Source organism: Syngnathus acus, chromosome 10, assembly GCF_901709675.1.
Source record: "Syngnathus acus chromosome 10, fSynAcu1.2, whole genome shotgun sequence".
NCBI classification, from domain to species: domain Eukaryota; kingdom Metazoa; phylum Chordata; class Actinopteri; order Syngnathiformes; family Syngnathidae; genus Syngnathus; species Syngnathus acus.
Genome location: NC_051095.1, coordinates 24366165 through 24429455, shown reverse-complemented (window position 1 = coordinate 24429455; position 63291 = coordinate 24366165). Strand labels below are relative to the sequence as shown.

Below are 63291 nucleotides of genomic sequence, written 5' to 3'. Positions count from 1 at the left end.
AAAGACGAGGGTAGGGGGGGTTTTCAGCGGTGCACGGAGTGCGCAGGAGGCGGGTTTTTCGTCATTTCTGCCCGAACGGGGAACCATAGCGGCCGTTGCAATCGGCCATTGCGCGCAGCCGTTCCGATCGGCCATTGCGCACGACCGTTCTGATCGGCCATTGCGCACGGTAGTTGCGCGCGGCCATTCCGATCAGCCATTGCGCGCAGTCATTGCGCTCCCGTTGGAGCGCCGCTGTGGGAGTGTCGCCCTCCGGCCAAAGCCCAAAAGTAAGTGAATGGGCCTTCGCACTTTGGGCAATTTCAACCGAGAGGAAAAGAAGCGTGAAGTTGACGTGATGCAACAGCACAATAGTTAACGGCCGACCTAGGATGCGTCATCGTGCAACTTGTGAGCGGCCATTGCGCGCGGCCGTTTCGATCGGCCATTGCGCGCGGCCGTTCCGATCAGCCATGGCGCGCAGTCGTTACGCTCCTGTTGGAGCGTCGCTGTGGGAATGTCGCCCTCTGGCCAAACCCCAAAAGTAAATGAATGGGCCTTCGCACTTTGTGCAATTCCAACCAAGAGGAAGAGTGAAACTTCTGAGCGGCCGTTGCACGCAGCCGTTGCAATCGGCCATTGCGCGCGGTAATTCCGATCGGCCATTGCAGTTTCAACCGAGAGGAAGTGTGCGGCTGTGGAGTGGCCGTTGCGCTCGGCCGTTGCGAGCAAGCGTGCCAATCGCCCATTGCGCGTGGTTGTTGCGCGCGGCCGATCAGCCATTGCAGTTTCAACCGAGAGGAAGTTTTCGGCTTTGGAGCGGCCGTTGCACGCGGCCGTTGCGATCGGCCATTGCGCGCGGCCGTTCCATCGGCCATTGCTCGCGGTCATTCAAAGTCAAAGTCAAAGTCTGCTTTATTGTCAACCTCTTCATATGCCAAGACACACAAAGAAATCGAAATTACGTTTCCACTATCCCACGGTGACAAGACATAGTACACGACATACAAACAAGCAAACAACACAAAATAAAAACAAGAAGGCACAAACAATGAATAATAAGAGTGATGAATAAATAATAAATAAACAAACAACACAATAAACTAGAATGTGCAATTTCTGGAGAAATTGCGTGTGAAGGCGAAATGTATGAATAACTTCTTCGGGGAATGTAAGTGGGAAGTTGTGGAATAGGTAGGCAAAAGGTTGAAAGTTGGAATGGGTTGAATCGGTTGAAAAATGTAGAAATGAGAAGGGAAAAAGGAATTGGGTGTGAATTTCAAAATAAAAGATGTGAAGTTTTTGGGAAGTTGTGGAATAGGTAGAAAAATGATGAACAGTTGAAAGTTGGAATGGGTTGAATCGGTTGAAAAATGTAGAAATGAGAAGGGAAAAAGGAAATATTGGAGAATTGGGTGTGAATTTCAAAATAAAAGATGTGAAGTTTTTGGGAAGTGGGAAGTTGTGGAATAGGTAGGCAAAAGATGAACAGTTGAAAGTTGGAATGGGTTGAATCGGTTGAAAAATGTAGAAATGAGAAGGGAAAAAGGAATTGGGTGTGAATTTCAAAATAAAAGATGTGAAGTTTTTGGTAAGTGGGAAGTTGTGGAATAGGTAGAAAAATGATGAACAGTTGAAAGTTGGAATGGGTTGAATCGGTTGAAAAATGTAGAAATGAGAGGTGAAAAACGAAATTTTGTGAAATGTCGAATGTTACATTAAGAATGAATGGGGAAAAATTTGTCGGAATTCTGGGAATTTTGCGAAAACGGAAAATTTTCGGAACGAGAAAAATGGAAGCCACCCTTTCCTGAATATTTGGAATACGTGAAAAGTGGAATGGAGTGAATCGGATGAATTTTGTGGAAGAAGAAGCGGGACAAAAAAGTGAGGAGAATAAAATATAATAATAACTAGAATGTGCAATTTCTGGAGAAATTGCGTGTGAAGGCGAAATGTATGAATAACTTCTTCGGGGAATGCTGCCGAATGACGTTGAAACGTGTTGAATTACTTGAGAAATGTAGAATTTTTGGAGAATTTGTGTTGAATTTCAAAATAAAAGATGTGAAGTTTTTGGTAAGTGGGAAGTTGTGGAATAGGTAGAAAAATGATGAACAGTTGAAAGTTGGAATGGGTTGAATCGGTTGAAAAATGTAGAAATGAGAAGGGAAAAAGGAATTGGGTGTGAATTTCAAAATAAAAGATGTGAAGTTTTTGGTAAGTGGGAAGTTGTGGAATAGGTAGAAAAATGATGAACAGTTGAAAGTTGGAATGGGTTGAATCGGTTGAAAAATGTAGAAATGAGAAGGGAAAAAGGAATTGGTGTGAATTTCAAAATAAAAGATGTGAAGTTTTTGGGAAGTTGTGGAATAGGTAGAAAAATGATGAACAGTTGAAAGTTGGAATGGGTTGAATCGGTTGAAAAATGTAGAAATGAGAAGGGAAAAAGGAAATATTGGAGAATTGGGTGTGAATTTCAAAATAAAAGATGTGAAGTTTTTGGGAAGTGGGAAGTTGTGGAATAGGTAGGCAAAAGATGAACAGTTGAAAGTTGGAATGGGTTGAATCGGTTGAAAAATGTAGAAATGAGAAGGGAAAAAGGAATTGGGTGTGAATTTCAAAATAAAAGATGTGAAGTTTTTGGGAAGTTGTGGAATAGGTAGAAAAATGATGAACAGTTGAAAGTTGGAATGGGTTGAATCGGTTGAAAAATGTAGAAATGAGAAGGGAAAAGAAATATTGGAGAATTGGGTGTGAATTTCAAAATAAAAGATGTGAAGTTTTTGGGAAGTGGGAAGTTGTGGAATAGGTAGGCAAAAGATGAACAGTTGAAAGTTGGAATGGGTTGAATCGGTTGAAAAATGTAGAAATTAGAGTAGAAAAACGGAATTTTAGAGAATTTTGGTTGAATTTCAAAATAAAAGATGTGAAGTTTTTGGTAAGTGGGAAGTTGTGGAATAGGTAGGCAAAAAGATGAACAGTTGAAAGTTGGAATGGGTTGAATCGGTTGAAAAATGTAGAAATGAGAGGTGAAAAACGAAATATTGTGAAATGTCGAATGTGACATTAAGAATGAATGGGGAAAAATTTGTCGGAATTTTGGGAATTCTGCGAAAACGGAAAATTTTCGGAACGAGAAAAATGGAAGCGCTCATGCCGTGAATATTTGGAATACGTGAAAAGTGGAATGGAGTGAATCGGATGAATTATGTGGAAGAAGAAGCTGGACAAGGAATAAAATAGAATAATAATAATAATAATAAAGTGAATGGAGTAGAATAACATATGTGTGAAGGCCTTCGCCTTCACACAATAATAATAAAGTAAATGGTGTAGAATAACATATGTGTGAAGGCCATCGCCTTCACACAATAATAATAAAGTGAAAAAGTAGAATAACATATGTGTGAAGGCCATCGCCTTCACACAATAAAGTTAATGGTGTAGAATAACATATGTGTGAAGGCCATCGCCTTCACACAATAATAATAAAGTGAATGGAGTAGAATAACATATGTGTGAAGGCCATCGCCTTCACACAATAATAATAAAGTAAATGGAGTAGAATAACATATGTGTGAAGGCCATCGCCTTCACACAATAAAGTAGAATAACATATGTGTGAAGGCCATCGCCTTCACACAATAAATAAATAAGACGAGCAAAACGGAGCAAGTGTGCATACAGCAGACAGCAGAATATAGCGCAAAAGTACAGGACGCTACGCAGAAGGGGGGAGAGAGTTCAGGATCCTAACAGCCTGGATACGAAGCTGTTGGTGAGTCTGGTGGTGCGGGAGCGCAGGCTCCTGTACCTCTTCCCAGAGGGCAGAAGATCGAACAAAGAGTGAGCGGGGTGACTCACATCGCTCACAATCGTGGTCGCCTTGCGGGTGAGATGGGAGGTGTAAATGTCCTTCAAGGAGGGGAGTGAAGCACCAATAATCTTACCAGCCGTGTTCACTATGCGCTGGAGGGCCTTCATGTTGTAGTCTGTGCAGCTACCACCCCAAACAGCAATACAGCTGGAGAGGACGCTCTCAATGGTGCCACGATAAAATGTAGTCATGACGGCCGGAGGAGCACACGCTCGCCTGAGTTTCCGCAGGAAGTACAGGCGGCGCTGGGCCTTCTTCGCCAGTGATGCGGTGTTGGTGGACCAGGAGAGATCCTCACTGATGTGCACCCCCAGGAACCTGGTGCTGCTCACTCTCTCCACCACAGCACCGTCGATGGTCAGCGGCAGGTGTCGGGTGTGACCCTTCCGGAAGTCAACAACAATCTCCTTGGTCTTGTTGACGTTCAGCAGGAGGTTGTTGTCCTTGCACCACGTGGTCAAGGTTGGTCAACCTCCAACCTGTATTGAGTCTCGTCGCCCTTGGTGATGAGACCCACCAGAGTCGTGTCGTCAGCAAATTTCACCATGCGGTTGGCGCTGTAGGTTGCAGCGCAGTCATGCGTCAGCAGGGTGAAGAGCAGCGGACTGAGCACGCAGCCTTGGGGGGCCCCCGTGCTCAGCGTGATGCTGGCGGAGATCTTGTCGCCAACACGTACCACCTGAGGTCTCTGACTGAGGAAGTCTAGTAGCCAGTTGCAGAGGTAGGTACTGAGGCCCAGCTTGGCGAGTTTGCAGATGAGTCGTTGTGGCACAATGGTGTTGAAGGCAGAACTGAAGTCCACAAACAGCAATCTCACATACGAGTCCCTACTCTCCATGTGGGTGAGGGCCGAGTGGAGGGCCGAGCAGATGGCATCCTCAGAGGACCGTTTGGCTCGGTACGCAAACTGGAAGGGGTCTATGGTGGGGGGTAGAATGGATCTGATGTGCTCCATGACAAGCCGCTCAAAGCACTTCATGATGATGGGCGTCAGTGCCACGGGGCGGTAGTCATTGAAGCAGGACGGGGCAGGTTTCTTCAGCACAGGTACGATGGTGGCAGCCTCGAAACACGAAGGGACGACGGCTTGCTGCAGGGAAATGTTGAAGATGTCCGTGAAGACACCCGTCAGCTCCCCAGCGCAATCCTTCAGCGCTCGACCCGGGATGTTGTCAGGGCCCGCCGCCTTACTAGTGTTGATAGCGGCAAGCGCCCTCCTCACGCTATCAGCAGAGAGGCACAGGGGCTGCTCTTGTGGAGGAGGAGGGGCCTTCAGCGGGCAAGTGCTGTTCTGAGCGTCGAAGCGAGCAAAGAAGCGATTGAGATCGTTGAGCAGACGGATGTCGCCCTCACAGCTCTGCGGCGCGGGCTTGTAGTCCGTGATGGTCTGAATGCCCTGCCAAAGGCTCCGTGCGTCCTTGCTGTCCTTGAAGTGGGCGGTAATCCTGCAAGAGAACGCCCTTCTCGCCTCCTTGATGACCCGGGACAGGTCGGCCCTCGCTGTCCTCTAGCCAGCCTCATCCCCCGCTCTGAAGGCTTTGTCCCTGGCCCTCAGCAGCCTGAGGACAGGCCCAGTCAGCCACGGCTTCCAGTTAGCCCGAGTGACGATGTATTTCGAGTGGGTCACATCATCAATGCACTTCGCGACGTAAGAGGAAACAGAGTCAGTATACTCCTCTATATCCGTCCGATCGTTGCAAGTGGCCGCCTGCTTAAACATTTCCCAGTCAGTAGAGCCAAAGCAGTCTCGAAGCACATCAGAGGCACCCTCAGGCCACACTCTTACCCGCTTGCGAACCGGCCTGGATGCTTTCACCATTTGTCTGTATGCGGGCAAAAGCATAACAGTGATATGGTCAGAAAGTCCAAGATGGGGGAGGGGGGCGGCTTTGAAAGCTCCTTTATGTGAAGAGTAGACCAGGTCCAGGAAGCTGTCGCCACGTGTTGGAAAATTAACATGCTGGGGAAGCCTCGGAAAAACAGACTTCAGGTTAGCGTGATTAAAAGCCCCAGCGAAGATGGTGAAACAGTCAGGGTGCGCCGTCTGTTGTTCACTGACAGCCTGGTACAGTTCACTAAGAGCCGCGATCCTGTCGCCTTCGATGTTGGAAGGCGGGATGTATACCGCGACTAGCAGAATCGCAGTAAATTCCCTTGGCAGGTAAAAAGGACGGCACTTAACGATCACAAGCTCCGCCAGTGGCGAGCAGTGCTTGCATGACACTACAGAGTCCCGGCACCATTCGTCACGGATGTAGACGCATATTCCTCCTCCTCGCGATCTTCCCCCTTTTACAATGGCCCGGTCCGCCCGATAGCACGCTAGCCGCTCCAGATGTACAGCAGAGTCCGGAATGTTGACAGTCAACCAAGTCTCAGTGAACACGAGCACACAGCAGTTACGCACTGTCCGGTTCGTAGATCTCAGCAGGCGAATGTAATCCATTTTGTTGTCCAGCGATCGAACATTCGCCAGAAGAATGGAAGGCACGGCCGGGCGAGTTGGGTTGGCCGCCAGCCTGACCCGGACGCCTCTGCGCTTGCCCCTCTTCAGCCTCCTCGCACACCGCTTCCGACGCTCCCTGACCGGGGGAGGAATAGCAGGCGAGTCCGGCGACGTTTCAGGACGGAGCAGTCTGAGCTCCTTTAATGTCCCCGCTTCAAAGTCCAGAACGCCACAAAACTCGCTTTCGCCGATGTCGAGCAGAACCTTCCTGCTGTACTTGTAGCACGACTCAGTACGACGAGACGAACACATAAAACTGTCGGACAAACACTCATTAAACGAACAAAACACCGTTCGGGCGGGACAGAGAGAGGTCGCTGCGTGTGCACGCGCCGCCATCTTGTATGATTGTATTCAAAAAGCATGGACGTCCCTGGGTGGGCTCGAACCACCAACCTTTCGGTTAACAGCCGAACGCGCTAACCGATTGCGCCACAGAGACTTAGTACAGTAAGCTTAATTGAGTTTTTAAAGGATAGTGATCTGGCAAAATCCCAGGGCAAACATTACCACATGAGACTCAACTCTTAATTTTCTCCAATGCGCACATACTGTCAGGTAGTCAATGATCTATGCTCTCAGGTAGTGATGGGAAATGAAGTTTTATGAAACAGTTGTATTCTTTGGCTCCTCTAGATAGCAATGTTGGTTTAAAGCGAGGGGTTTTAAGAAATGGCAAGTCAGTGGAATTTCAGCTCTTTGGTGAACAGAGTGCCATGCAGAGGTCTAAGTAAACACAACAACGGGGTTATGAATCATCTTTAAGCTTCATTTGCCCGTCATTACCAATTGGTAAGAGAATTGCCTGCTCTTCAACAAACACACAGAGCTCCAATCCACAGGGAAATTTGAACCAAACCTGAAGTAATAAATTCAGAAAAGATGGACGTCCCTGGGTGGGTTTGAACCACCAACCTTTCAGTTAACAGCCGAACACGCTAACCGATTGCGCCGCAGAGACTTAGTACAGTAAACTTAATTTAGTTTTTAAAGGATAATGATCTGGCAAAATCCCAGGGCAAACATTACCACATGAGACTCAACTCTTAATTTTCTCCAATGCGCACATACTCTCAGGTAGTCAATGATTTTTGCTCTCAGGTAGTGATGGGAAATGAAGTTTCATGAACCAGTTGTTGTATTCTTTGGCTCCTCTAGATAGCAATGTTGGTTTAAAGTGAGGGGTTTTAAGAAATGGCAAGTCAGTGGGCTTTCAGCTCTTCGGTAAAAAGAATGCCATCTAGAGGTCTAAGTAAACACAGCAACGGGTTCATGAATCATCTTGAAGCTTCATTTGCCCATCATTAGCTTTCAGCTCTTTGGTGAACAGAGTGCTATTTAGAGGTCTAAGTAAACACAATAACGGGTTTATGAATAACCTTGAAGCTTCATTTGCCCATCATTACCAATTGGTAAGAGAATTACCTGCTCTTCAACAACAAATAGCTTCCATCTACAGGGTAATTTTAACCAAACATGAAGTAATAATTTCAGAAAGCATGGACGTCCCTGGGTGGGCTCGAACCACCAACCTTTCGGTTAACAGCCGAACGCGCTAACCGATTGCGCCACAGAGACTTAGTACAGTAAGCTTGATTTAGTTCTTAAAGGATAGTGATCTGGCAAAATCCCATGGAAAACATTACCACGTGAGACTCAACTCTTAATTTTCTCCAATGCGCACATACTGTCAGGTAGTCAATGATCTATGCTCTCAGGTCGTGATGGGAAATAAAGTTTTATGAACCAGTTGTTGTATTCTTTGGCTCTTCTAGATAGCAATGTTGGTTTAAAGCGAGGGGTTTTCAGAAATGGCAAGTCAGTGGTGGGAAATGAAGTTTTATGAACCAGTTGTTTTATTCTTTGGCTCCTATAGAGGCTTTGCAGCTGACGTCATCAAGCTACCCACATTAGCTTGGCGGCCATCTTGGCGGTCAACTTTTCAGTGCCGGTCAACGACTCACACACGCTTTCTTGTTATATCTGCTGCTATTTGAGCTTAAAAATGCCGGATACCTGCTGTGCTGTTGGATGTAGCAATAGACGAGGCGATAAACCAAATCTTAGCTCCTATAGATTTCCGGCGAACATGAAAAAACGTGATAAATGGATCGCGGATATTCGTCGTGAACGATGGAAACCTACGATTTACACAAGGATATGCAATGAGGACTTCATATCAGGTATGTAAACAAACTATTCACCCCTGATTTGTTTCACAAAATGTGAAATAATACAATATGGGATGATACAAATATGATTGTTGAAAATGCTGGGTGCATTTTTAGAAAGGCAGCAAGAGCAGCAAGGCAGGGAATGGGATGATTTCTTCAGTTCAGTTTTTATTTTGTGTTTATTTTTTCATGATGCTTCATCTGATTGGCTTGAAAACGTTATCAATGTAAATATTGAACTTCATATTGGAATTGAACAATTAATTCTCGAGTGAATGCATTAGGAAATTTCCCAAAAAAGTATTATGAACCTTGTGAAACAATTTTTTTTTAATGTAGCATTTTTTAACAAGAGGGTTTTTGTTACTTCATTTGGCACAAGGTAAAATCTACATTGGTAAAGTTTTCAAGCCATTGGCACAAGGTTAAAATTTCTATTGGTTAAGTTTTCAAGCCAATCAGATGTGGCATCATGCAAAAATAAACAAAAAATAAAAATGGTAGCAACTTGAACAGACAGGTACAGTATCTGAATGATTTCACTCTATTCAGTTTTTTAATATGTCAAGTTATGAAATGCCATTACAAAACAAATCGACGAGGTAATTATAAATATCTGGATATGAGAGTTCAGGCAGGTCGGCTGTTGCAAAATGCTCGGGCGATTTTAGCATGCTTCTCGGTAAAAGGTACGGATCCGTTGTGCCAACAAGGTTCAACTTCTCTCTGTAACGTTTCTTGGATTCTTCATTCAAATGCCCAACTTCGTTGGATAGCAAATCAGCCATAATTCGGATGAAATCGGTGAAAATGTAGCGCAGAAATCAAACAATCTATACAAACACGTAGGAACGAGCTGACGAGTTGACCGCCAAGATGGCGGCATAACACAAAATCACGTGATAAAACCACGTGACTGCAAAGCCTCTATAGATAGCAATGTTGGTTTAAAGCGAGGGGTTTTAAGAAATGGCAAGTCAGTGGAATTTCAGCTCTTCAGTGAAAAGAGTGCCATCCAGAGGTCTAAGTAAACACAACAACAGGTTCATGAATCATCTTGAAGCTTCATTTGCCCATCAGTAGCTTTCAGCTCTTTGGTGAACAGAGTGCCATCTAGAGGTCTAAGTAAACACAACAACGGGGTTATGAATCATTTTTAAGCTTCATTTGCCCGTCATTACCAATTGGTAAGAGAATTGCCTACTCTTCAACAACCACACATAGCTTCAATCCACAGGGAAATTTGAACCAAACATGAAGTAATAAATTCAGAAAGCATTGACGTCCCTGGGTGGGCTCGAACCACCAACCTTTCCGTTAACAGCCGAACGCGCTAACCGATTGCGCCACAGAGACTTAGTACAGTAAGCTTGATTTAGTTTTTAAAGGATAGTGATCTGGCAAAATCCCATGGAAAACATTACCACATGAGATTCAACTCTTAATTTTCTCCAATGCGCACATACTGTCAGGTAGTCAATGATCTATGCTCTCAGGTAGTGATGGGAAATAAAGTTTTATGAACCAGTTGTTGTATTCTTTGGCTCTTCTAGATAGCAATGTTGGTTTAAAGCGAGGGGTTTTAAGAAATGGCAAGTCAGTGGAATTTCAGCTATTCGGTGAAAAGAGTGCCATCTAGGGGTCTAAGTAAACACAACAACGGGTTCATGAATCATCTTGAAGCTTCATTTGCCCATCATTAGCTTTCAACTCTTTGGTGAACAGAGTGCCATCTAGAGGTCTAGATAAACACAACAACGGGGTTATGAATGATCTTTAAGCTTCATTTGCCCGTCATTACCAATTGGTAAGAGAATTGCCTGCTCTTCAAGAACCACACATAGCTTCAATCCACAGGGAAATTTGAACCAAGCCTGAAGTAACAAATTCAGAAAGCATGGACGTCACTAGGTGGGCTCGAACCACCAACCTTTCAGTTAACAGCCAAACGCGCTAACCGATTGCTCCACAGAGACTTAGTACAGTAAGCTTGATTCAGTTTTTAAAGGATAGTGATTTGGCAAAATCCCATGGAAAACATTACCACGAGATTCAACTCTTAATTTTCTCCAATGCGCACATACTGTCAGGTAGTCAATGATCTATGCTCTCAGGTAGTGATGGGAAATGAAGTTTTATGAACCAGTTGTATTCTTTGGCTCCTCTAGATAGCAATGTTGGTTTAAAGTGAGGGGTTTTAAGAAATGGCAAGTCAGTGGAATTTCAGCTCTTTGGTGAACAGAGTGCCATCTAGAGGTCTAAGTAAACACAACAACGGGGTTATGAATCATCTTTAAGCTTCATTTGCCCATCATTACCAATTGGTAAGAGAATTGCCTGCTCTTCAACAAACAGACATAGCTTCAATCCACAGGGAAATTTGAACCAAACATGAAGTAATAAATTCAGAAAGCATGGACGTCCCTGGGTGGGCTCGAACCACCAACCTTTCAGTTAACAGCCGAACGCGCCAACCGATTGCGCCACAGAGACTTAGTACTCTGAGTTTGATTCAGCTTTTAAATGATAGTGATCTGGCAAAATCCCATGAGTGCAAACATATAACCACATGAGATTCAACTCATAATTTTCTCCAATGCGCACATACTGTCAGGTAGTCAATGATCTATGCTCTCAGGTAGTGATGGGAAAATGAAGTTTTATGAACCAGTTGTTGAATTCTTTGGCTCCTCTAGATAGCATTGTTGGTTTAAAGTGAGGGGTTTTAAGAAATGGCAAGTCAGTGGGCTTTCAGCTCTTTGGTGAACAGAGTGCCATCTCGAGGTCTTAGTAAACACAAAGACGGGTTTATGAATCATCTTGAAGCTTCATTTGCCGATCATTACCAATTGATAAAGGAATTGCCTGCTCTTCAACAATCAAATATAGATTCCCTGTACAGTGAAATTTGAACAAAACATGAAGTAATAATTTTAGAAAGCATTGATGTCCCTGGTGGGGCACAAACCGTTAACCTTTCGGTTAACAGCCGAATGCGCTAACCTATTGCGCCACAGAGACTTAGTGCTCTGAATTTGATTTAGCTTTTAAATGATAGTGATCTGGTAATATCCAATGCACACGAGATTCAACTCATTCAATGTCTGACTCACAAAAGCTTGTAAAGAACAGTGCATGGTTACTTGGTCATTAGATCCAAAGCCAAAGTTCTGATGTCAAAACAGAGCAATGTTACAGGATGGGCTCCAACTAGCAACCTTTTGATTAAGAGCCAAACATGCTAACCAAGTGTGGGCCTCAAAGCCATGGATCTGAATTTTGGGTGTCACTGTAAATTTGGTTAAGAAGGTCAATTCACGCTCAATTTACGAAATTGAAATAAACCTATGACGTAAGGGTATAATTTGGAGAGTTAATCGCGTGCTCTTCACCAGCCACACCATTTGAAAAATTTCGATCGATAGGGATAGGGACTTTGTGACCCAGATCCAAAGATCAAGACTTCCTAATACAAAAGGGAAATTTCCCTGGGTGGGCTTAAACCACCATCTTTTCAGTAACAGCTGAATGCACTAACCAATTGCTCCACATACTTCCTGAAATGCTAGTCTGATTTTAACTCAACTTGGCAGTGATGGACTTGATTTGTGACACCCAACCATTAACAAAAGGGGGAGGGGCACTGTTGAGCCATCATCCCAGAAGCAAAAGTGATCCTGTTTATGTAATGTATGCCTATGTAAGCAGACTGACATTAAAAGCAATGTGTTCCACTGGAGTGTCAATCGTAAGAGTATCAGAGACGATGCAATATGAAGCCACAACAGGATCGCTGTGAGTTGTGAACTGAGAAGTCAGTGAGTGAAGAGACTGAGGAGAAGATGCTGAAGTTCAGTTTATGGAGTTGACTTCGAATGTTGGGCCTGTGTTGATATGCAGGGTCACTTCTTCTCCTATGGGAATGTGTTTTATCTTACACTACATTAGTGGGTAACTTATTTTTCCAGTTGTGTGACACTTAAAGTAAATGATACAAAAATGTGGGCGCTGCATCTGTACCTGGCTTTCAGTAAAACCTTTTCATTTTAGTAGTGTAAATAAGAATGTCTCAAGTGTCTTAATGGCTAAAAATATTTTTCACCCTTGAATGGTTCTTAAAATGTACTGAGCGATGCTTAGAGTTGACATATTATATAAAACTAAACATTTCTTGCCGAGCTCATATCCCAGTATATTTTACCTTTTCAGATTTTTTAATTGAATTTACACTAAATGATGCCGCCTCATCACTAGATTCCCCTATTGGAAATTAAGTGAAGATCCCCTCCAGTCATGCAAAGGTACGCCTAACTGCCAATAGACTGGCAAGCCAGATCCAGTGCTGTACCAGCGATTGAGTCTGGTGAGGTGGGCCATTCACTGCGGCTCGGCCCGGCTCAAAATGAACCAACAAATCAAATTTGTTTACTTGTCTTGACAAATCCTTTGTGAGCAATGTTTCAGCAAAATGGCATAGTTTGTTTAGTTCAGCATTAAACTCAGTTTTGAATAACTAGAAACACATAAGTGTCCTCAAAACTCAAGCAGCTGTCGGCACTGGAAGCAACTATTTCAAAAAAAGATGTGGATTTCTTTCCTCAACGTAGGGTCACCAGACGTCCCCTTTTTCCCGGACATGTCCTACCTTTGAGCCCTAAAAAAATGTCTGGGGGGAATTTCAAAATCGTCCGGGATTTTGTTGGACTGCCTCAAACATAATACATACATGTACAGTACATTGTCAATAGATTTGCCACTCCGTTCCATTTCACTCAATTCCAGGTTTTTCTGTATCGTTTGAAAATAAGTCACGCCCTTCTCCTCAAATCTTGTCACTTTGCTACGAAGTAGGGTAGGTTGGCCAGTCTACACAGTGTTTACAAGCAATGCCGAAACGAAAATGCACGTTCACGGAGGGGTTGAATAAAAAACTCCCCGTGCTTTCGCCAAAACGAAAATGCACGTTCACGGAGGAGTTGAATAAAAAAATTCCTTATGAAGCCGAGTGCTTGACATGCAAGGCAGGCACTTATTGTACATACAGTTGTATGCAAAAGTTTGGGCACCCCTAATCATTTTCAAGATTTTCTTCATAAATCATTGGTTGTTAGAATCAGCAATTTCAGTTAATTACTGTATTTTTCGGACTATAAGTCGCGGTTTTTTTTCATAGTTTGGGTGGGGGGCGACTTATACTGAGGAGCGACTTATATGTGAATTTTTTACTTACTAGTATATTTGACCACTTCACATGTTATTTTTAGTATAGTTGATCACTTTACATGTTATTTTATCTTTATCTTGAACATATTCAAAACATGAAAAATCGATAAAAAAAATCAAATAAAGCAATTAACACTTTAAAGCGCCATATACAAGTCCATGAAACAAACAAATAAACAAAACAAAAAACTACAACTGAAAAAAGAAATACATAGTTGATTTCAGACTAAACTGGATGAGGGCGCTCTAAATTTCACCATTGGCCGTGACTCAAAAACTGGGAAGGGTTAACAAAAATGGCACCAAAAAGAAACTCATATTCTGCAGGTTACAAACTGCAAGTTGTAAAATATGCAGCCGAAAACAGTAATCGAGCAGCAGAAAGAAAGTTTGGAGTTAGCGAGAAACTTGTAAGGGATTGGCGAAAAGCGGAGGTTACCCTTAGTGAAATCAAGAAAACAAAAAAGGCTAATCGCGGGCTAAAAGCTAAGTGGCCACGTAATATTCTCTTAGAATATGTTCGGAATGCCAGTCCAGTAACGTTAGCCTGTCGTATTTGGTATGTACCAAATGTCTTGCCTGATTGGTCCGTAGCATTAAGATGACGCAGCACGTAGTGACGTGGCCAGAGGTTGGAAGGAATGCAGCATGTTTTCCTGCTCCCGCAATCTTCATTAAAAGATTAGTTTTGCATGTCGTCGTCCTTATACATATTGTACCTAGAGTGAGTACAGAATATTACATGGTGTCAGAAGTGGATACGAAGATAATAGAAGAGAAGAAAGGACAAGATGGACATCGCTGGAGTCCCTGCACCAGTCATGTTTTCTGGTCTGTTCAAGGCGAAAGAAGAGGAAGAGTGGTGCAGCTACCTACTTCTCTGGGTCGGTGACAAAGGTAGAGATATCTACTACACTTGGACATTCACAGAACGTGAACGGAAGGTACTGAAAACATGCTATGATGGCTTTGAAGCATATGTTATGCCGAAAAAGAATGAGATTTTTGCACGTTACACATTTTCCGAGAGGAAACAGGCAGCAAATGAGCCACTAGAACAGTTTTTGACAGAGTTGAGACTGCTTGTGCAAGATTGCAATTATGCAAATAGAGAGGAGATGCTAAGAGACCGGTTCGTTTTTGGAATTTACTCACCCAAAATCAGAGAGAAGCTTCTGAATGTAGGCTCCACCCTAACGCTGGAGAGAGCAATAGACATTGCCAGGTCGCATGATATGGCACAGGCACAGCTGAAAACCATGGCTAGCGGCAACACATTCCCACAAACTGTTCATGCAATCAGTCGGAAGACTTCAAAGAGTTCTCCATGGAAAAAGCGGCAGGACAGCACAAAGGGACACGTAGAGCGCAGTTACAACCCTAGACCAGCGGACGTGAGTACAGAATATTACAGCCACAGGCCGAAGAACGAGTTTGTACATGGGTGCTTGAACAACGTGCTGCTGGGAGAGGTTTATCAACAGTGCAGTTGCGTCTCCACGCCCAGGTATTTGCCAAAATCATGAATATAAATGACTTTGTAATGAGAGGATCTTCTTGTTATTGCTTCATGCAACGCAATCACGTCTCAATCCATGCCCAGGTGCTTGCCAAGGAGATGAATTAAAAAGATTTTCAAGGAGGACATTCTTGGTGTTATTGCTTCATGCAACGCATTCACCTCTCTATCAGAGCAAGAACATCCCAGAATGTCCCAAACACTCACAGCAGACTTCCAAGTAAAGATCGACTGTTTTCGTGAGTTCATTAAGAAGCATGTAAGTGAGCACGACGTGACACCGGATCATATTATTGACATGGACGAGATCCCCCTCATGTTTGACATTCCCATGGGTCAAAGTGTTGCAGAAAAAGGGCAGAGGAGTGTTAATATACAAACAACTGGTCATGAAAAATCACACTTGATAGTGGTGCTGGCATGTTGCGGAGATGGATCAAAATTGCCACCAATGGTCATTTTTAAACGAAAAACTATGCCAAAAATCCAATCCCCCTCAGTTACTGTCGCCGTAAATGAGAAAGCGTGGATGGATCAAGAAAAGATGAACTTGTGGCTTACAAAGTGCTACACTAGGCGTCCGGATGGCTTCTTCAGAGCGAACAAAGCTCTGCTTGTGATGGACAGCATGCGAGCGCACATCACGCCACAGATAAAAGAGAAATTAAAAAACCTCAACTCTATACCTGCCATCATCCCTGGAGGCTGCACTAAAATACTCCAGCCACTTGACGTCTCCGTGAATAGAAGCTTTAAAGCAGTTCTGCGTAACCTGTGGGAGCAGTGGATGATAGACGGAGAGCACAGCTTCACGGCAACCGGGAGAATGCGACGTGCAACATTCCTGGGCGTCATTGGATGATCGACAGAGCATGGCCTTTGGTTACACCCAAAATCATTCTTTCAGGATTCAGAAAATTCCAATTCCAATTGAAACTGACGAGGAGTCTGACGTCAGCGACGGAGATGACGAAGGGCCCCACGTACTACCGGCATCAGTAGCGGCTTTGTTTGTAAGTGACACGGAGGATGAAGAGTTTGAAGGATTTAATGATTTGGAGTGACGCAGAAGGTTTGAAAAACTTGTTATTTATGTTATAGTTATTTGATATATATTTTATTTCTTGTAGCAACTTGATTATTTTATCGTTACAGTTCAGTAGTTGTTGGCTCGTTGAACTCTTGTTTTGTTAAATAAAGAGCCGTTTACCAAATCCACGTCTTTCCTGGTACTTTGTTAATGCTACAATATATTTATATACTATCATCATCATCATCATCGTTTTAAAGTCCGCTTTCCAGGCGCCGCTGGGTTGGACTGGGTTCTCGATATGGCCTTCTTCCACCGGGAACGGTCCATGGCCATCTCGTGGTTGATGCCGAGTGCCTTCATGTCGGCTGCCACGGTCATCTGCCAGGTCTTTTTAGGTCGGCCACTGGGTCTTGTTCCCTCTACGTTATACGACATAACTTTCTTCACCCAGTCGTTCTCGTCCTTCCTCACTACATGTCCGTACCATCGCAGTCTGCCTCTCCTCACCACATCCACTATGGCCTCCACTCCCATCTTCTGTCTCAGCTCTGCACTGGTCTTTTCCTCCCTCATTGACACACCACACATCCATCTGATCATCCTCATTTCTGCTCTGTTTAGTTTGTCTTCATGTTCTGTTTTCAGGGCCCATGCCTCACTTCCGTACGTCATACTACTTCTGACACAGGCTGAGTACACTTGGCCTCTCATCTTCAGGGATGGGGCCTTAGATGTTAAGAAGGGCATGAGTACCCTGAATTTCTTCCACCCGCTTCTCACCCTTGTGGTCACTGCTAGGTCCACCCCCCCATCAGCGTTAAGCATGTCTCCAAGGTAGCAGAAGCTGTCCACCACCTCGTACATCACACCCGACTTCCTTAGGGCCCACCTCACCACCTCCCTTGGCACCCTGTCGAACGCTTTTTCCAGGTCGACAAAAGCGAAGTACAACCTCTTCCTCTTCTCCTGGTGCTTCTCTTGCATCTGTCGGATGACAAAAATTGCGTCTGTTGTACCTTTACCAGGCATGAAGCCATACTGCATCTCGTCCACCTTTACCCGTGTCCTCACCCTCTTTTCCAACACCCTCTCTAATAACTTCATTCCATGCTCCAGCAGCTTTATGGCCCTGTATGACCCGCATGCGAGTGGGTCCCCCTTCCCTTTGAATAGAGGCACCAGGACGCTTCTTGTCCAGTCCTCCGGAATGTGCCCCTCAGCGATGACACTGTTACACAGGTCGGTCATCCACTGCACACCGACGTCTCCCGCTGCCTTTAGCATCTCTGCCACCACTCCAGATGGTCCAGCTGCCTTTCCATCCTTCATGGCCTTCATGGCTTTTCCCACTTCTGTCCGTGTGATCGGGCCACATTCACCCTCCACTTCGTCGCATCCCGCCTCACCATCCCAGTCATTCTCCACATTCAGCAGCTTCTCCATGTACCTTCGCCATACTTCCTTCACTCTTCTGTTGTCTGTCACGATGTTGCCATCCTCATCCTTCACACAGTTTGCACCGGTCACATCACGCCTCTCCTTAACCATTTGCTTCGCTATCTTGAAGAAGCTCTTTTGTCCTCTTTCACTCTCCAATTCACTTGCAAATTCTTTCCTCTTGGTCTCTTGGGCCTCCCACACTGCTGTCCGTGACGCCCTCCTTGCCTCTACATACCGCACTCGGTCTGCCTCCCTTTTAGATTTCTTCCATACTTTATGGCTCCTCCTCTTCTCATTCACCGCTCTTTCGACGCTGTCATTCCACCACCATGTCTCTCTTTGTCTTGCTTTACCCTTTGACCATCCGCACACCTCCTCTGTGGCTTTAAGCAGAGCCTTCTTCATTGCCTGCCACTTGCCATCCACACCACCCGACTCCATCATCTCCTCCACTTCTTCTGCTATATGCTCAATCTTCTCCCTAAACTCGTTTTTATTCCCTCCGCTATGTAGCTTCCACACCTTCAACTTGGGAGGATGCTTCTTAGCCCCCACCTTCTTGATCCGCAGAGTTAGGTCTCCGATGACCAGGCGATGCTGAGACACACACTCTTCTCCGGGGATTGCCTTGGCATCCCTGACCAGGACGCGGTCCTCCTTTCTGACCATGATGTAATCTATTGTGCTCTTGCAGCCACCCGAACTGTATGTTACTAATTTGGCTTCGTCCTTCTTGAAAAGCGTGTTGCACAGCACCAGCTCCAGTGCGTCGCCGAACTCCAGGATCCTCTCTCCCTCTGCGTTCCGCATGCCGTACCCCTGTCCCCCATGTACCCCCTCAAAGCCATCTGACTCCCTCCCCACGTGTCCATTCAGATCACCTCCCAGAATTATAACCTCAATCTGGGGGATCCCTGACAGCACCATGATGGCCTTGTCCCAGAACGCATCCTTCTCGTCCTGACTTCTGCCAACTTGAGGGGCATAGATTGAAATTACGTTTGTCAGACGCTTCCCAACGATCAACTTCACAACGATGATCCGCTCATTTACCCTGCTAATGCTTAGCACTTGATCTATCCACTTTTCAGCAATAAGTACTCCAACACCACCAGTCCCTTCGTTGCAGCCTTGCCAGAAGAACTTGTACCTTCTGCCGATTGCACCCAGCATCCTTGCACTTCCACCCTTCCATCTCGACTCCTGGACACAGCAGACATCCACCCTTCTCCTGTGTAGAGCCTCAACCACCTCCCCCGATCGGTGTGACATGCTGCCGATGTTCCATGTAGCCACCCTAACACGTACCTCCTGCCCCTCTCTGTTCCGGTTCAGGCCTCCCCGCAGTCCATCGGGCTGAGGGCCGTCATATAATCTACCTGCGGTTTGGCCTCCTTTTCCATCATTCTTTTTGTCGTAGGCTGATGAAAATGCCCACGGAGTACTTAAGGCTGTACCCCGCCTCTCCTGTCTTTGTCTAGCCATACTGAGAATTTTTGGAGCAAAACTTTTTACAGCCGGATGCCCTTCCTGACACCAACCCAAGGGGAAATTGATTTTCTGTCGGGGTTGACTCCCTTAGCCCATTCCTCTCCCGAGGAGCCCACTGGGCAGTGGTACTATTTAACCCATAGTTGGGGGCTGGTTCGTGGGCACCAGGGCGTGTCCACACACCGGTGGGCCTGCGTGCCGCACGTCTAGGGGCCAAACCTCCTCCGAGTCCCTTGTAGTTTAGCCTGGGTCCGTGTTGTACCCAGTTACCATGTGTCGCCGCGTGGAGGCACTACATAGGGCTTGCTGTTAGAGAGGCTATGTACTGGCAGGGAGAGACTTACGCACTCGGCTCTCCCGTTCGCATACTGCTAGCCAGCGGTGAGGGTTGACAGTGAGAAGTGACATGCACTGGGCACTCCACCGACACACTAGACGCATCACAACAACCCGACTTGGTGTTATGAAGTCAGACACACCTAGATCTGTGGAATAAAAGGAGTCGCAACTGACTCACGAGGCTGACGTCAGCGGCGCATGCGCGGCGTTGTTGACATAAAGGACGAGGAATTTGATCGATAGATTTAAAGATTTGGAGTGACACAGATGGTTTGATAGTATTGTTGTTTATGTGATAGTTATTTAATATATACTTTATATATCGTTATATGGGCCTGTGGAATAATTTGAACTGCAACCGCCGTCAGCGGCGCGGCGCACGGCATTGTTGACAAAGAACGATCGATGGATTTAATGATTTGGAGTGACACAGATGGTTTGATAAACGTGTTATTTATGTAATAGTTATTTGAATAACTCTGAATGTTACGTCAGGCCCGTTCTCAGCTCCTCGTTTGTGTTTGTGACATTAGCATACCGTATCGTTTAGCCTGTTGTTGCTTGTTCATGTCTGTTCTTGGTGTTGGATTTTGTCGAATAAATTAGCCCCCAAAATGCGACTTATACTCCAGAGCGACTTATATATGTTTTTTTTCACTTTATTGTGCATTTTATGGCTGATGCGACGTATATTCCGGAGCGACTTTTCGTCCAAAAATTACGGTATATCATATAGCAGACGAAAACAGTGATATTTGAGAACTAAAATGAAGTTTATATGATTTACAGAAAGTGTGCAATCTGTCTGTTTGTCTGCTATGTGATATATTTAACTGAAATTGCTGATCCGAACAACCAATGCTTTATAAAGGAAAATCATGAAAATGATCAGGGTGCCCAAACATTTGCATACGACTGTGTCTGTGGCGAATAAAGGTGCCGTTGCACCCATCAAGAGGAGGACTGAAGAGAAGCCCTTTTTATTTCTTCAAATGCTGTACCGATGGCCGTATTTCTTGTCTTTTTTTACTTAGTGTACCACTATAAAACTAAAAAATGTCAGTGTACACATGTTTTTGTTAGTGTAAATATGTTATTGTTATTGTATATATGTTGTTTTGTTATTCTGGCCAATAAATGCAATTGTTATACAGACACCATGTCATTTGTGTCATAACATGACACAAAAGACCCCCCCCCCCCCAAAAAAAAAAGGTGTCCTCTTTTTCAGAAACCCAAATCTGGTCACCCTACCTCAATGTCATATTTGCTCTTTGCTGATTGGTTCATTCAAACTGTTTGTCTGCTCAGGTTTGCCACGCCTTAGGGATGACCATCAGTGCCAGGCTAACATGCCAAAGCCAAAAGCTAAGCTTCTGGGTTGTTGGATGCACAGAATACCAAACAGCAAACCATGTTATCATCATGAGATCATCATGAAAACTTGTGTACTCTTTGAAGTGTAACTCAATGAATGAATGAATGAAGTGCATCCCAACAAGTTAAAATATAATGGATGCTTTTATTGTTTTTATGAATGTCAATGTTAATTTTTATCAGTAATATGAATAGAGGCTCAAAAAATCTCCTACCCCAGGTCGTTTGGTTGCTCAATGTCACACACAGCTTCACACACATCTTCAGAGGAGGGTGAGTTGTGGTTTGCATTTGCATGAAAGGGCTCCCACATAAAAAGGAAAACAAAAATAAACCAAAAAAAAAAAAGAACAGTTAAAAAAGATTGTTAAAGTGTTATATAAGTCTTTATTCTTGAGGTATTTTGAAGCAGAATTTTTTTGGGGAAAAAAATCAACTTACTGTGAAGATTTTGTCAAGAAAATACAGAAAGAAAACAAGGGCACTTGTACTTTCTTCTGGTGATTTCTTCAGAAGCTGCCTTGCATTGTGTCTGTGCACTTGAAGCATTTGGCGCAATTTTGCTGCTCATACTGTTGTTGGCAGTTTGAATGCATGTGACGGATTCTCCAAGGACGGCGTTGCATACACAATCACGTCGAAGGAGGAAGCCAGCGGGCCAACAACGTATAACAGGGAGCTAGTGCTTATGCACTACAGCCCTTGTTTTATTTTGCACCATTTTCTTTGCTACTTACGCGATGTTTAAAAGCAGATAAGCCTGGCGGCCGCTCCAACCTTCATTGGCAAGCAACTCCTCACGCATGCGCACTCTGCATTCACTCTACGGCAGTCACACGCAAGCTGTCAGAATAATCGTTACAAAGTCAAACCTCGGTTTTCGACCACAATCCGTTCATGAAGGCGGTTCGAGAAGTGAATCGTTCGAATTCCAAATCTTTCTTTCCCATTACAAATAAAGAAAAAAAAAATCCGTTCCAAGACTAAAAAAAAAAAAAAAACGCCTTTTTTAAGTATTTTTCATTTGCGAATTTTTGTCTGTATTGACATTTGAAATGTCAACTGCAGCGCACCGCCGAACGCGCAACCGTAGCGCGCCGCCAACTGCGCAACTGCAATGCGTTGGTCGCATTACGGTGACGGAGCCATCGCTGAAATTTAGAAAATATTTTTAAAGTCCTGATGTTCCAAAATTTAAGTGGACCTCAGTGCGCAGGGGGAGCTTAATTTGGTCCGATTGCGCAACCGCAGCGCGCCGGGTGCTCACTGTCGCATTGCTTTAAGAGCGTCTTTGTGTTTTACGATGGCTTTACTGCTCCGACTTGCTTTCTTTGGAGGCATGATTAGGGGTTAATACAATCCTCAAAGTAACGAAAATACAATAACAACGGAGTCAGTCGGCATCCGGGCCGCGCGGTCAGGTTTTCTCAGGTCCTCTCGGCTCATCTCACGAGGTTCGACCTCCGAAATCTTTCGACAACCGAAGCAAAAAAATCTTGAAATTTTTGTTCAAATTCCGATTTGCTCGAGAACCGGGACGTTTGAAAACCGAGGTTTGACTGTATTTCTTTTTGAAAAGAAAAGAAGAAAATCCTTCTTCCAAACAAAATGTGATGCGAATGTTCATTGCGAATGATCATAACACCACTACGCCGTTACCTTTTATCTCTGTAGCCATCTAAAAATGAAAGCCGTTTGCCCCAGCCAAGTGGGGGGCGGGGCCTCCAGCCAAGCTCTTTGCTGGAGGCCCCGCCGTATATTATGAACACAATAACAAACTTGGATTTGATTCTACCCTGGACTACAATGCAGAGTCGGGTCCTGGTAAGTAAACTTTAAACTTTTAGGTGTTGTTGTGGATAACTCTGATAGTTTGTGACTGAGCGTGAAGAGCCGTGCTGGAGGAGGAATGCGCGAGTGAGTGTGACAGTGACAGTATGATATTCCCCACTTTATTTTGCCATGAAATGGTTGAAAAACAGTGACAGTACGAAACAGGACAGTGACCAGTAACTCCCCAACGTGAATTGCTTGCGAGACACAAGTACAAATTCTGCACAATTGGGTGTGCTGCTGCCTCATAGACAGAGACGTGCGGTCAGGGGAGGCTATGCCTCCCCTGCCATCATGAAAAGCGGAAAACCAAATTCAATTGGTTTTATTACAAAGTCATTTTCCTTTTAATTTCAATAATTTTGTATCATTTTGAACCAAAATTGCTGAATTTTTGTAGTTATTTTAAAACCGAAGATGATTCGCTCGGAGGAGCCAACGTCCTGTCTAGCCTCCTCTGAGGATTGCGTAATCACACGGCTGCCGATGTTGACAGGCTATGCAGTTAAACTGAACTGCTCTCTGTCTTTATGTCGCTGTTTAAGTGTTCAAACACTGTGGCTATATTAATTAATTTCCGTAGTTAAGCTGGTGTATATAATATCTTGTGTTCTTTGTCATCTGTCTGTAACGTTGTGTTTCTTTAGATGAACAAAACGGCTTTGAAAAGAGATCTTATGGGGGCTACGAAAAAAGGTTCTCCAGCTTTATGGCAGGGGGTGCTAGTGATCCCGGGATGCTTCATGCGCCTACTTGTAGAATAAGAGATCTCCAGTTCAAATTTACAGTGAACAACTGAGGAGCAGTCGTCCATTTGTTTCGATTTACATTTGCTTTTTTTGTTTTTGTTTTTTTCCGTTTTTACATTTCGTTTTACAATGGAGGATTACATATCCAAACGATTTTCAACTATGGATTTTCGGTCGAAGCAGGAGGGCATCAGTAAAGGAAGACCAACTACGGAGTTAAAAGGTTTGATTCGGACAACAGGACTTTGGAACACAGTGGTGCGCACGATCGAAAACAAGTTTTTGATTTCATGTGCTTTATTGAGTGTTTTTATGTGTGAAGACTGCTGATATGAGATTTTAATTAAAATAGTTCAAATTAAATAATGAATACGCCACACTAGAGCAGCGTTCCCCAACTTTTTTTGTGACACGGTTAGGTGCCGGACAAATTTTACCGGGGGGGGTGACGTCAGTGCCTCCCCAGTCATGAACCTCACCGCACCTCACTGCGCTCATTTACTTTTGGGCTTTGGCCGGAGGGCGACATTCCCACAGAGGCGCTCCAATAGGAGCGCAATGACCGCGCGCAATGGCCAATCGAACGGCCGCGCGCAATGGCCAATCGCAACGGCCACGCGCAACGGCCGCTCAAAAGCCGCACACTTCCTCTCGGTTGAAACTGCAATGGCCGATCGGAATGGCCGATCGGAATGGCCGATTGGAACGGCCGCGCGCAATGGTCGATCCCAACGGCTTCACACTCAGCTGCGAACTGCTCGAGTGAGACCTGGAGATCACAGCTTGAAGAAGCCAACACCACCACGTCGTTTGCAAAAAGCAAAGACCTTATGGTGAGGTCCCCAAACCGGACGCCCTCAACACCTCGGCTGCGCCTAGAAATTCTGTCCATAAAAATTATGAGCAGAATCGGTGACAAAGGGCAGCTTTGGCAGAGTCCAACCCTCACTGGAACAAATCCGACTTAGTGCCGAAAATGCGGACCAAACTCCGCATCGATGATAGAGCGCACCGCACCGAGAGGGAGCCACGCAGCTCCCTTTTGGCGCCGCGTGGTGCCCTGTCGGCGCAGTGCCATGTGGCGCGCTCTCGGCACAGCGGCCACTCGGCGCAGCGCCTTCTCGGCACAGCGCGCGCGTGCGCCCTCTCGGCGCAGTACGCGCCCTCTCGGCGGACGACACTACTCTCATCGCACTGATCCGGGACGGTGACGAAACTGTGTACAGACAGTAGGTGGAGCGGCTGGTCCACTGGTGCAGCCAAAACCACCTAGAGCTGAACCCGCTCAAGACCGTGGAGATGACAGTGGATTTCAGGCAAGACCCTTCACCACTTTCACCCCTCACTATCCACAGTAATACTATTCTCTCCACAGACACCTTTAAGTTCCTGGGATCCACAATCTCTCGGGACCTGAAATTGACCAGCCACATAGACTCTGTCCGGAAGAAGGCCCAGGAGAGGCTGTACTTTCTAAGACAGCTCAGGAAGTTCAACCTGCCACAGGAGCTTCTGAAGACCTTCTATACTGCCATCACCCAGTCCATCCTCTGCACCTCCATCACTGTCTGGTTTGGATCAGCCACCAAACACGACAAGCACAGACTGCAATGGACAGTCAGGACTGCAGAAAATATAATCGGGACCAACCTCCCATCTATCCGAGACTTGTACCTGTCCAGGACCAGTTGCAGTCTGTTTGAACTACTCCCCTCCGGACGGCGGTAAAGAGCGCTGTACGCCCAAACCAGCAGACATAGAGACAGCTTCTTCCCCCAGGCTGTCACTCTGATGAACTCACACCACTCTTGGAGTCTCAGAGACATTGTTGTGCAATAATATGCTGCTCTCAACGCCTCATCTTTAAATTGTCTATGTTATTTGTACTATGTGTCCTCTCTGCATCCATTGCAGCCAAGTCATCCTGGAAGAGAGATCCTCCCATCTGTGGTCTCTTCCCAAGGTTTCTCATTTCCCCTAGTAGGAGTTTTGAGTTTTTCCTTGGGAGTTTAAGATCAGGGGATGTTTGAGAATAATTGTCAATTTTTGCACATGCTGTCCCGAATGTTGTTAGCTACCTAAATATTGAGATGAGTGAGATGTACCGGAGTCAAATTCCTTGTTTGGCATGCTCAAACTTCATCCATCCATCCATCTTCTTCCGCTTAGCCGGGGTCGGGTCGCGGGGGCAGCAGCTTTAGGAGGGACTCCCAGACTTCCCTCTCCCCAGCCACTTCATCCAGCTCATCCCGGGGGATCCCAAGATGTTCCCAGGCCAGCTGAGAGACATAGTCTCTCCAGCGCATCCTGGGTCGTCAACGGGGTCTCCTACCCGTGGGACATGCCCGGAACACCTCCCCAGGGAGGCGTCCAGGAGGCATCCTGATGAGATGCCTGAGCCACCTCACCTGGCTCCTCTCAACGTGGAGGAGCAGCGGCTCTACTCCGAGTCTCTCCCGGATGACCGAGCTTCTCACCTTATCTCTAAGGGAGAGCCCGGACACCCTGCGGAGGAAACTCATTTCGGCTGCTTGTAACCTGGATCTCGTTCTTTCGGTCAGGACCCATAGCTCGTGACCATAAGTGAGGGTAGGAGCGTAGATCGACGGGTAAATTGAGAGCTTTGCCTTTTGGCTCAGCTCTCTGTTCACCACGACAGACCAGTACAGAGTCCGCATTACTGCCGACGCTGCACCGATCCGCTTGTCGATCTCGCGCTCCATCTTGCCCTCACTCGTGAACAATACCCCAAGATACTTGAACTCCTCCACTTGGGGCAGGATCTCATCCCCGATCCGGAGAGGGCATTCCACCCTTTTCCGGCCGAGGACCATGGACTTGGATGTGCTGACCCTCATCCGGATCGCTTCACACTCGGCTGCGAACCGCTCTAGTGAGAGCTGCAGATCACGGCTTGAAGAAGCCAACAGCACCACGTGATCTGCAAAAAGCAGACGCAATGCTGAGGTCCCCAAACCGGACACCCTCAACGCCTCGGCTGCGCCTATAAATTCTGTCCATAAAAGTTATGAACAGAATCGGTGACAAAGGGCAGCCTTGGCGGAGTCCAACCCTCACTGGGAACAAATATGACTTACTGCCAAATGCGGACCAAACTCGGTGATACAGGGACCGAACCGCCCTTATCAGTTGGCTCGGCACCCCGTACTCCCGAAGCACCCTCCACAGAACTTCCCGAGAGACACGGTCGAACGCCTTCTCCAAGTCCACAAAACACATGTGGACTGGTTGAGCGAACTCCCATGCCCCCTCGAGGATCCTGCCGAGGGTGTAGAGCTGGTCCACTGTTCCACGGCCAGGACGAAAGCCACACTGCTCCTCCTGAATCCGAGGTTTGACCTCCCGACAGACCCTACTCTCCAGCACCCCTGAATAGACCTTACCAGGGAGTCTGAAGAGTGTGATTCCTCTGTAGTTGGAACACACCCTCCGGTCCCCCTTCTTAAAGAGGGGAACCACCACCACAGTCTGCCAATCCAGAGATACCGTCCCCGATGTCCACGCGATGTTGCAGAGGCGTGTCAGCCAGGAGAGCCCCACAACATCCAGAGCCTTTAAAAACTCCGGGCGGATCTCATCCACCCCGGGGCCTTGCCCCCGAGGAGTTTTTTAACTACCTCAGTGACTTCAACCCCAGAGATTGGAGAGTCCACCTCAGAGTCTCCAGGCCCTGCTTGCACAATGGAAGGCATGTCGGAGGAGGTCTTCGAAGTATTCTCCCCACCGACTCACGACGTCCCAAGTTGAGGTCAGCAGCATGCCATCTCCTGTAAACAGTGTTGACGGTGCACTGCTTCCCCCTCCTGAGACACCGGATGGTGGACCAGAATCTCCTCAAAGCCGCCCGGAAGTCATTCTCCATGGCCTCGCCAAACTCCTCCCACGCCCGTGTTTTGCATCAGCGAATGCCGAAGCCGCGTTCCGCTTGGACATCCGGTACCTGTCAGCTGCCTCCTGAGTCCCACAGGCCAAAACGGCCCGATAGGACTTGACGGCATCCCTTACTGCCGGTGTCCACCAGCAGGTTCGGAGATTGCCGCCACAACAGGCACCAACCACCTTACAGCCACAGCTCCGGTCGGCTGCCTCAACAATGGAGGCACGGAACATGGTCCACTCGGATTCAATGTCCCCCACCTCCCCCGGGACGTGGGAAAAGCTCTGCCGGAGGTGAGAGTTGAAGCTCTTCCTGACAGGGGATTCTGCTAGACGTTCCCAGCAGACCCTCACAGAGCGTTTGGGTCTGCCAGGTCGGACCGGCATCTTCCCCCACCATCGGAGCCAACCCACCACCAGGTGGTGATCAATTGACAGCTCTGCCTCTCTCTTCACCCGAGTGTCCAAAACATGCGGCCGCAAATCCGATGACACGACTACAAAGTCGATCACTGAACTGCGGCCTAGGGTGTCCTGGTGCCAAGTGCACACACGGACATCCTTATGTTTGAACATGGTGTTCATTATTGACAATCCGTGTTGAGCACAGAAGTCCAATAATAGAACACCGCTCGGGTTCAGATTGGAGGGGCCATTCCTCCCAATCACGCCCTTCCAGGTCTCACTGTCATTGCCCACGTGAGCATTGAAGTCACCCAGTAGAACGATAGAGTCCCCAGAAGGAGCACTCTCCAGCACTTCTTCTAAGGACGCCAAAAAGGGTGGGTACTCTCAGTTGCTGTTCGGTGCATAGGCACTCACAACAGTCAGGACCTGTCCCCCCACCCGAAGGCGGAGGGAGGCTACCCTCTTGTTCACCGGGACGAACCCCAATGTGCAGGCGCCCAGCCGGGGGGCAATAAGTATGCCCACACCTGCTCGACGCCTCTCACCTTGTGCAACTCCAGAGTGGAAGAGAGTCCAGCCCCTCTCGAGAGGGCTTGTACCAGAGCCCAAACTATGTGAGGAGGCAAGTTCGTCTATGTCTAGTCGGAACCTTTCTCCCTCGCACACCAGTTCGGGCTCCTTTCCAGCCAGAGAGTTGACATTCCATGTCCCAAGAGCCAGCTTCTGCAGCCGGGGATCGGACCGCCAAGGTCCCTGCCTTTGGTCGCCGCCCAGCTCGCTTTGCACCCGACCCCTTTGGCCCCTCCTACAGGTGGTGAGCCCATCGGAAGGGGGACCCACGTTTTCTTTTCGGGCTGTGCCCGGCCGGGCCCCATGGGCGAAGGCCCGGCCACCAGGCGCTCGCCTTCGAGCCCCACGTCCAGGCCTGGCTCCAGAGGGGGGCCCCGGTGACCTGCGTCCGGGCGAGGGAAAACTAGGTCCATATATTTTATTCATCATAAGGGGTCTTCTGAGCCGTGATTTGTCTGGCCCCTCACCTACTTGGCTCAAACTTGGCAAATAAAATTTGATTTGATTTGATTTGATTTGAAAGAGAGGCAGTGTCAGATTTTGGCGATGCCGCGGAGGTGGAAGTAGGAGGTCTTGACAACTTAGCTAACATGAGCGTGGAAGGACAGTGTAGGGTCGAAGATAACGCTGAGGTTGCATGCCAGAGGGGAGGGAGTGATGGTTGAGGAGTCAATGGTGAGTGAGATGGGTCCAGTTTTATTGTGGGAGGACTTAGTGCCTATGAGGAGGAGCTCTGTTTTGTGTCTGTTGAGTTTGAGGAAGTTGTGGTCAGCCATGTTTTTATCGTAGAGATGCAAGTTTCAAGGTGGGTGAGGGGAGGATTTCAGGTGGGTGCAGTGCGTAAGTAGATCTGGGTGTCATCAGCGTAACAGTGGAAGTCTAGATTGAGTTTGCGGATGACATAACCAAGGGTGAAGAGGTAGCAGATGAATAGGAGGGGGCCAAGAACTGAGCCTTGGGGGACCCCCTGTGCGACTGGGGAGAGGATGGATGTGTGGCCGGAGAGAGAGACAAACTGGTTTCTGTTGGTGAGATAAGAGGTGAGCCAGTCGAGTGTAGTGCCCTCAACACCTAGTTGACGTAGCCTTTGAAGAAGGATTGAGTGGTTCACGGTGTCAAAGGCTGCGCTAAAGTCGATTAGTAACAGGATGTTGAGGGCACCGGAATAAGTGCGGATTTGACAGTACATGCTGCTGTGCAGTCATAATGTTCAATTTTTTTTTTCTTTTCTTCACCAACATTCCAACACATTCAGTCTGGCTTTACGCTTACGCTGTGAAATGGGAACATTAGGGTCTTCTTGTGGAGCTGAAGTGCTGGGTTGTGGTGCTCTCGTACATATCATTGAAGATTTATTCTTTAACAATATCATGACAATAGCCTAACATTAGCTTACATGTAACATCATGTTACTTTCTAAACCCACATGCTTCTAAAAGTAAAAACGTACCTTCTGTTTCAGTGCATCTCAGAGTTTCATGGCCGAAAGTATGTTATACATCAGTGATCCCCAACCTTTTTTGCGCCACGGACCGGTTACGTGTCAGAAATATTTTCGCGGACCGGCCTTTATATAAATAAATAATAGATTTATATAACTAAATAATACATTTATATAAATAAATAATACATTTATAATAAATATATGAATACGATGAAATAAAATTATACGACTGGCATAAAAACAAGTATAAACGACATTAAAATAAAACTCACCATTACATTGAATTAGTGGGAGCACTGAGCTTGTTTCTCAGAAACGAGCCGGTCCCATCTAGGCGTAATCGGAGACAATGACACCCGAAGTGGTTAAGGTTTGTCTTTTAATGCAGGATGCTTGGTCTCCATGTGCCGAAGCAGTTTTGAGGGCTTCATTGCCTCGTTAGCTAGCCTGTCGCCACATATTATGCAGAGTGGGCTTGGCGCGTCATAGTCTTTTAAATGCAGCTTTCCTTTTCTGAGAAGTCGTAGCCTCTTCTTCTTCCGTCTCCTCATTGGGCTTTTTTCCCTTTCCGAAGAAGCTTTCCAAACATCTCTGTTTCTTGCTCATTTTTGCTTGCTTCGCGGGCTCAACTGAGGTGACATGTCACGTGACCGAGACGAGCGTCTTGACCTGAACCGACGGATGTAATTGGGAGAGAATCGCCAATTTTTTTATATTTTTCAAAATAAATACTTACTCATTTTTGCTAGCTTTGCGGGCTCGACTGGGGAAACATGTCACGTGGCCGGGACGAGCGTCTTGACCTGAATTAATTGATCGTCGATTAAAACAATTATTATTTTTTTTTCTGTGTGGCTTGGCGGCCCGGTACAAAGTGACCCACGGACCGGTACCGGTCCGCGGCCCGGTGGTTGGGGACCACTGTTATACATGATGGAAGAACTAAATAAGATGGAAGAACTAAAAAAAAAATACCTCGAAAGATGATGTGGAATCACCGGGCCCTTACAGGCAGTTACTCATTTCATCAATGGAAGACTTCAGTGACGTGCAGTGAGGTTCATGACTGGAGAGGCACTGACATCACCCCGCCTCCCCGGTTGAATTTGTCCGTGTCACCTAACCGTGTCACAAAAAAGGTTGAGGAACGCTGCTTGAGAGCAGTGGTCCCCAACCTTTTTTGCGCCACGGACCGGTAAATATTTTCACGGACCGCCCTTAATATAAATAAATAAACAATACATTCATATAAATAAATAATACATTTATTATAAATATATAAATACGATGAAATAAAATGATACGACTGGCATAAAAACAAGTATAAACGACATAAAAATAAAACTCACCATTACGTTGAATTAGTGGGAGCACTGAGCTTGTTTCTCAGAAACGAACCGGTCCCATCTCGGCGTAATCGGAGACAATGACACCCGAAGTGGTTATGGTTTGTCTTTTAATACAGGATGCTTGGTCTCCATATGCCGAAGCAGTTTTGAAGGCTTCATTGCCTTGTTAGCTAGCCTGTCGCTTGGCGCGTCAGAGCCAACTGTGGCGATAAATCCATATTTTAAGTAGGACTCCAGAAATTTTTCTTTTAAATGCAGCTTTCCTTTTCTTAGAAGTCGAGCCTCTTCTTCCGTCTCCTCAATGAGCTTTTTTCTCTTTCCGAAGAAGCTTTCCAAACATCTCTGTTTCTTGCTCATATTTGCTTGCTTCGCGGGTTTGACTGAGGTGACATGTCACGTGACCGATACAAGCGTCTTGACCTGAAAAGACGGATGTAATTGGGAGAGAATCGCCAATTTTTTTATATTTTTAAAAATAAATTCTTACTCATTTTTGCTAGCTTTGCGGACTCGACTGGGGAAACATGACACGTGACCGGTACGAGCGTCTTGAACTGAATTAACTGATGATCGATACATATTTTTTTTTTTTTTCTGTGCGGCTTGGCGGCCCGGTATCAAGTGACCCATGGACCGGTACCGGTCCGCGGACCGGGGGTTGGGGACCACTGCTCTAGAGTACCTTATTCATTATTTAATTTGAACTATTTTAATTAACCCTTGTGTGATGTTCGGGTCCGTGGGAGTTTTCACTTTTTGTTAAAAGAAAAATGATACAATTAATTAATTTTTCAACTGAGACTCACTGGCTTTGGTTCATTTTCTGTGAAGAACATATATCAGAATACATGTTTAATAAACACACCATACACATTTCTATTACATATAAGATGTCCGGGTCCACTGGACCCTGGGCTAATAGAAGTGTAGAAATTGATGTTCTGTGTACCACACACACACACGGACCCGCACACGCACAGCTAAACGGTAAACGATGCGGTATGCTAACATGACATAAACACAAATGAAGAGCTGAGAACGGGCCTGACGTAACATTAACAGTTATCCAAATAACTATACCATAAATAACACCTTTATCAAAACATCTGTGTCACTAAAAATCATTAAATCCATCAATCGTCCTTTATATAAACAATGCAGCGTGTGCGCCGCGCCGCTGACGTCTGACTCGTCGTCAGTTGCAGTTCAAATTATTCCACAGGCCCATATAACGATACAGAAATTAAATATCAAATAACTATTATATAAACAACAATATTATCAAATCATCTGTGTCACTCCAAATCATTAAATCCATCGATCATCCTTTATGTAATCAACGCCGCGTGTGCGCCGCGCCGCTGACGTCGGACTCGTCGTCAGTTGCAGTTCAAATTATTCCACAGGCCCATATAACGATATATATCAAATTCCTATTATATAAACAACAATATTATCAAACAATCTGTGTCACTCCAAAGCATTAAATCCATCGATTAAAATCGTCGTCCTTTATGTAAACAACGCCGCGTGTGTGCTTTGCCGATGACGTCGGACTCGTCGTCAGTTGCAGTTCAAATTATTCCACAGTCCCATATAATCATAAACAACAATTTTATCAAACAATCTCTGTCACTCCAAGTCATTAAATCCCGTGATCGAATCCTTTGTCCTTTATGTAAAACACGCCGCGTGTGCGCCACGCCACTGAAGTCAATTGCTGTTCAAATTACAGTAATCCCTTGCTACATTGCGGTTCGTGTATCGCGGTTTCACTACATTGCGGATTTTTTAATTTTGAAGTCGCCCCCTACACCCAAACTATGAAACAACCCGCAAATTATAGTCCGAAAAATACGGTTATAACCCTTTCAATCAGTGTTTGTGAACACTTTTGGATGTTATGGTCTCTTTTACTCGTGAAATGTTACAAAAAACTGTAGGGGGGATATTTGTTTTCAACTGGGATGTAATCCACTCTTAATCCATAGACAGTCAAACCTCGGTTTTCTACCACAATCCGTTCCAGAAGGCGGTTCGAGAAGTGAATCGGTCAAATTCCGAATCTATTTTTCCCATTACAAATTATGGAAAAAAAATTAATCCGTTCCAAGACAAAAAAAAAAAACGCCTTTTTGAAGCATTTTTTCATTTGCGCATTTTTGTCTAATCGTGCAACTGCAGCGCACCGCCGAATGCGCAACCGAAGCGCTCCGCCGACCGCACAACTACACCGCGCTGGTCGCATTATTGTGACAGAGCCGTCGCTAAAATTTAGAAAATATTTTTAAAGTCCTGATGTACTTTCCAAAATTTAAGTGGACCTCAGTGCGCAGGGAGCTTAATTTGGTCCGATTGCGCAACCGCAGTGGCCGGGCACTCACTGTCACATTGCTTTAAGAGCGTCTTTGTGTTTTAGGATGACTTTACTGCTCCCACTTGCGTTCTTTGTAGGCATGATTAGGGGTTAATACAATCCTCAAAGTAACGAAAATACGATAACGAACGGAGTCAGTCGGCATCCGGGCCGCGCGGTCGGGTTTTCTCCTGTCCTCTCGGCTCATCTCGCGAGGTTCGACCTCCGAATTTTGTTCGACAACCGAAGCAAAAATCTCGAATTTTTCGTTAGAATTCTGATTTGTTCGAAAACCGGGCCGTTCGAAAACCGAGGTTTGACTGTAATAATTTTTATTCATAATTTGTAATACACTGATTAGAAAGCTGTGTCGGATTGGTGGCAAGGACTTGAGGACTTGCACAAACAAGATCATGGACAGGTTTGAATACACATTCAAGCTTAAGACATACTATACCATATATTGGAACAGACAACAGTGGACGGTAAAAACGTGGCAGTTTTCTTTCTCCTGTTGCATACTCTTCACTAATGACGTAATGTCGCATTTCAATATGCATGGTGGTGGCCATCATGGCAAGATGGCCTTTAAAAAGACTGCCTTCTATGACATCGTCAAAGGTCATTTAAAAAAAAATAAACAGTTCAATTGTTATTTGAGGATTATGCTATGTTAGTGTGACTGATGTTGCATGTTTTTTGAGATGTCCATTGTTGAGCAAGGAAAACAAAGATGTGGAGTAACATTTGACTCTTTATTGGCAAGATCTTGGGTTGTTTAATGGCGGCCAGTACATGAGGCACGGCAGCAGATAAAACAACAATCCCCATTCTCCAACTCAGAAGGTTTTATACTGTACAGAAAAGGCGGAAAACGTCACCTGACCATTTGGTACCTATGTGTATTGGGAGGTTACGTATGTGTGCGTGTGTGCGTGTGTGTGTCTGTGTGTGTGCGTGTGTCTGTGTGTGTGTGTGTCTGTGTGAGTTTGTTTGTGTGCACGTGTGCTAGTTTGTGCGTGCATGTGCATTTGTGAGAGAGAGCGAGAGAGAGAGAGAGAGAGAGAGAGAGAGAAAGAGAGAGAGAGAGAGAGACAAAGAGCAGTCCAAAAGATTACATTTAGAAATTGCGGTAAGGTGAACATTATATCTATCAATTCATTTATTTTTGTTATTTATTGATTGATTAAATTATTTTTTGCAGCATCATGATTTAGTTAATTCAAAATGTATGGAAACATTTTTTACTGCTATTGCAAATTACATTTCTGAATTGATCAACTGTATCCGTGATTTTTTGTTGCACCATTTCTAAAACTTATCTATTGCGAAACCACTCACAAAGTTTGCAAAATTATTCGTACAAAAACTGCTTAGTACTGAATTTTAAATCTTATAGTACACACATCGAGTGCTATGCACTCTTTTTGCAGAACGGTAACCACAAGTCACTGCTTATATTCAACTTCCAAACGGTCAATGCACTCCATGCAAAATTATCCACATGTATGGATGGCTATTAATTATGCTATCATGTGACTGTCTAGCCACACTTTTGCAGGTGAAAACTATGTTTATTAGTTCACTTTGTACGAAACTTGCAATTAACCTGAGCACTAGAAATGAACCAGAAGTAGAGAACAGTGGAGGGAGCAGGCAGAGTGAAGAAGATACCAAGGTGAGGAAGCAAGAGGGAAAGGAAGATGAGGACCAAACCGGCAATCTCACCTGAACAAAGATTTGAAGAGTTAAGCAATTTTTTTTTTCTATTTTTGTGATGGGTTTTGCAAAATCTGGCCAATAGTTACTGTACCAAGAAATCGGCTTAAGCCATTCGAAAAAATTGTCGGCATAGACCAGGGGTGGGCAAACTTTTTGACTCGCGGGCCGAACTGGGTTCTAAATTTCGACCGGAGGGCCGAACCAGGAGCAGATGGACGTAGTGTTTGTGTGAAGTAATATAAGCGACCTGTAAAGGTCATTGCATAAAAGATTTTGGCCTTTAGTAGGTAGTAAAGCATGGATATTCCAAACAAGTTTTTTGAAAACAAATGCATTTATTAACAGCATTAAAAAAAAAAAAATCACTAAAAAACTGCTATCAGTGATTCTCATAAAATACGACACTATTATTATGAATAACAGTCTCCATCACTTCAGTGCCTGCAGGTCAGATTAATGAAATTTTTTTATCTTATGAGATCACATCAAACGGCAAACATTCTGACCAAATATATCATCTTGAAGAATCGGTGAAAGCATACATCCAAATAAAGTAATCAAAACGGCAACACGGTGAGGGGTATCTGAACATCAGAGCAGAGTTTTAACTCACAAACACCTGGTAACAGAGGTGAGGAAACGGGAAACACTTCCTTAAAGTAAGCCTTAAGAACTTTACAGGTTAAGATTAGTCGCAAACAGGTGGTGCATCAATGTCCTTGAGCATCCTGCATTGTTTGAAAATGAGAATGGTCGCTAGTTTCAATCCCTGCTATGTGTACAAATCATATTCAAAATGCATTTTTTTACAACAAACTTGAGAGCCTCCCCTTCATTTTCAGTGGGAACAGTGTTGTTGGTCTCCCTTTTTTGCTAGTGCATCATAGTCTGGAGTAAAATTTGTTGTGGCAATTCTTAGGAGAGATCCGTTTACCTCGATCTGTGACGGGTTGATGTGGCTGAACGTCACGTCACGTACGTCGAGCCAAATTGGCCACTCTTTTAACATTCGGCACTCACTTCTTTTCTTCGGGCCACTCATTTTAATGGAAGGATTCCAGGGGAAGGTTTGTGGGTGGCTTTAGCGTAAAACTGTATCTGAAAGCTCAGCGAGCGAATTACAAGAATGCTGTCGTCACAGCCCACGCTCTAAATTCGGGACTGATACAAATAGAGCGCGAGTGCGCCATGTCCGTACTACTGAGTACGTACGTACACGCACTTGTGAGTGTGCACCGAGCTTTCTGACACGGCTTCCGGTAGTAAATGCGCAGGCGAGCGGTTCCCCATCTACTGAGGAAACGCAGTCATTGCAGGCAAAATGACCAAAAAAAAAGTTTAATAATACAATTAATTCAGGGTTGGCGGGCCGGATTAAACGGTCCTGTGGGCCGGATGTGGCCCGCGGGCCGTAGTTTGCCCACCCCTGGCATAGACAGTCACCACAAGTATCGTTCAAAAGATTCATTCACCGTTTGTATGTTTTCCCGGGGCCTGCGTGGGTTTTCTCCAGGTATGCAGGTTTCCTCCCAAATTCAAAAAACATGCACAGTAGGTTAATTGGGCAGTCAAAATTGTCCAAAGGTGTGATTATGAATGTGAAAGTTTGTATGTCTGTGTGCTTTGTGATTTGCTCGCGAGCAGTCCAGGGTGTACCCCACCTACAGTCAGTCCAAAAGACTGCTGGGAAAGGCTCCGGCATCCTGTGACCCTCGTGAGAAAGATTTTTTTTTCTTTAATTAAATTCAGTTAAATTATTATTAAATTGAAATACATTTGATTTTATTAGACTTACAGTAAGATAATTGTAGTCGTCACCTGGTACAGCATCTGTGTGACGAGCTATTTAAAACAGAGCATAATGCTGCTATATTATAATCAGGAAATCTGTGTTTTAGGTTTAAAGGTGTGAAGCTGCAGGGTTGAGTGGAGCCGTGGAGGTATGTGGATAAGGTTATTTGCTCTTGAACATAACCGCTGCGATACAATCATTAAATAATGTGTTACTGATCTGATTCACTGCTCCCTCTTTTCATTCACTCTCTATCTCGCTGCACCAGGTCACACAGTGTGCTGTGTAGTGTATGAATGAGTCACTTAGTTTGCAACCTTTACAGAAACATTTATAATCCGCAAGGCCTTTCAGGTGAAGTGAATCAATTTGCATTTTTGGAAGGTGGGTAGAGGTAGTCTGAGTCTTACTTTGATTCAAGCAAAACCCATGTGTTCCAAGTGCAAGTGACAGCATGGTGAAACCCACTGAAGGTATGTGTTACTACTGCATTACTCATTTTAGCATTCTAGTCTAGTATTCAAAGATGAATGCGTTTTTTTGGTAACAAAACTAAGTAGGCAAAATGTTCAACTGTAGAATGTTCATCTTCAGGAAGGATAATCAGGAAATAAACAATTACCAATAGGCTTCAGCAGTAAGCAATATGAAGCACAAGTAATTGATTACCACACCAAATACACTAACAATATTTCTGCCTTGATACTATACCTGCATGAAATACCGCGATTCCATGACTGAAACGTGTCCACTGTCATTAACAGGACAGGACGACCAAATGGGACGCAAACAATTTTATTGAGGTCGGTCAAAACTCCTCAGAGAAGTTGGCATCCATAGCGTCGTCATTGGACGGCTTTATAGACATCACTTTGTCCTCTGAACCAGTGTCGGACAGCAGTACTGGGTCGGGTTCCAGGCCGGGGTCGGGAGTAGACACAGGTGCTGAGGAAAATATGGAGACAGGCACAGGAACAGGAGGGAGCATTGGGTCGCTCGACGAGCAGTGCGGCCGCACCAGAGCGTAATGGGGACCTCTTGGACGTCCCCTACGAACGGTGGTCTGGTCGGGATGGAGGCGATTGAAGTTGGAGATCAGGGAGCGGTCCATGATCCTACTTCTGTTGTGGGCACGTACCTACCTGATCTGGCATCTGTGACAGATTAGCAGGTGTTGGCTAGGCTGCTGTCCATCAAAGACAACCCCGAACACCCACTGTGTGTCACATCACCGTCACTGGGCGGATGAGCAGATCCAGTGACAGGCTGCTGACACTGTCTTGCTTCACGGAGAGGCTGAGGGGTTCATTCCTTCCCTATGCTGTGAGACTTTTTAACTCATTGCGGGGGTTGGGGGCGCGCTCACGGTCGTGACACTGTTTGGTGTTTATTTATTTGATCCATTAATTATTTATTTATTTATTTGACCTATTTAATTATTTAGTCATACAAAGCCATCTTCTGTAATCGATGTTAATATTGTCTATCTTTATCTATCTGTGTGTTTCTGTATCTAACTGCTGGCTCCTGAATTTCCCCCCGGGGGTCAATACAGCATCCATCCATCCCTGCATGGCCGTTGTCAAGTCAAAGTCAAAGTCTGCTTTATTGTCAATTTCTTCACATGCCAAGACACACAAAGAAATCGAAATTACGTTCCCACTATCCCACGGTGACATGACATAGTACACAATATACATACAAGTAAACAACACAAAAAGAAAAAAAAGAAGGCACAAACAATGAATAAATAAGAGTGATGAATAAATAATAAATAAACAAATAACATAATAAATAAAAGGAGCAAAAATGGAGCAAGTGTGCATACAGCAGACAGTCAGAAAATAGCGCAAAAGTACAGGACGCTACGCAGAAGGGGGGAGAGAGTTCAGGATCCTAACAGCCTGGAGTACGAAGCTGTTGGTGAGTCTGGTGGTGCGGGAGCGCAGGCTCCTGTACCTCTTCCCAGAGGGCAGAAGATCGAACAAAGAGTGAGCGGGGTGACTCACATCACTCACAATCGTGGTCGCCTTGCGGGTGAGATGGGAGGTGTAAATGTCCTTCAGGGAGGGGAGTGAAGCACCAATAATCTTACCAGCCGTGTTCACTATGCGCTGCAGGGCCTTCATGTTGTATTCAGTGCAGCTACCACCCCAAACAGCGATACAACCGGAGAGGACGCTCTCAATGGTGCCACGGTAGAATGTAGTCATGACGGCCGGAGGAGCACTTGCTCGCCTGAGTTTCCGCAGGAAGTACAGGCGGCGCTGAGCTTTCTTCGCCAGTGATGCGGTGTTGGTGGACCAGGAGAGATCCTCACTGATGTGCACCCCCAGGAATCTGATGCTGCTCACTCTCTCCACCACAGCACCGTCGATGGTCAGCGGCAGGTGTTGGGTGTGACCCTTCCGGAAGTCAACAACAATCTCCTTGGTCTTGTTGACGTTCAGCAGGAGGTTGTTGTCCCTGCACCACGTGGTCAGAAGGTCAACCTCCAACCTGTATTGCGTCTCGTTGCCCTTGGTGATGAGACCCACCAGAGTCGTGTTGTCAGCAAATTTCACTACACGGTTGTTGCTGTAGGTTGCAGTGCCGTCATGCGTCAGCAGGGTGAAGAGCAGCGGACTGAGCACGCAGCCTTGGGGGGCCCCCGTGCTCAGCGTGATGCTGGCGGAGATTTTGTCGCCAACACGTACCACCTGAGGCCTCTGACAGAGGAAGTCCAGTAGCCAGTTGCAGAGGTAGGTACTGAGGCCCAGCTTGTCGAGTTTGCAGATGAGACGTTGTGGCACAATGGTGTTGAAGGCAGAACTGAAGTCCACAAACAGCAATCTCACATACGAGTCCCTTCTCTCCAGGTGGGTGAGGGCCGAGTGGAGGGCAGAACAGATGGCATCCTCAGAGGACCGTTTGGCTCGGTACGCAAACTGGAAGGGGTCTATGGTGGGGGGGAGAATGGATCTGATGTGCTCCATGACAAGCCGCTCAAAGCACTTCATGATGATGGGCGTCAGTGCCACGGGGCGGTAGTCATTGAAGCAGGACTGAGCAGGTTTCTTCGGCACAGGTACGATGGTGGCAGCCTTGAAACACGAAGGGACGACGGCCTGCTGCAGGGAAATGTTAAAGATGTCCGTGAAGACACCCGTCAGCTCCCCAACGCAGTCCTTCAGCGCTCGACGTGGGATGTTGTCAGGGCCCGCCGCCTTACGGGTGTTGATAGCGGCAAGCGCCTTCCTCACGCTATCGGCAGAGAGGCACAGGGGCTGCTCGTGTGGAGGGGGAGGGGTCTTCAGCGGGCAAGTGCTGTTCTGAGCGTCGAAGCGAGCAAAGAAGCGGTTAAGATCGTTGAGCAGACGGATGTTGCCCTCACAGCTCTGCGGCGCGGGCTTGTAGTCCGTGATGGTCTGAATGCCCTGCCAAAGGCTCCGTGCGTCCCTGCTGTCCTTGAAGTGGGCGGTAATCTTGCAAGAGAACGCCCTTTTCGCTTGTGACCAGTCAGGCTGTGGAACGTGTAGACAGGACCCCTGTTGACGAACCAGGGAGGAGGCAGAGCAAAGGCTGGAACCAGAGTGTTCTCGTGGACAGGCTTGATCTGCAAGACGTGGAACGTGGGATGTACCTCCTGGCTGTCAAAGATGTAGCCAAACACCCAGTGGAACGGGGACAGAGCTACAGAGCTCGGGAGTGAGTACTCAACCCAGGGAAGCTGTTGAACCCACAGTCGAGGAGTGCCAGACACCATACAACGAAGAGCCTTGCCCAGCTACTGGTTGAGCCATTTGGCCTGTCAGTTGGACTGGGGATGAAATCCCGAAGGGAGACTGGCTGAGTCTCATGACGAGTCCAGCCATGCCCATGTGCTCTTCAGTGAACAAAAGCACAAGGCCCGAGTCCCCACCCCATTGGGGAGGTCGTAAAACGGGCCTGCGGGAGTGCAGAAGAGAACATCAGGAAGCAAGAGAAGAAATGACTACATGACGTCCTGGCCTTTTGGGCCACAATGCCTGCCTTGCACTACTCCACTTGTACTACTCCTCCTGTACTTTTGTGGTATTATACTGACTGTCTGCTGTATGCACAATTGCACCATTTCCACCAAGTTGCTCTTCTTATTGATTCATTGCTCTTATTTATTCATTGTATGTGCCTTCTCATTTTTACTTTTTGTATTCTTTACTTGAATGTGTAATATGTCTTGTCACCGTGGGATAGTAGGAAACGTAATTTCGATCTCTTTGTATGTCTTAACGTGAAGAAATTGACAATAAAGCAGACTTTGACTTTGACTTTAAAAGCCAGAAGAGCGCACTCAGAGAGAAAGAGAGAGAGGAGAGGAAGTGATTTGCCTTTTCTACTTCAACAGATTGTCGACCAAACCAACCTTTACCCCCAACAGTACCTCAGTGCACACCCGGATAGTCTGCCACACAGCAGAGGTTCCTCTTGGAAGCCCGTGTCAGTCCCAAACTGAAAAGTTTCTTCTGCCTCACTTTTATCACTGGGTTTATCAAAAACCCACGTCTTGAAATGTGCTGGTGTGTTGACAAGGTGCATCCTACACCTCATTTCAATCACACCATGACAAGAAACAGGTTCCAGCTCATATGGCGTTTCCTTCATTTCAATGACAATGCTTCACAGGATGCAGCTTATCATTAATTTTTTAAAATATATATTTTTTAAATATTTGATTTGATTTCAATATTTCATTTTTGAATATTTGAACAATCTGTTTTGAAAACTAGTTATTCATCAGTTTGTTGTGTAGCCAATATATACAATATGAGACGTTCATACATTTATTTGGGTTGACAATTTTAATGGCCCTTTGAAGTAAACTAAAACTGTGATGCGGCCCGTGACAAAGATAGTTTTGACACTCCTGCTCTAGAGGGTGTAACAATAGGATTGTTTATTTGTGAGCATTGTGTTCCATGGGGACCACTTTAAGTGGGACACGGTCCGTTACAAAAGTGTGACCGGACTGTAACCTGTAGCATGTTGACCGAGCAATAAAGAAAGACGTTTAAGTAAGTAAGAACAACTGCTTTAAACTTCCATTATATACAGTCGGGAACAGAACATAATGTAACAGAGGGAGGCCATGGCACTTAATGTAACTGCCTTAAAAGCTGGTGAGTCAATGTGAAAGACCTATACGAAGGTTGTTAGAGAAAGAAGTGAGAACGTGTCAAAAATTAAGAGTTCATTACGATAGCGACGGACAAGGTGATGGCAAGGCCTGAAGGGTAGGAGAGAGATTTGGAATGAAGCCAGCGTAATGAAGTGAGGATGGTGATGATGTAAGCAGTATGCTCTGTGACAGTTCCTGAATGAATGTATGCATTTGTAATGACCAAGGTGACCATTAAGCACAAGTGACAGTACTCTGTGTGGAACACACTGTAATTAAGAAGTAGTGCAGTGCTCATCCTTAGTCTATGTTTGTAGTATGTAGATGACAGGGCATACATGAGCAATATTCCAGAAGTAATAAAAGGAGCTCAGCTTTATGTTACGCGGTTTCACACTTGGTCAGTTTTAGCTGTCAACAAAGTGTTTTGAAGGCATTTTTAGTGAGTATATAAACATTCTTAACAAACTCAGACCCACACCTCGGATGTAAGTGTAAGTGAAGATGAAGCACCCTAGTTTGACTTTGTAGTGTGTACTGTTGAATTTGCGACAAGCACTAGTAGATCTTAAAAAAAGAGATACATTTTTGGGATTCATAAATATACATTACTTTAAAGTTGACTATTTTTACTAACAAATAAAATTCTGAAAATCTGTTGTTAAAAACACTGCCCTTCTACCTGAAGAGGATTGTTTGGTTCATTTAAAAGGGATTCTGTGTGAAAACACCTGTTTTCAAAAAAAAAAAAAAAGGAAGTTCATTTCTGACAAAATAATAATAATAATAATTGTCACGTCTCGTCCCCGGTTGTTTTATTATGTGCATATTGTCTTGGTTTCTGTCCGTGTGCCTGTGTGCTCGCCCCTCCCCTCCTGTGTGCCCATGATTAGTGTGATCATTCTCACCTGCCTCTTGTTACCTGTCGTGTATTTAAGTCCTGTCTGCCCCTCACTTCCAGTTGGATCATTGTTGTCGTCATGTCTTGATGTCTGTAGTCTTCTTGTCTCATGGCCTGGTCAGTCAGTCCAGTTATTGTTTTGTTAAGTTGTGTCAGTTTGCCATTTGAGTTTGCTCAATAAACCCTGGTCCAAGCTGCACTTGGTCGCCCCTGCTCCATCCGCTCCGTGACAAATAATAATACATTTAATTTAGAAGTGCCTTTCAGGTCACTCAAGGTCACTTTACAAGAGTTAAAAAGTTAAAAACAAGTTAAAAACAAAATGTTAACATTAACATCAGTATGACATAAGCGAAAAGTAAAACTCTTCCTGTATTCATCATTGGAGTTTATTTTAAGACAAATGGAGATGGTTTGCATTCACACATGAGAAATTGTTGTATTGCAGAGTTATCGAGATGTTGCAGGCCAGCATTACATAAATGAGCATTAGTAAAATGCTGTCTGGATTTTTTAGTTTTACATCCAAGAGCTACAGGAAAATAAGACATCATGGGAAGTAATTAACAAGTGAAGAAAGACCTTGTGCTACCTTGTATTTTGCCCCCTAGGTTTCTCCAAATTGAAAGCAAGACTTTTAAAACCTTGTTACTTCAAATAACACAAAGTTTCACAGTTTCATTAGCAAAATAATGAAGGAATATGGAAAATCAGAAAATTTGTCACGCCTGTGCCACAGGACACTGAGCCGGAAAACTTTCCTCAGCCACACCCCTCATGACCAGAATGACTATCACCTTCTCCCTCGTTACCTCACATATTTAAACCTTCCCCGTGTGTTTCTCCCTGCCGGTGTCTATTGTTGCTTCCCGTCTGTGTCTGCGCCTGTTGTTCCTGCCCTGTTCCCCCATTCCCCCCCTGTCTTGTGTGGAGGCTCACTGTCAGAACCTGTTCCGTATCTGTTCCTGGTCCAAGTGGACTTCTGTTTCCTGCCCGCTGTGCGTGAGCCTCTGTTCCGCCTGTGTCCATGTTCGCCTACCCCCTTCCCTTCAATAAACCCTGGTCCAAACTAGGGATGCACCGAAATAAAAATTCTTGGCCGAAACCGAAAACCAAAAATGAGGAAACCAAGGCCGAAAACCGAAAACCGAAACACCGAAAGAAATGATTATGTCAGTTATTAGAACCACAGCATTTATGGCTACATGTGTACTAACCTCACTAAAATCAAGGCATTGCAATAAACCAGTTACAAAAGTATGAGAATATTTATTTAGCACTGACATTACAACAATGCACAATATAAATGAAAATTCAAAAATAAAATAAAAATAAAATGTTTAACTTGACCCCACTCGTGTACATTAAATAATAATTTACAGGCTTATAACTGACTGGCCTGCTGAAAGACTGTAAAATTAAATATGTTCTCTTATAAAAACACAAAGTGCATAAGTCAAGTGCCTTTTACATTTTGTTCTGTGTGTACAACATAAAAGTGTATCAAAACAATGGTTACCATAGCCTTTATCAACAACAAATCCACCAAGAATTGTGGATGCACAAACTTAACTTGCCTTTTCAAAAACGTCCGCCACAGACGGAGTGGGCGTGCTCGGTGTCAGTTTCCTTTTCTGTGTCGCCTTCTTCTCATATTCAGAATGGCGATCGGGATGTTTGGATTTCAGGTGATGAATTAAACCCGACGTGGAGAAACTTTTTGCAGATTGAAATTTCAGCATTGCATGTTTTGCAAATCGCTATCCGTGGGTCTTTCTCTGAGATAGTGAAATCAGTCCACACCGCAGACATGCTGGCTCTTATCCCGTTTTCCCGCGTGCTGGCTGCGCTGTTTGCTCACGTCATCACAAGTTTCGGCCGTGTTGTTTCGGTGATTTAGGTCTTTCGGCCAAAAACCGAAAATGCACTTTTGGGTCATTTTCGGCCGAAAATTTTCGGTGGCCGAATTTTCGGTGCATCCCTACTTTAAAGTGCATTACTGAACTATTTATTTCCAATAAATTTAATTGTCCGTTGAGCCATCTTTTCTTTGGAATCCAAAGTGCTTCCAAACGAATGACTTGAAGCCCAAAGGGGAGCGAATTTCCTCGTCTTCTTGGACACTAGCCATAGCACCAGCCCAGGAGCCGCGTAGTTGTCGGCTCCCCTTTCACGTGCCTGCTCTGCTCTGCTCACAACACAACACGCCGCGTACTGCTCCCGGAAAGAGGAAGCAAGCGACAATGAACTGGATTTCAAAATAAAGTCGCGTCTAATGTCCGAGGTCAAACACGGCGATATAAATCGATGTTTACGTTTAGCATCGATGCCAATAAATCGTAGAGCATTAATCGATGTGTATCGATGAATCGTTACACCCCTAGCTGTAAGTTATCATTGTTTATTGGATAACTTTATTATTGTTTATAAGATAAGAATATTCATAGAAGAAACTGTTTGTTGTTTTACTTGCAGTTTCACTCGCTGGCTGGCTCACGTGTGTTCTATACATGAGTTTGGCTGGCTGATGAACTGTGACAACGTACACGAAGTACATAACGCACAGGGAGCTCAGTACAATTAGAATTGTTTGTGGAGTTCGCTGACTGTAGAGCATTATATCGATTAATCGATGTGTATCGATGAATCGTTACACCCCTACTGCAAACACTGGCAGATTGAAGAATCAAGAGTTCAAGAGTTTTTATTCGCCATGTTTGAGCGTGCCAAACAAGGAATTTGACTTCGGTAAAACACACCCTCTGTTCAACATTTAGGTGACTAACAACACTCAGGACATGTGAATAATGGCAAAAACAGTGTAGACAAATTCAAAAAGGTGTGAAGAGCAGGATGTTATTGCACAGTAATGACTCTGAGACTCTATGAGTGGTGTGAGTTCATCAGCGCAACAGCCTGGGGGAAGAAGCTGTCTGTCTCGGTGTCTGCTGGTTTTGGCGTACCGAGCTCTATAACGCCGTCCGGAGGGGAGTAGTTCAAACAGACTGCAACCTGGGTGAGAAGGGTCTGTAGAGATGTTCCTTGCACGTTTCCTGGTCCTGGACAGGTACAAGTCTTGGATAGATGGGAGGTTGATGAACCATGATCTTTTCTGCAGTCCTGATTGTCCGTTGCAGTCTGTGCTTGTCTTGTTTGGAGGCTGATCCAAACCAGACAGTGATGGAGGTGCAGAGGACAGACTGGATGATGGCAGTGTAGAAGGTCTTCAGAAGCTCTCGCGGCAGGTTGAACTTCTTGAGCTGTCTCAGGAAGTACAGCCTCTGCTGGGCCTTCTTCCGGACAGAGTCTATGTGGCCGGTCCATTTCAGGTCCCGAGAGATTGTGGTTCCCAGGAACTTGAAGGTGTCTGTGGAGAGAATAGTATTACTGCGGATAGTGAGGGGTAAAAGTGGTGAAGGGTCTCGCCTGAAATCCACTGTCATCTCCACGGTCTTGAGCGGGTTCAGCTCCAGATGGTTTTGGTTGCACCAGTGGACCAGCCGCTCCACCTCCTGTCTGTACGCGGTCTCATCACCGTCCTGGATCAGTCCGATGAGAGTGGTGTCGTCTGCATACTTCAGGAGCTTCACAGGAGAGTCATCTGAGGAGAAATCATTGGTGTAGAGAGAGAAGAGCAGTGGGGAGAGGACGCACCCCTGAGGGGCTCCAGTATTGGTGGTCCGGGTGTCAGATGTGATGCCCCCCAGCCTCACACGCTGTCTCCTGTTGGTCAGGAAGCTGGTGATCCACTGACAGGTGGGGGCAGGCACCGCAAGCTAGTTGAGCTTCTGTTGGAGGATGTCAGGAGCGATGGTGTTGAACGCCGAGCTGAAGTCCACGAACAGGATCCTGGCGTACGTTCCTGGGGTGTCCAGGTGGTGCAGGATGTAGTGCAGTCCCATGTTGACCGCATCATCCACTGACCTGTTTGCCCGGTAGGCAAACTGGAGGGGGTCAAGCAAGGGGGCCGTGACCTCCTTCAGGTGGTTCAGCACTAACCTCTCGAAAGATTTCATGACCACAGATGTCAGTGCGACGGGTCTATAGTCATTCAAACCTGTGATGGCGGGCTTCTTGGCCACTGGAACGATGGTGGAGCTCTTGAAGCACGAGGGAACCTCACACAGCTCCAGAGAACGGTTGAAGATCCGTGCAAAGGTGGGCGCCAGCTGTTCAGCGCAGACTTTCAAGCAGGAAGGTGACACGCCGTCTGGGCCCGGTGCCTTCCTGGTCTTTTGTCTCCGGAACATCTGGCGCACTTCCTCCTCGCGGACCTGGAGTGCGGGCGCGGCCTCTGCAAGAGAGAGAGTGGGTGACAACGATGATAGAGGTGTGGACAGAGCAGTTGTGGGGAGAGGTGAGTATGTAGATTGTGCTGCAGGAAGTCCCGTTGTGTGGGAGGACCGATCAAACCTGCAGTAGAACTTATTCAGCTGGTTAGCAAGCCTCGGGCTCTCCACAGGACGGGGGGTTCGTTTCTTGTAGCCCGTGATGCTCTGCAGACCTTTCCACACTGTTGAGGGATCAGGATTGGCAGAGAGGTGTCTCTTCAGGTTCTCCCCGTAACACCTCTTGGCTTTCCTGACCTCTCGGTTCAGTGTGTTTCTGGTCTGCCTGAACAGGTCGCGGTCGCCGCTCCTGTAGGCCTCCTCCTTGACTTTGCGCAGCCTCCTGAGGTTCGGTGTAAACCAAGGTTTGTCGTCGTTGTACGTGCAGAAGGTCTTAGTCTGCACACACAGATCCTCACAAAAATTGATGTGAATAAATGTGAAATGTTGAATCTGCCATTAAGAATGACTGGGGAAATATTTGCTGGAAATTTGTGAATTTTGTGAAAACGGAAAATCTTTTGAACGATGCCAAAACATCACATTGAAAATAAAGTGGAAAATTGATGGTCCGAACTAATAAGACAAACGTGTGTCTTTGTTAAAGTATGAAAATGAATCAAAAATTGAATTTCGGTGTTTATTAATCAATCAATCGATCAATCCTCAAAAGTCGTTAGGTAAACTGGGGCCGTATCGTAGCTGACTATGGGGCTTGAATAGGTCGAACTCCAGTTGAGCCAATACGGAATACCCCTTTTTAAACAAAACTATGCAATGAGTACGAAATTGTTATCAAAGTTATCTTTATTTCATTGTTTAGTGCAAGACAGACACGGAATGGGGTGGAGGGGGCGGCGAAGGAAGAACTCCTACATTGACCCTAAAAAACAAAGAAAAACACAAACACCAGTGCACGAATTAGTCAAATAGGTCTCGGGATTGTCATTAATTTGATCACAGTAAAAAAAGAGTCATCTCACTAGTCCGCGGAGTCCTCTCCGGGGGACTCCCACACGAAGGTCCTGTTAAGGACCGACTCGTAGTCCTCTGGGTCACTGGCTTCATCCTCTGTCAGGTAAACTGGTGAAGGGTTGGAAGCGAGAGCGTTTACGACGCCTCGCAAAAGCTCGTCTGCTGTTGTCTTTGCAACCGCACCGGAAGGGGTTCTGCGGAGGGGTATCTTGCTTGCCGCTGGAGGCTTTGCAGGACCGGGTTGTTGTGTTCCGCTTTGTGCGGCCCGTTCGAAGGGAGAAGGCTGCTTTCCTCCGGCTGGAGCTTTGGAAGATTCTGGTTCTTTTGCGGCAGCTGATGGCGCTGCGGTCCTTTTTGCAACTGCAGCAGAAGGTGGCCGATGGACATGTGGTGACAACACAGAAAACAGATTGAGATCTTGGTTCAGCAGACATTGAAATTGATGATTGAAATATTATTTTAAGATCTCCCCGCTTACCTTTCCTCACTGTGATAGCAGAAGAGAGAGGCTGCATCGCTGTGCTCCTGCGTAGCGTGGTAGCTCTGGATGCAGCAGCTTCGCGACTTGCAGTGCTGGGCGGCCTGGATGAAATATTGTTCACCCTGGTTGAGAATGGCGCCAATTGAGCGGAGGTAGGCCTGGAAAAAAACAATTGCATAGAAAGAGGCTTTGTGAATTTGGTGTACAATTTAAAATGGAGAAAAAAAAGCCTTTGACTAAAAAAAAAAAACTACTGTAGTAGAACAAAAATAGCACACAAGTGTTTTTTATATCGACATATTTGAATATTAAACATTTCCAGGGGCATTAAGGAATCAAAAAAGTGTTTTTTGTGACCTGTTTCAGAAACAAAATGCACTGGATATTTCATTTGTACATGTCCAACCACTCCGTACAGCTTTATGGAAATAGGTTAAGCAGTTTTTGCATAATCCTGCCAACTCTGGGAGAAAAAAAAAAAAAAAGCATGAATGTGATGAGAAATATTTGAATCATCTAAAATGTGATTGAAAAAAAAAAAGGCCATTTCTAAATTAAACTTTTTTCCATCAATTCATTTTAAATAATCTAATGTTGGCACCACAAACCCTTTACTAAATGTAGTTAAGGTCCTTTTTTCTTCCAAACGTGCACACACACCATCCACTAATGGTGAATGGGGGTGGGAGGGGGCGGGGCTGCTCTGTTGCTGGTGTATTGCTGAAATGGACTGAAATGGACCGGCCACATAGACTTTGTCCGGAAGAAGGCCCAGCAGAGGCTGTACTTCCTGAGACAGCTCAAGAAGTTCAACCTGCCGCGAGAGCTTCTGAAGACCTTCTACACTGCCATCATCCAGTCTGTCCTCTGCACCTCCATCACTGTCTGGTTTGGATCAGCCTCCAAACAAGACAAGCACAGACTGCAACGGACAATCAGGACTGCAGAAAAGATCATGGTTCATCAACCTCCCATCTATCCAAGACTTGTACCTGTCCAGGACCAGGAAACGTGCAAGGAACATCTCTACATACCCTTCTCACCCAGGTTGCAGTCTGTTTGAACTACCGTTTTTTTTTCGTGTATAATGCGCCCCCATGTATAATACGCACCCTAAAAATGGCATGTTGATGCTGGAAAAAAGCCTGTACCCATGTATAATACGCACCCAATTTTTTTTTTTTTTTTTTTTAAAGTCCCAATGATCGTCACACACGCAGGGAGGCAATGGGTCCCATTTTTATAGTCTTTGGTATGGTCTTAACTAGGCTGGATGTATTTTTTTTTGTTGGCATTGATTTCTCCGACTGCCCTTAAAGGCACCACCGCGATCAGATGAAAAGAGAGGAAAGTGACGTGCGGACATGTGAAAAAGGCGGCTCTGTATGGGAGAGACGTTGAAGAGGAATAAAAACACCCTTGGAAACCAAAACTTGCCCCTCGTCGTGACTCGGAGCCGCAACAAATGTTTCGGATTTGTGTAGGGTACATTGTGACAGCAAACGAGCAGGTGATCAAGCAAGCGTCTGATACGAGAGCATTGCGTTCGTATGGAGCGTGTTTGAAGTGAACAGCAGAGACGAAAGGAACAAGGCAAAGTGTTGTGAAATAAAATATTACCTGTAATATGCATTTTGTTATTTGCTGATTGTATTAAACTATCACATTCATTATCAGTCAAGAAGAGAAGAGGACTATTATCCCTTCTTTGACGAAATGACCAGAGCACAGTACAAACGCACTATTGTCGGTCAGTCCTGTTGTTGGTTTTGTTGTACCATGATTTTCTTAAAAAAAAAAAAAAAAAAAAAAAAAGAAAAAGTTTAAAAAAAGAAAATTTAAAAAAAAATTGTACCCATGTATAATGCGCACCCCAGATTTTAGGACAATAAATTAGTTACATTTTGCGCATTATACACGGAAAAAAACGGTACTCCCCTCCGGACGGCGTTATAGAGCTCGGTACGCCAAAACCAGCAGACACCGAGACAGACAGCTTCTTCCCCCAGGCTGTTGCTCTGATGAACCCTTATGTTCCGTCTCGTAACCTTCGCTCGCAAAACGCTACCCTTTTAGCGACACCGAGGGCCAAGAAAGTGTCTGCAGGGTCTCGAGCATTTTCTATCCGGGCTCCAGAGCTTTGGAATGCCCTCCCAATGGATATTAGGACTGCTACCTCAGTAGAAACATTTAAGACACGTTTAAAGACACATTTCTATGACATGGCCTTTAACTAACCTGTAGTGGCCGATTCGGCCGGAGTTTGTTTTGTTTTCTCTCCCCCCCCCCCCTTGGGTTAGGTGGCACCCAAGCTGACAGCGGCTATCTGGATTCTCGTGGGCCAATTCAGGTTGGGGGAACGGCAGCTCAACCTCCACGGCCAGGATAGTAGAGGGCTCCTCCGGCAGCCCTTTGCTCTGACTTGGACATCCACTTTTTTGATTTTCATATTATGTATTATTTGTGCCCTCTCTGCATCCATTACAACCTGGTGATCCTGAAAGGGGGATCCTTCCATCTGTGGTCCCTTCTCAAGGTTTCTCATTTTCCCCGGGCAGGGGTTTTGAGTTTTTCCTTGCCCTTTTGGGAGCTTAAGATCAGGGGATGCTTTGAGAATAATTGTCAATTTTTGTCTATGTGAAGCCCTTTGAGACTGCTTGTGATTTAGGGCTATACAAATAAACTTGACTATTACATTTCCTGGCAGTCGGATTGAAATCAATACAAAAAAAAAAATCACAGTCCAATAGAATTTTAATGACAACACACCAAGGTCCTTTTGAGGTGAAAGTTTAGCACGGGGACGACGAGATACGTCATGTAGTTGTCACCTGTATCAAACTAATCCAGAGGCGTAGCCAAGCCGGGGCGAGCCGGGGCGGCGCCCCGGGTAGGACTCCCTGCGCCCCGGTTGAAAAAAATCGAGCTTTTTCGATTCTTCATTTTCATGCCGTTTTTTTCTTTCGGTCTTGCGAGAATGTGCTTGCGCTATTCTATGTGCGCGATGTTATCCATTCACCGTTTGCCTCCCGGACCCGGATGTTATTTTAGCGATCAGCGAACGGCGTGGGTGATGTTCGATTTTTTTTCCTGTGGGCGCGCGCCCCTACTGGAAAAATTCCTGGCTACGCCACTGAACTAATCCAAGGCTTTCAATAAAATACCTCACCGATTCAAGACAAAACTTTTCTTCTCCTTTCCCTCATCCAACAAAATGAAGCGACTGTGCGCATACCTGCTGGGTTTTCGAATTAGACCGCTGTCGACTTTAGCAGGAATGGCCGCGTACCGTCCCTGGCTGGTGGAGCTGCTTGCAGCCACTAGCCGGAGAAATAAAATACATAGTTGGCATAAAACATCATAAAAAAAAAAAAAGAAAAATGGCTCAAATGATGACGCCACTCACCGGAGCTTTTGGTCGCTGTTTTTTTGGGTACGGCCCCCGCCGCGCATGTGGTTTCCATGGGAACCCCACCCGGTTTCGTCTCCCGACGCTAAAGTTTCTGCAAACAAAAAGAAGAATTCATCTCAACGATTCACCCCTCGTACAGTTAAAGGAAAGCCCATTTATGGTGAAGGGCCTCTGTGGAATTTAGGAACAGTCTGGAAAAATAGGAAGTGAATAAACGGAGAAGCCAATAAATCTCCTCCCTCGACAATTAAATGATATTCCCCCTAAAAGCCAAACATTGTAAGGAATAATAAACATTAACACTGATTGCGGAAAACAAAAACTGAATTACTTTTGAAAGTACTCCAACAGATTGTTTTGGTTTTTTCTTACAACCTGAGAGTGCTGAGAGGGAATTTGTGTCAAGAGAACAACCAGCAAAACCACATTTGGCTGGCTCATTTGTTTTGATAGTTGGTTAGCGCAATGTGTCGACAATTTGTGGTAAGCGGTGCCAACAAGTTTCTACTTTTAGTTGTTTCTACTTTTTATCTCTCTATTTCAGCAGCAGCCAACCCGCGGCTCGCGAGCCGCATGCGGCTCTTTGGCTGGTTTCATGCGGCTCTTCAGGAGATTTCACATGACAAGCGTCAAAATGCTTGGCTGGCGCTGCCATTTATTCCCCCTAGGTGGCGGTGGTGCGCTGACCAGTTGAATCGGTTTGAGTTGAAAAGAAGAAGAATGACGTACTGATGACAAATGCGCGCGTTCATTTGAGTTGTAAATAATTTGTTTCAAGTTCGCTCTCAAAATGGCAGGGAAAAAAAGCACAGCCAAACGAAAATATGAAGAACACGGGACGTTTTTAAACAGAGTGGGAGAGTTTATATTTTTTTGTTGAACGTAATGGCAAGCCATTCTGCCTTATATGTCAGGCATCATTAGCGCATTTCAAAGCTTCAAATCTTCAGCGTCACTTCAGCTCAGTCAGGGGGGGTGATGTGGCTCTTTGGGGGGGGGGGTGATGTGGCTCTTTGGGATGACAGTCAAAAATGTGGCTCGTTCGCCTCTGACTGGTTGGCCACCCCTGCTCTATTTCATCCGCACCACGATCACAAAAAGAGCATGGCCAACCGATGATGCATTAGTTGCCATGCCAATTGTTTCCTTGTGGTGAAGAATTTGTACTGAACTTGTCTAGACGCTGAAAGACTGCATGCGCTCCACAATGATTAACTGTAAAAAAGTGACAGTTGAGCTGGCAGGGCGTCAAAGCCCTGGATAACGTGACTAGGAGTGTGCATTTGTAATCAATTGTCTAATCTTCAAACCCGGAAGTAAGCGTTGCGCATCAGACTTTGCAGGAACCCCGCTTGGGATCGCAACAGCAAACCATTGTTCTTACAAGAAGATTTTCTTTTCGTCTTATTTTCATTGTTCAAAAACTTTGATTGAAGAGCGATCTCGTCGAGGAGCGATCACGCCGAGGCTTCTTCCCTGTCGGGAAGTCGCCGAGCCACCAAACGTCGGAGCCTTCCAGCGCCAGTTTGCCCACCCCTGGGGTAGAGTCAGATAAGCTTAGGCTTCCTTCTCCTCCCTTTTTGAACAAATATGATTTTACGATAAAGGAAAATTATAATGCAATATCTTTTATGTTCTATTGTACTATGGAGTAGGGATGCACCGAAATAAAAATTCTTGGCCGAAACCGAAAACCAAAAATGAGGAAACCAAGGCCGAAAACCGAAACACCGAAAGAAATGATTGTCAGTTATTAGAACCACAGCATTTATGGCTACATGTGTACTAACCTCACTAAAATCAAGGCATTGCAATAAACCAGTTACAAAAGTATGAGAATATTTATTTAGCACTGACATTACAACAATGCACAATATAAATGAAAATTCAAAAATAAAATAAAAATAAAATGTTTAACTTGACCCCACTCGTGTACATTAAATAATAATTTACAGGCTTATAACTGACTGGCCTGCTGAAAGACTGTAAAATTAAATGTTCTCTTATAAAAACACAAAGTGCATAAGTCAAGTGCCTTTTACATTTTGTTCTGTGTGTACAACATAAAAGTGTATCAAAACAATGGTTACCATAGCCTTTATCAACAACAAATCCACCAAGAATTGTGGATGCACAAACTTAACTTGCCTTTTCAAAAACGTCCGCCACAGACGGAGTGGGCGTGCTCGGTGTCAGTTTCCTTTTCTGTCGCCTTCTTCTCATATTCAGAATGGCGATCGGGATGTTTGGATTTCAGGTGATGAATTAAACCCGACGTGGAGAAACTTTTTGCAGATTGAAATTTCAGCATTGCATGTTTTGCAAATCGCTATCCGTGGGTCTTTCTCTGAGATAGTGAAATCAGTCCACACCGCAGACATGCTGGCTCTTATCCCGTTTTCCCGCGTGCTGGCTGCGCTGTTTGCTCACGTCATCACAAGTTTCGGCCGTGTTGTTTCGGTGATTTAGGTCTTTCGGCCAAAAACCGAAAATGCACTTTTGGGTCATTTTCGGCCGAAAATTTTCAGTGGCCGAATTTTCGGTGCATCCCTAGTCCAAACAGCATTTGGTCGCCCTGCTTCGCTTATCCCTGACAAGATTAGATTAATTAACAAGTCAAGGTCCCTTCAACTTGAAAATCCATTCCACTGAAGTAGTGACTTAGAAGCAGAGGTGCATACAACAAATTTGGTGTGTTTCTCAAATAAGTGGCAGAGGTTGATTTTTTTTTTTTTTTTTTTTTTAGCCACATTCAACCTGTCCACAGTCTTTGCAACCTTTAAAATATCAACCATGCGCTGCTTTTATTTTGATGTGCATACAATAAAACAGGGAAGTGAACAAGAGCAGCAACTTGTCTTCTCAGTGTCACCAATGTTGCACCCTCAAAAAGAAAGATGCATCACATTTGCATTCTTTGTTTCGGCAACTTTTCTTTCCCAGGTTGAGTTGGAGGTTACATGAAGCGTTTTTTCCACACGTCCACTCAGTAGCTTTTTTTCTTTCTTCCCTGTCCCCTTATTATGTCACGAGCAACTTCAACACTCTAAGTCTAACCTCTGGGTCCTAACAAAAGCTACTATAATTACTGCATAAAGATAAAATATGACAAAATAAGAATGCTCCCATTGAAGTGGGTGAAACAGCAACATGTACATATTTTGTAAAGTTAGACAAACCCATATACTTTTTCAAGTTCATATGTGTGCAAATCTTATTAATCAGAACACGTATACAGCACCCAAAATTTGTGGCCACATGGGCACAGACGGCGGACACAACACACACACACACACACACACACACACACACACACACACACACACACACACACACCCTTGTTAACCTCCCTCAGCAGGACCCAAAGTACTTTACTGAGTTGTGGGGTCCACCCTTTCTAGTGGTCCAAGAACTATGAAAAAAATCAGGCAAGTCCCAAAAAAAATCTTGTTACTAAAAATCACTTTCAATAAACACAATTCAAAACTTTATTTTACATGTCAGTTTTTCAGTCACATGTGGGGCCTGTTTCTAACCTTCAGGCTTTGCGGGGTCCACCTTTACACACATGAGATTTTTAGTCAGTTATGGGGCTCGCTTTTAATATTTCAACCTTAAGAGGTCCACCTATACACACATGATTTATTTAGCCAGTTATGGGGCTTGCTGTTAAGATTTAAGACTTGTTAGGTCTGCCTTTATAAAGAGGATCTATCAAGTTCAACCCCAAACCTAATCTAACCCAAACATGCATTTGTGTGGACTTGATCATTTGAGAAAACCTAAAAATGTTGTTAGTGTTATTAATACTTTCATCCGGCTAAATATACTAGCTATACATTGAAATGTGCATTCTAAAGTACATTCTAAAGTCTTTATTCAGATTCTGGTCCATTTTCCTTGGTCACAGTCTTAATATTCTTCAATTTGTTCAGTCATATTGGTACATTTTAAAATATTTGAATTCTGCATTTTAGCTAACTATAAAGTACACATGATTTACAAGTAATAATTAATGTCTTGAGTCAAAATTTTAAATGGACACATTACAATGAATAAAGGAACTTATTTGGGCTACACATTTTATTTCAACATTTTAACAATGATCGTGCAATTTAAACATTTATCCATGTTTCTTTCTCAGAACATTTATCAGTGAACTGAAATATACTTTGTTTGAACTTTGTCCACATCTAACATTTATGAACAGGAGAAGTGGAGCATGAAAAAATTACAAACAAATAGTGAACAAATGGTGAAACAGGACCAGCCATGTGTTTCTACCTCTGTTAAGGGAAGCTCTTTCACTCATATTTTCTCCTCATGGTGGTTATTCTATTTTTGACAAAGTACTTAACAGCTTTCCAGTCTCTTTTACTCAGTGCTTGTGGTTCTGCAGCAATGCATCTCTCGCAGTCAAACTTACCAGGAACCTGATTTGTCAATATATACTTCCTTAAATGTTTATTTACTGCAGCACATTCCTCTCAATTTGGAAGTAAACAGGGGGGCGGGGCTACCTGACGTCATCGCTATAAAATAAATGTGTAATATCTCCGAAACGGAAGCAGCACAAACGAAAATTTTTGCTGCACAAACCTGCACAAACGAAGCACAAACGAACGGTACCATTTTGGGTCCATTTGGAGCGAAGTGGGGGGCTGGGTGACGTCATCGCTATAAAATAAATGTGTAATATCTCCGAAACGGAAGCAGCACAAACGAAAATTTTTGCTGCACAAACCAGCACTAACGAAGCACAAACGAACGGTACCGTTTTGGGTCCATTTCGAGCAGATGGGGGGCTGGGTGAACTCTGGATGACCTATAAAAGAATCGTTCATAACTAAAAAACCATAGCAGCACAAACGAAAATTTTTGCTGCACAAACCTGCACAAACGAAGCACAAACGAACGGTACCATTTTGGGTCCATTTGGAGCGAGGTGGGGGGCTGGGTGACGTCATCGCTATAAAATAAATGTGTAATATCTCCGAAACGGAAGCAGCACAAACGAAAATTTTTGCTGCACAAACCTGCACAAACGAAGCACAAACGAACGGTACCATTTTGGGTCCATTTGGAGCGAAGTGGGGGGCTAGGTGACGTCATCGCTATAAAATAAATGTCTAATATCTCCGAAACGGAAGCAGCACAAACGAAAATCTTTGCTGCACAAACCAGCACTAACGAAGCACAAACGAACGGTACCATTTTGGGTTCATTTTGAGCAGATGGGGGGCTGGGTGAACTCTGGATGACCTATAAAAGAATCGTTCATAACTAAAAAACCATAGCAGCACAAACGAAAATTTTTGCTGCACAAACCAGCACAAACGAAGCACAAACGAAACAGACTATTTTACTTAAATTTTGCGTGGGGTGGGGGGCCAGCTTCACGCAGGTCTCAAATGATCGCGCGCATTTGTCATCATTTAGAGTACGTCATTCTTCTTCTTCTTCTTTTCAACTCAAACCGATTCAACTGGTCAGCGCACCACCGCCACCTAGGGGGAATAAATGGCAGCGCCAGCCAAGCATTTTGACGCTTGTCATGTGAAATCTCCTGAAGAGCCGCATGAAACCAGCCAAAGAGCCGCATGCGGCTTGCGAGACGCGGGTTGGCCACTGCTGATCTAGTGCAATTCTTTTTTCTCTCTTTTGAGGTTGATGTGTCATGTACATTACCCCTATTTAAAAATAGATGTAAACAAACATCTCACATATAATCAAGGTTAGCAATGACCTGTAACTCACATGAGAAGGGATGGGTTAATTTTCATTTTATCACAAAATTCATAAGTTTAGACCTTACATGTCTAAGAAAAAAAGTCAAGTGGTGTTTAATATATCTTGCTTGGGTCATCTAAATCTTAGTAAGCAGCATATGTGAGGATAATTAGATACTGATACAGTAGTAACAATTGGACAATTTAAAAGCAACCGTGATAGTTATATATTGAAAAGGATTACTCCAAACTCACCTCTCTTTTTGGCAGACTTTTCATTACTTGGGCCACGAGATGTGGAGGTACAAGAGGTCACTTCCATGACTTCTGGCATCAGCCCATCTGAAATGATGATTTTTAAGTACAGAAAAAAACATGTTAAACTTATCTTATTAGGACAGCAAACACACTGATCAAGGGTACAGTTTCTAACAGCAAACTAAAGAGAAAAAAAAACTATCTACACTTGTGCTCATAAGGAGTTATTTATTACAATAATGTCCTGTAGAACCAATCTTGTTGGAACCAAATTTGGATTTTGGTAAATACTAGACAGGAGCAGATATAAATGTAATGGACTTGTAATATTTAAAAGTGGTGGAATTAAAAAAAAAAAAAATCAATATTGAAAACGAGTACTGACCTTAAACTGCAGTTTTACAAACTCACCTTTCTTTTTGGCCATTTTTTTCTGAGTTGAACGACTGGACGTGGGAGTACAAGGTGTCTCCTCAGAAGCTTCTGGCATCTCCTCTTCTGAAATATTGATTTTAGGAACAGAAAAAGCGGTTTAAACTTTCAGTGATCTACAGTGACAATACCTTAACATTTCATGTATATAGAAGTCAGGTTGTAAAATGTGTAACACAAAGAAAAGTGGCCTTTTTTGTTTAACTGATTTCTTTATTGTGTGAACATTTTACCTTCTTGTGGGGATAATATGATGCCATCCTCTGCCCCCTCAGGCATATCATCTATGTACATGAAAGAAGAATTGTTTTCAAAAGTCAGAATTAAAATTATGATAAAAAGAAAATAAAATTGTAAAATTAACTATTGCTTGGATACATATTTTAGGTCATCCTAATTGACAAGAAATCAGAAGTAATATTGGTTTACCAGGGATATAAGTGCTCGTCATAATGTATATGGCAAATAAACTTGTGTGAATGAGCCACTTGTTACACAGCTGAATAAGACATTATGATATAATAAAAAAAATGTTAGCTGGCAGTATTACCGTATTTTCCGCACTATAAGGCGCACCTAAAAACCTCAAATTTTCTCAAAAGCCGACAGTGCGCCGTATAATCCGGTGCGCCTTATATATGGACCAATACGGTAAGCAGCCGCTGACTTCATTTTCCCCTGTAGAAGAAGAAGCGCGCGGTGCATGCTGGGATATATGACTGCGCGAGGCGCTGTCTCATTCCATTTGTGTGTTTACGTACAGACCCCAAAATGGCTCCTACTAAGAGACACGCCTACAACGCAGAGTTCAAACTCAAGGCGATCAGTCACGCAGTAGAACACGGGAATAGAGCAGCAGCCAGGGAATTTAACGTTAACGAATCAATGGTGCGGAAGTGGAGGAAGCAAGAAGACGACCTGCGCCAAGTAAAGAAAATTAAACGGAGTTTCCGAGGGAACAAGGCGAGATGGCTACCGTTGGAGGACAAACTCGAACAGTGGGTTGTTGAACAGAGAGCAGCAAGTAGAAGTGTCAGTACAATCACTATTCGAATGAAGGCAACAGCGCTAGCAAGCGAACTTAACATTAACGATTTTAAAGGCGGTCCTTCTTGGTGCTTTCGGTTCATGAAAAGACGTAATCTCTCCATCCGCACACGGACTACTGTTTCACAGCAACTGCCAAAAGACTACCAAGAAAAGCTGGCCACTTTCCGCGCATATTGCAAAAACAACATTACTGAAAAAAAGATCCGGCCAGAGCACATCACCAACATGGACGAGTTTCCACTCACCTTCGATATTCCTGTGAACCGCACTGTGGATAAAACGGGAGCACGCACGGTAAATGTTCGCACCACAGGGAATGAGAAGTCCTCCTTCACTGTGGTTCTCGCTTGCCAGGCTAATGGCCATAAACTTCCACCCATGGTTATTTTCAAGAGGAAGACCTTGCCAAAAGAAAACTTTCCAGCCGGCGTCGTCATCAAAGCTAACTCGAAGGGATGGATGGATGAAGAAAAGATGAGCGAGTGGTTGAGAGAAATTTACGTGAAGAGGCCGGGTGGCTTTTTTCACACAGCTCCGTCCCTATTGATCTACGACTCCATGCGCTCCCACATCACAGATGGTGTCAAAAAACAAGTGAAGCACACTAATTCAATACTCGCCGTCATTCCGGGTGGATTGACAAAAGAACTCCAGCCGCTAGATATTGGTGTCAACAGGGCATTCAAAGCTAGACTGCGAACTGCGTGGGAACAGTGGATGACAGAAGGCGAACACACGTTCACCAAGACAGGGAGACAGCGCCGGACGACATACGCCACTATCTGCCAGTGGATCGTAAATGCCTGGGCTGATATATCAGTCTCAACTGTGGTCCGAGCTTTCAGGAAGGCAGGAATTGTCACTGAACTGCTAGACAACAGCAGCGACACTGACTCGATTAGTGACAACGCCGACGAGACGGAGCCGGGCATGTTGGATCCCGTATTCGCCCCACTGTTTAATTCGGACACTGAAGAAGAAGAATTCGAGGGATTCGCGGATGAGAAATAACTTGATAAAGTGAGCTTTACATGTTTATTTTGTGTGTTGTGTTGTGTGACATTAACGTTTGAACAACGTTGAGTTATTTATATATTGTTATTGCTTTGCACTATTTCGAGTGTTACTATATTGTGATAGCACTAACTGATAGCACTGATTTACCTTAACAGTATCAGACTGTTTTTTACGTGTTTATTGAATCCAGGAAAAGTTCCCCTCCACTATGTGATATAAATGTTGCACTACATGTTATACCCTGCTGTTGTTAAAAGATAAACGAAATACCACATCACATAAAACAGCTGTTTATTCATGTTGGAAGTAAACGGAGTTGTCAGAACGCTGGTTTGTAATCTATAAATAAAGTTTAACTGACCTATCTGACTGTTTTGTTGACATTCCCTTCAGCGCAGCTCCATCTAATGAATGCATAACGTAACCCCAGCCTCTACTGTAGCGTCTATTCTATGCGCCTTATAGTGCAGTGCGCCTTATATATGGACAACGTTTTAAAATAGGCCATTCATTGAAGGTGCGCCTTATAATCCGGTGCGCCTTATAGTGCGGAAAATACTGTACTAAGAAATTGTGTTTCCTGTAAATGTTTTGAGTAACATTTTATTTTATGGAACACAAACTAACCCTTAGCTGTCAATTAGTAGGCTACAGATTTGTGGACTTTAAACTCTTACTTACTCAATTATTTAATTAATGACTTATTGTGACTGACCAAATTCTAATAGTAAGAGGCCATAAATTGAGAATTTTTTCACAGCAGGCCACTATTTTGTTAACTCAAAGAAAACAGGTAATTCTATTTAATGCTGATTTTAATATGCTCTTCTTAATATGTGGCTTACAAAGAAGTAATTAAGGGGGTTAAGGTTTTCAACCTTAACTGGTAAAAAAGTAATTCCTTTTATAATACAACTATACACCAGTATTCGGGCCAAAACAACAGTTTACCAACTATACATGAGAATATGTTCCCCATTCTAAAGGTAAGGTTTTGCTAATAATTACCAGTAGTTTGATTTTGATCAATTCACACAGTTTGGAAAATATGAAGTGTGCAACTATAAGCTGGATTTCAACTTAAAAATGATTGGTTAATTTAAAAATGAACAGCTGAAGTATCATTTATTTACTACAGATCGGAGTGAAGCCTATTCAGCAGGTAGGCAAGGACTAAAAGTTTTCAGTGTTTGCGACAAAAGCAAAAGGATAAACCCTCTCACTGACAGCCTCAAAGTGTAAAATGTATACAACAGAGAACAACAAAGTGCCAAATTTCCCAATAACTAATTAATGGCAGCAGCTAGTCAACGGTTCCATAACCAAAAATATTGAACTTTTTGAATACATTCTATCAATACATTTGAATTTATATGAAAGTTTTGAATGTAGATACAAAACTTAATCTTTGTAAAAAAAAAAAAAAATTAAATGATGGAGCTGAAATTGTCAGGCTCAGAGCAGGGAGAGGACTCGAATGCAGAGTTCAAGCAATAGGTATTTATTTCCTTCACGGAAGACAGGACCAGGAACAAAAGGCGCCTCAAGAAGAGGAAAAAAAGGCAAAAACAAAAGCGCCTCACACGAGGGAAAAAGAAGCTGCGAACAGCAAACAAAAATCGCCTCACTCTGAGGGAATAACGAAAGTAATAGCCAACGGACAAAACACCGAGCATGGGCAAAAGGACTATCGCTGGGAATGTCGAGGACTAAGGGATCGCTGGTGGTCATGTCAAACAAGACGCACTGGCACAAGACAAGGGGAAAACGCAGGCTAAATACACACACGGAAGGGGGGGAACACAGGTGCAGGTGATCAGGGCGGATGACGGATGACACAGGTGTACGTGGTGTGGAGGTCAAGTGGACTGTCGTGCAGGGGAAGGACCCACGATCTGAAACGGGACATACAAAATAAAACAGGAAGTGATAATGCGAAGGACCGGACACAATAAAACAAACCACAAAACCCGACAGTATGACAGAAATAAAATTATGGCTTGAAATTTCTCCACATCACTCCTATCTTGGACGTTTTCAATTTAATGAGATTTTAATTAAAACAACATTAACATGTAGTCATCTAGTATGTTTAAAACTACTGAGATAATTCCCATTTAGGAAAATAAAGAAATTCATACCTTTCTCTTCCGAAGTCCCATCCGTGTCAACTCTCTTAAATGGTAATGAGATAAATTTGAAGAGATTTGCTTAATAGAACAAATAAAACACTCAACCAATTCCACAAAATGTAGGAAACCATAAAAAGTACTGAAAAAGCATCTTTTCTTTTTTTTTTGCCTCAAACCAAATCAGTTAAAGCAAACATTTTTATGTAAAGCCTAAACAATACTATTTTCAACTAATATACTGTTTGTTCATCCTTAATAAAACATACTCTCCTACATAAATGTCACAATTTCATAAATCTATTCTTAAATACGAAGGTTAGTAGCTTCAATTTTCCTTGAATTAAAGTGTTAAATGTTA

General features: G+C 44.6%; 1 protein-coding gene, 1 long non-coding RNA gene and 5 other non-coding genes across 7 annotated transcripts in view; all 7 read right to left on the bottom strand.

Moving 5' to 3' along the window:
• Nucleotides 1-6733: 6733 nt before the first annotated feature.
• Nucleotides 6734-6807, bottom strand: trnan-guu. The gene has a single exon. It is a non-coding gene; the product is annotated as a tRNA-Asn (tRNA).
• Nucleotides 6808-7252: 445 nt separating this feature from the next.
• On the bottom strand, nt 7253-7326 carry trnan-guu. The gene has a single exon. It is a non-coding gene; the product is annotated as a tRNA-Asn (tRNA).
• Nucleotides 7327-7869: 543 nt separating this feature from the next.
• On the bottom strand, nt 7870-7943 carry trnan-guu. The gene has a single exon. It is a non-coding gene; the product is annotated as a tRNA-Asn (tRNA).
• Nucleotides 7944-9821: 1878 nt separating this feature from the next.
• On the bottom strand, nt 9822-9895 carry trnan-guu. The gene has a single exon. It is a non-coding gene; the product is annotated as a tRNA-Asn (tRNA).
• Nucleotides 9896-10958: 1063 nt separating this feature from the next.
• trnan-guu lies at nt 10959-11032 on the bottom strand. The gene has a single exon. It is a non-coding gene; the product is annotated as a tRNA-Asn (tRNA).
• Nucleotides 11033-57962: 46930 nt separating this feature from the next.
• Nucleotides 57963-63291, bottom strand: part of LOC119128521 — a 10591-nt gene continuing 5262 nt past the window's right edge. Inside the window, exon 3 of the long non-coding RNA XR_005099033.1 lies at nt 57963-58386. This is a non-coding gene — a long non-coding RNA (uncharacterized LOC119128521). The remainder of the gene's footprint in view (nt 58387-63291) is intronic.
• Nucleotides 58736-63291, bottom strand: part of LOC119128513 — a 6582-nt gene continuing 2026 nt past the window's right edge. The window contains exons 1-3 of the mRNA XM_037260993.1: nt 62943-63291; nt 58968-59018; nt 58736-58800 (exon numbers count right to left, since the gene is read on the bottom strand). The exon at nt 62943-63291 is cut by the window's right edge and continues 2026 nt beyond it. Of these exons, the coding sequence (XP_037116888.1) occupies nt 63282-63291 (10 nt within the window). The 3' untranslated portion in view covers nt 58736-58800; nt 58968-59018; nt 62943-63281. The remainder of the gene's footprint in view (nt 58801-58967; nt 59019-62942) is intronic.